General features: G+C 42.4%; 1 protein-coding gene across 1 annotated transcript; it reads left to right on the forward strand.

The window, feature by feature from the left end:
• Positions 1-11,637: 11,637 nt before the first annotated feature.
• LOC147454229 (Ribosome recycling factor) lies at positions 11,638-59,319 on the forward strand. The gene is made up of 8 exons (XM_086517299.1): positions 11,638-11,905; positions 57,504-57,641; positions 57,714-57,832; positions 57,906-57,997; positions 58,107-58,128; positions 58,221-58,289; positions 58,445-58,513; positions 58,777-59,319. The coding sequence occupies exons 1-8, from the start codon at positions 11,701-11,703 to the stop codon at positions 58,855-58,857; spliced, it is 795 nt and encodes a 264-aa protein (XP_086373425.1). The 5' UTR covers positions 11,638-11,700; the 3' UTR covers positions 58,858-59,319.
• The last annotated feature ends 12,770 nt before the right edge of the window (positions 59,320-72,089 follow it).

Below are 72,089 nucleotides of genomic sequence, written 5' to 3' on the forward strand. Positions count from 1 at the left end.
AATGAAGAAGAAGGAGATGATAAGCTTAAGCATTGAAGCATCGCTCTTGGTTGGATTTGCACTCCATATCCAAGAGTGTTGGTGTAGGTTCTCAACCTCTACTTGCTTGGAGAAGGAGAGGGAGCTCTTGCACTTTGCATAGCACACAATGAGAGTGTTTGTGAGTGTGTGTGGGTGAGTATACCCCCTAAGCAACCCCCTAGCTTGCTTGATTCGACCCCACCTTGTAGCTCATGCTTGAGGCTCATTGGACCCCTCCAGGCCTAGCCAATCATAAGTAGGAGGCATTACAAGCAGCAAGGGTAGCCTTGAGACAAGTGTCCCCCTTTCCCCTTTGAGAGAGAGGGCTAGATAAATGCTAAATAAATAAATTAAATCTCCTAACTTATCATTGGACCCCTTGGGTGTCCAACCAATAGGCTTCACGCACACCATGAGGGCAACATGAGGAGGAACTTGACAAGTGTCCCTTTTGCTTTCTTTGTACCATGGATGCCTTGTGTGAGTGTGTGGGTGTTCTCTCTCATGCCCCCTCATGTAGGGCTCGCCCCCTCCTTGTAGGGATTGAATATTTGACTTTTTGACACCTGAAGCCCCTCATGCATAGGCCAGTTCCCACCACAAGCTTGAATCTTAAGCACTTTAAGCTTTGGCTCGGTTCTCACCTCAAGTGCAACCCCAGCATCTCAAGCATCTCAAGCACCTCAAGCATCTCAATCATTAAGCACCTCAAGCATCTCAAGCACCTCAAGCACTTTAGTCATCAAGCATGACAAGCACCTCGAGCTGGGTCGGGTTCCCGCGCCTCAAGCTAAGCCTTAGCTTACCTAAGGTTAAAGGACTTTTACACACATTATTGGAGGTCTTCAATGAAGCTAACCCTAAGGTCTTATGCTCCATTTGTTAGACTTGCTCTTTGATATACCATCTCTCATTTGGGCCCCTTTACCATTGGCCCCGTGTTGAGATAGATCTATAAGCACATGTCTATATCTTAACACTTGTTCCCGTTTATTCTCCCACATTAAGTGATCAATTTAATATGAGAAAATCATTTGGGTTGGAGAGAACAAGGAATGGAGGGAAAGGGATACAGATAAAGAGGTATATAGAGAGAGATATTGAGAGATAGAAGAGGTAGAGAGAGAGAGATATTGAGAGATAGAAGCAGTAGAGAAAGAGAATTGGAGACATTAAAGATAGAGAGGTAGAGAGAGTGAAGAGAGAGAGAGAGAAGAAAGGAGGGAGAGGGAGAGAGAAAGAGAAATGGATGGCTAGAGAGAGAGGAGAGAAGAGAGAGAGAGGAATGGAGGGAGAGGGATAGAGAGAGACAACGAGGGGAAAAGAGGGAAAAGAGGGAGAGAGATAGAGAGCTATAGACGGAAGGAAGAGGGGAATAGAGGGAGAGGGATAGAGATAGAGAGGTATTGAGAGATAAAAGACGTAGAAGAGAATAGGAGAGATAGATAGATAGAGAGAGAGAGAGAGAGAGCAAAATGGAGGGAGAGGGTTAGATAGATAGGTAGAGAGATAGATAGATAGATAGTTCTATTATCATCCTCGGAGGTCAAATATGACCTATGGGACCAAATGAACATGTCACGTGGTGTGAGTAGAGGTCATAAGTGACTCTCGATGCTCAAAAATGGTTGAAATGAGTGTCGCAATAAGAGTCCACATCGTGGTTGGGAGAGGAAGGTATGTAGGGAGAGATCATGGCTGAATATATGGGGAAAAGAGGACCTAATGTGGTCAAAAGCTGAGCAGTCAAGTAGTGTGTGGTACTCCCTCTCTTGCACTTGATGAGGGCATAAGGTGCAAAGTCGATGACACTCCTCGCCAGTGCCCCAACGTCATGTCTCGCAGCGTAGAGAATGGGAGCTAAGATGAATGGAGGCAATGGTGCAGATCTCACTCAACGAGATGGGCTCAAGGATGTAGGGATGGGTTCGGTTACCTCGTTCGGAGAAGAAGAGATATTTGTAGTTTGGGGCAACCTGTGTGGTGTAATGGCTGAAGCGAGAACCTTCGGATTTCTTCCAAGCCGTGATACATTGGCGTTGTAAGAAGGCCTCATTAACTTGGGAGTCGATCGACGCATGCTTGACCAAGTGACATGCATCCCATCTTCCAAACCATTTCTTGATGTCAAGCATCCACCCCGAGCTTAGTATTTTTCTCTTGCATGTCTTTTGAACCTTTTGACTTGCTTCATATGCGATTCTAGGAAGTCGATGCAAAGGGCTACGTTGTGTCTTACGCATGTACTCCACAACCCTTTGCATGCCCAAGACCTCAATGGGAAGCGATCTGGACTCAAGAAGTAAGAGCATGTAGGGTGTTTGTGTCTTGACTTGGAGAAAGTTGGTGAGAAAATGCTTTTGGACATTCTCAAACTCTTTCCAAGTAGACTTCCCGATGCTTCCACCCCACACCTCCACTCCATAAAGAAGCACCGGTGTCACCAATGTGTCAAAGAGGTACTTTTTGAGAGCCCAACACTTGATCTTTGCATCACTGCACATGTTCTCAAATGCATAATAAGCCCTCTTTCCGGCTTCCAAGCGACGCATTGCACAATCCTTCCATTTATGATTGGATGGAACCTCAAGGCCAAGGTACTTGAAGTGATCTACCACTTCAAGTTGCTCATTGTTGTATACAATGGATGGATTTTTGTCATTGGGTGTTTACAAGCATAACCTTGGTTTTGGATCCATTCACGATCAGCCCGCTATGTAGGCAAAAGCGTTCCAAGACACTCATAAGCTTTTGTGCATCTTCTAAGGTATGTGCTAAGAGCACTACATCATCGGCATAAAGCAAAAGCATGATCACGCATTTCCGATCTTAACCTCTTCGATGCCTTCTTGCTGCATAAAATCAAGAACCATGCATTCCAATTCATGAATGAGTAGCCCAACGAGGGTTGGGGAAAGTGGGCATCCTTGTTTGACACCAATGGTGCTTGCAAAAAATTCTGAAGTTCCATCTCCCATACGTAATCGACATATCACTTTTTGGTAGATGCAAAAGACTGCATGCATAAATTCTCTCGGCACTTGAAGGCTTTGCATACGTCTCCAAAGATTTCCTCGCGGTACCATGTCAAAAGCTTTCTTGAAATCCACAAAGCAACAATACAACTTTTTTCCTTTCAATCGAGACGCTTCCATAAGAACTCAAAGAGTGAAAAGGTGATCAATAGTGCTATGATGCTTTCGAAAACCTGCTTGGCCAAGCGCACGTTTGCCATTCTTTTCAGCCCATTCACTTATCTTCATCTCCATGATACATCCAAATAACTTTACCATCAAAGAACCAACCATTATAGTGCGATAGTTGTTCACATTGTTTACATCTCCTCCTTTGTGCAAAGGTTTGATCCAATTTGCACTCCAATCATGAGGCATGCCATAGTGAAGTGCAAGGTTAAACATATCGCATATCCAATATCGTGTTTTCTTGCTTGTCCATTTAATCATTTCAGCCTTGACACCTTGAAGGTCACCTGCCTTCCTAGCAAGTAGCAAGTGTCTCAAGCGCGCAGCATACATCTTCAATGGTAAATAAGGGAGACATAAACGGAAGGGAGCTACAACACTCCATCTTATCAACATTGGGTTTCTCATAGAGGTTCTTGCAATGCATATACATATCCTCAAGAGTCAAGTCACAAAAGCTCTCAACGTGCTTGCCTTTTAGATTTTGTCAAAACTTGCCACATGCATGTGCTTTCTCTTGCGCTAAAAGAAGTTTTTTTTTTACTTCCCACCTTCTCCTCTTCTTTTGAACAAGTGCTTTGTATGTGTGTGAACATTCCAAGTAAACTTCCTTGTTTTTGATTGCATCCAATCTTAGCAAGTATTTTCAGGCTTGACTACATTCCATGTCAAACCATTTCTTCTTGGTGCTACCCTTCTTAGACCTCGCAAAGGGGAGCAATGTGGATGATGGTATGGATATCTCTTAAGGGGAAGAGCTCCTCCTAGCTCTAGGGATTCATTAGTAAGTTTCTCCAAGATGAAATGGAGGCTTCTTAAGGTGCCAATTCATTGTATTTTAGCAATTCACGAATTCATTGTATTTCAACAAGTTTGCTCTTAGTGCAACTAGATAGATATATTTTGGTGGAGTCAAAGGATATCTTATTTAATCTTCACTTTATTGCAATAAGTGTTTAAGTTTAAAAGATTTTGTAATTGATTTTCATGCAATGAAAGTATATCTTGTTTATTTTTTGCTTGTTCACTTCAAAAGGTTCTATATATAAGATTGTAATGTGCAATGTTGTTTACTCAAAGTTTACTTGTTGAGTCTCATACGATTTTCTCGTTTCTCTCTTGCACTTTCTCATTTTTACACACACACACACACACACACACACACACACACGGGGACACATCGTATGAGGGGACTTTGATGCTTGTATGACACTTTCTCCCCAGAGGATCAGGCGTAGCTAGAGGTTAGGCCATCCCAATCACCGATCATATTCTCATCCTTGCAGTGCTTTTGACTCTACTCATAACACAACTAACAAAAATAAACAAAAAGTAATGTGTTTCTTTCTTTATTAAAGCTTGTATTTTTTGTGTGTGTTTGTGCATGAGCGAGTGTGTATGTCTTAAATTATATGGGTGTGTATGTAGCAATGTATGTGTAGATTTACTTCTATGTGCGTGTCTTCATGCATGTATGCACATGTGCCCGTTTGTGTGCTTGAGAGAGGGAGATGTACGAAAGAGAGTGTGGAGAAAGGGGGGGGAGAGAGAACGGGAAGGGTTATCAACAGATTTGCAGTCATTAGCCCCCCATCTCTCTCTCTCTCTCTCTCTCTCTCTCTCTCTCTCTCTCTCTCTCTCTCTCTCTCTCTCTCTCTCTCTCTCTATGCCATGAAACTTAAGATGAGATTACGGTGGGGTTCCAAAAAAATTTCCCCTACCAAATTGATGGTTGATAGTCGGTCTAGACCAAGGGTAACATTGACATCGGGATTTTTACCAAAAAGTGTCCAGCCTTGAGTGTCAGTATACTTTGAGGTGCATATCAATGGTAATATCACATGATTCATGTGAAGGAAAAGTTTCGTTAACCTTATTCTTTTGCAAATTTTAGTAGTAAGAGGATTGGATTTTTGTGATATTTGCATACCCAAAATAAACATAAATAAATAAATATAAATATATATATAGAAAGAGAGAGAGAGAGAGGAAGATATGTTAAACGTCACTAAAATTGAGCTAGTTGTGAATCCTTTAAATCTCTTAGAATGAAACATACCTCTTTGTAAGGAAGAGTGGTTATGATTTTTTGTATAGGCATGAACACCTCCCAAATGCACATGGGAAGCCATGAAAAGCACTCCCATAGGGATAAAAAAGAGTAACCTAATATCATTCAAGCGATCATATCATGGGAATTGCTAGACCAATGGAATGGGTTGAGTAGCTTGCTGCTACCAGGCTACTCATAAGATATGATTGAGAAGGAGAAGAACAATATATATACCCATGCCACATTTGACAATGAAACTTTTGGCTATGCTAAAGACACATCTCACCCCTAATTATGTGTTTTCAACGCTCGATGCCACTCTCGCTAGTGCTTTTCTGTTGTGGGCATGGTAAAGTCGTTGCTATCTCAACCATCAGGCCTCTTTATGGTGGCACATCTAATTGGTAAACGAACATTTAGGTTTGCACTATCATCACATGATTGATTCTAAAATTGAATAAATTATAGCTCTCTCTTTCTCTCTCTCTCCCCCCCCCCCCCCCCTTTTGCCCTTTTGATGACACCAAAACAAATTTCTCATGTTTTCTTTGCCACTAAATAGAAAGAAAAATAGGCAGCCAATTCCTGTACACCTCAATCAATTCCTCCCCCTAGCTATATATGAAGGAGAGTTTTTAGTAAAGAAAATTACAAAGTGACACTGGGGGAGGCCAAAAGGATTGAAGTGGTTTGATAGATCCCAAGATGGCACTAGTGAGTTTGGCAGGCCAATAATTCAAGGATAACAAAAATGGTGTATCACACAAAAAATGAAGAGGTATTGTGGGTGCTGATAAGTTCGAGAAGGAGACTAATGAGGACGTGCTTTGAGGCACAATATGAGAAGAAAGGGTTGTTAAGCTAGCAAAGTATCAATACTAGCGGCTCTTTAGACTATCGACACAAAAAGAGTGATGCTTTTTGCACTTTCCCTCAGTGTTGATATGTACATTGCAAATATTGGTTGTGATATCGATACATACACTAACGTAAATACCAACAGTGATATCGATGCTCCATGAGAGAATTTCTTTTTGGAACTAGGCCACAAAGTCATTTTGAGCTATTCGTGGCAAGAAGCAGTTTTTCCTTCTTCGAGTTTGCTACAGGTAAGCTTCACCTCTCTCTCTCTCTCTCTCTCTCTCTCTCTCTCTAGTGTGCGGTTGTGCACAAAGAAAGACACACACATTTTATACAATGTAGATCTTCACATATATAATGTAGATATGCATACACATAATTTAATACAAGCATGTACACACTTAAAATTCAGAGAATTTCAAAGAAAAAATGTTTTTTTATAATAAATTATTAGAGTAGTGAAATTAATTAAATTATCAATTAATATTTTGCTTAATCAATTGTAGTTTTTTTTAGTATTAATGTAAGATTGAAGACTTAATTATAAATTTTTATATTCATGATTATTTTTATGTTTGAAATTTAAGATATAAACTTTTATTTGGTCATTGATTTGTGTTCATTTCAAGGATTGAATTTAAATTTAGGGTTTATATTTTTTAATTAAAATTTAAGAGTTTGATTCGCGTTTTCAAATTTCATTTATATATAAATTTAAATTTAAATTTAAAGTTTAAAGTCAAGTTTAAACTATAAGTTTAGGTTTTTATTCGGTCTTAAGTTGAAATTTAATTGTAATTTTGTTTAAGTTTAATTTAGAGTTAACATTTTGGTTAGACTTAGGTTTAGAGTTAAGAATTTAAATTTAGAATTTAGGGTTTAGGTTTAGATACGTGTTTAGCACAAATGGCAAGATGACAAGCCGTTTTTGAAGTCAATATGTTTAAACGTTTATTTAAAAAATGCAAAAGAACTTCAAAAACGACTTGCCCTCTTGTTGTTTTTGTTAAAAATAATGCATTTTGCTTGCCCAACTATTAATAGGCAAGCAAACAAGCCGTATACCAAGTGGCAAACACATATGGTAATTGTGTAAGTTGTTATTGAAGTCCGTTTGTATTTAAGATCGTTAATAATACAAACAGACTTTAGAAACATATTGTGCCCTTGGCATTTGTGCTTGCCACTTTACATACGGTTTGTGCTTGTATATATCGATGGTTTGGACAAGATGGCAAACAAAAATGGCAAGTGCACAAGCTATTCTTGAAGTCCATTTGCATTTAGGGGAGAAAAAACTCATATGGAATTTCGAAACGGCTTACACACTTGCCATTTGTGCTTTTTGCTTTGTATACGGCTTACAAAATTTCCTATTGATGGAGCAAGTCATATGCAAAGTAGTCAGCATAAACGGCAAGATGTGAAACCGTTCCTAAAGTCCTTTTGCATTTCTTCTCTTAAAAACATAAACAAACTTCAGAAATTATTAATCATCTTGTCGTTTGTATTAACAAGAATGCATTGGCTTGCTCAAACCATCAATAGGCAAGTGAGCAAGCCATATGCAAATAAATAAGAACAAATGGCAAGTGCGCAAAGCTCTTTCTAAAGATCGTTTGCAATTTTTCTCTTAAAAACCCAAATAGACTTTGCATATGGCTTTCCATGTTGCCATTTGTGTTTGCTGCTTTACATAGGGCTTACCTGTTTACTTATTGATGGTTATTACAAATGATAAGATGCAAAGCCCTCTCGTTGTTTGTGCTTTGTCACTTTGCATGTGGCTTGCTCAAACCATCAGTAGGCACAAGAGCAAGCAGTGTGCAAAGTGGCAAGAAGAAATGACAAGTGTATAATCCATTTATGAAAGTCTGTTTATCGTATACCAATTCATAAGCACAAATGACGAGTATGCAAGCAATTTTTGAAATCCGTTTGCATTTTCTCCTCTAAAAACGAAAACAGACTTCAAAAACAACATGTCCTCTTACCGTTTGTAGTTGCTACTTTGCATATGGCTTACCATAACTACCAATAGGTTTAGGAAAAGCCATGTGCAAAGTGACAAGCACACATGGCAAAAGGGCAAGCGTTTTTGAAATTCGCCTCCTTTTTTCTACATAAAGATGCAAACGAACTTTGAGAATGGCTTGCCCTCTTGTCCTTGTTCTTGCCGCTTTGCATACAATTTTTCTACTTACCTATTGATGGCTTCGAAAAGCCGTATGTGAAGCGGCAGTCACAAGGGCTAGCTATGTGCGAATCAATAAGCACAAATGGCAAGTTAACAATGTGTTTTTTTAAATCTATTTGCAATTTTTAATGTACTTCACATGGCTTGTTTACTCACCATTGGGTGCTTATGGCTTGCTTATCGATGGTTTGGGTAAGCCATATGTGTTCTTGTTAACACAAACAGTAAGAGGGCAAGCCGTTTTTGAAGTCCGTTTGTGTTTTTTCTTTTAAAAATGTAAAGAGACTTCACAAACAACCTACCCTCTTGCTGTTTATGTTTGTCGCTTCACATACGGCTTGCCCAAATTATTGGTAACACAAAGGCAAGTAGTCTGAAAAGCGGCAAGCAGAGATGACAAGTGGGCAAGCCATCTTTAAAGTCCCATTTGTATTTTAAGAGAAAAGTGCTAACGAACTTCAGAAACGGCTTGCGCACTTGCCATTTCTACTTGCCGCTTGGCATATGGCTTGTCCACTTGCCTATTGATGCTTTGGGCAAGCCGTTTGCGTTCTCATTAGCTATTTTTTTAATAGGTTTACGTTTTTTGTAAGGTTATATTTATGTTTAGGATTGTGTACCATTTTTTAAATTAAGTATATGTTTTAAATTAACTTTATATTTATGGTTGTGTTCACAAGCATTATGAAAAGCGACAATTATGTGGGACTACCCAATAGGATGGCTATCTCTCGGCCATGGTTTCATACCCCTGTAATCAATGCAAACGAGATGTGCATCAAACACGATGGTTTTCACAGTAGCATGTCTAGGAATGTGGCAAATTTGATCCATCAATTATAGATCAAATTATTGCCAATTTTAATTCATCAATATGTGTGAACAAAAGTAGTAAAACATGTCTCTCTTACTTATTAGACTTACGTTGTTTTGAAAATCATAAGTTCCCAATCCTTTAAGACTCAGATGATGGACAACATTCATCAATTTTGCATCCTACAAGGCGTGTTTGTATGCAATCCACTCAAGCGAAAAACACGGCTATGCTTGAAGTGCCGTCAAGCTCAGAGGGTGACGACGCATAGCATGACCCCGACCAAGAGATGTATGAGCCAGAAATAGACAAAATGATTGAAACAATCATGGACTTAAAAGAGCTTGTTTATGATGATATGCAGCGTGAGGCTGACATACCACTGTATGAAGGAGCTAGAGTTTCCAAATTGAAGACGCTATTAGATCTTTTCAATATGCAAGCAAAGTTTGGATGGAGTGACACGAGTGTTACACAAATTTTCACGTGCGTGTTCATGGTGTATTACCTGTAATTACGTAACGATAATAATTTTTTACAAGTTTGTTGATGCTTCTCTATATGTAGGCTACTTAAAGAATACATATTTTTAGCTACTAATGTGCTATCAACCTCAAGAGATGATGCAAGAAAGGTCCTATGAAATTTAGGGATGGATTATAATTCCATTCATGCTTGCCCTAATGACTACATTCTATTTAGAGGGGAGTATGAAGACACGGAGAAATGTCCTAAGTGTGAAGTAGACACATATAAAAAAGATCTTCAAGGTCAAAAAGTGTTGCAAAAGGTGCTCATGCATTTTTCTTTGTTACTTCTCATTGAGTATTTCTTTTAATACAAATCAATGGTCGCTCTATCATCATGGCATATGGAGAATCGATCTTCGGATGGTGCACTTAGGATTCCTGCGAATAGTGCGGCTTGGAAGCACATTGATGAAACGCGTCAGATTTTGCACGGGATTCGAGGAATTTATGCCTCGACTTTGCTATGGATGGCATAAATCCATTCGGACTGCGATGAACATCTTACAATGTATGTCTAGTTGTCATTGTCAACTTCAATATTGCTAGCAACTAAGAAAGGACATTTATCTTAAGCTTGATTGTGTCGGGTCATGCAAAGTGAAGATTTTCATCCCCTACTTGAAGAGTTACAACCACTATGGATAGGCATGGAAGTTATGGACACGAGCCGATATGCAAGTAGATGCAATGCATACATTAGAGCCATTCTAATGTAGAAAATGCTTGACTATCTTGGTTTGGGAGAATGCTCAGGTAAGCATGAAATGTATGAAAACCATGAATTATAATTTCCTAATGTTAGTTTACAATGTGTAAAGTAATTTTTGTTGTGTGCAGGACTTCAAATATAGCAGTTACAAGACATGCATCACTTGTTGTTTTAAGACTTGCAAATCGATAACATTGAAGAAAAAAATTTATGAAAGTCTTGAGAGAACCAAGAGATGCGAGAGGGTTTCTTGGGAAGGGAGCCAGTAAGGATGCAAGCTTGAGAAATGGTTAGAGCAAAAGAAGATGTATAAAGGGTGTCTTTGATCACGGATGAAGAGATTTCCAATATGATATGAGTTGCCCTATTAGACAAGATTGAAAATCAACAATCACTTGCTTGATGCGATGCACATATTTAAGAATGTGGGATGTTCATTGTGGGACCATCTCACCGAACGAAAGATATGCTTATCAGTGGGGTTGACCTAAGATATTGGCCGTATGGAGTGACATTGGCCACAAGCCGCGAATGATGCATAAGAGCTCATATGTTTTCAATGGAGACAAGATGCACCTGATTGTTCAAGGCCTCTTTGACACCCACCATCTACTAGTTGGCTTTCTCTATTAGAGACATATGTGAGATTCTTGATGATGATTTCTTGGCATCATTTACCTACTCTACTCACATAAGGCACACTTGGTACAAGTAGTTGACAAGATTTTATTCTCTAGAAGGAATTTAAATGTCACAGACTTGGAAGAAAGAAATAAATTCCTCTTGAGTTTAATCAAAATCCGGATCCAAGCCCAAATGCCTATGTCAATGGTGTTCTTTTGTCGAAAATCTTTTGGTCTTATGCGTGTTGTATTAGTACGTGTTATTGGTTTGGATGTAATTTATGGTGTGAAAGGTCCTTGGTTACTTATAGTATATCTCTAGATAGAGTGTGATACAAGTGCAAAAGACTTGCCTTCCTTGTGGTTTATATGTTGGGACAAGCTATTTGAGGTAAATGTAATCTTCCTTCTATTTAGTAGAACTCAAGACCTCATTTTTGTACCTTTTTTTTTGCAATCTGATGCATAACATGAACTAGTTTTATGCGATTGTGCACACACACTCACACTCGCATGACGCCAAGGTTGAACCATAGCAAGCGTGCTCAATGGTCCTCACCTTGCCAACTACACCTCATTCTCCATCTAAATTGTGCTGATGACACAATTTTAAAATGTTATCAAACCTTAATTCAGGCCGAGAGTACAAAGAATGCCGAACGTGGCTTAAACCCTAGCTAAATCTCACAATGCTGCTTGTGAGAAGGGTTATACAGCGATCTCGCGTCTCCGTGTGCTGCAAAGCCGCAGTTGGTTCTTCCTATTCACAAGCTCAATACACTATTCCGAACTCTTGTGCAGCAGGCAGCGAGGATGCAGGTGTCTCACTCCATCACCAGTCCCTCTTTCCCTTCTCCATTCATATGCGAAGCTTTGCGAAGGCCAAGAAGACAAGTACGTCCGCTCTTTTGTTATCACTTATGTTCACTCTCTCTCTCTTCTCTCTCTCTCTCTCTCTCTCACACACACACACACACACACACACACACACACACACACACACACATACATTTCAAGCACACATGCAAGCAAGACATTTGTCAAAATACATTTTGTTGTATCAGCTGCTCTTTTAGCCTACTTATTTAAGGCTGCACCCACGGTTTCTTCCTGTCATATCTTCTTGTTTTTGCATTCGCTTGTATTACAAATGGACAACGTAGTGGGAGTTTGACATTCAACTGGCCGTTCTCATGCACAAGCTATTCTTGGCACTATCTCACATGGGCATGCAAAGGAGGGATCAACGGTTAGGAGCATGAGAGCCTCTTTGCCTCCAGGAGTATCGGCACTCATGAAGATAGCCACACTTGTAGAAGTACCAAAGATGGTATCTTAGATGTAAGAGCCTCAGAATGATGCAGCATTTGATGGAAGTTGAGTCTCCTCAAAGGTAAGAGGTGGAGTATAGTCACCTGGTGTGGTTGTACCACCCGTCAGATTGGAGGAGGTACCACCGTACCGGCCGCCACTGATAGCTTTGCCTTTAGGTTTTTGCTCCTTTTTAGACATGTTGATGTACACAAGCAGAGATACCAAGAGGTACGAAATCTTATCAAAACACACAGTGTGTAAGGGCTGTAAGTTTGAGTATACGTCGATGAGAGAGATGTCAATGATATCTATTGCCTTTTAGAGTCCAAAAACTCCTCAAATGCTCGGCTTGCCGATTCCAAGGGCTGGTGGTGGTAGAGGTGGGAGTGCACCCGGCGAGCAATGAAGCAAGCGTGGGTAACAGAGCCTGCAAGAGGGATGAAATGCAAAAACTCAAGGAGGATATGTAGATCCGAGATGAAGAGCACTAGCCAATGATCGCTTTTGTTGAGGCAAGCCAATAGGAGAGCTTAAAATCAACAGGGTGGAGCAGATCGGAAAAACGTTTCAATTTACAAGATATCTTGATTGAATTGTACGACAAAGGGGCTGGTTGTGCTAGAGTTTTGGAGGTTATCTCCTGGCTTTCTTGTCTAGGTCTAGTGAGAGTGGGATTCTTTGTGGTTGTGCTCGGCCTTGTAAGGTTCTATTAGTTCCTAGGCATGAGTGGGATTTCCGAGCTTTTATGCGATACGGCCACTTGAGGGCTGGGCCTTATAGTTGGTGTCCTATTTGTTTGTCGGTGAGGATTAATATTCTTGGATTGATTGGGTTGTGGGGTATAGTATGGGAGTCGAACAACTAGGTTGGTTTCTACACAGGGAAGAGGGGGGGGGGGGGGGGAGGGGGCGTTCTCATTTTGGTAGAGAATGTGTAGCACTCGTATACTCTCTTGTTTAGTAGAGTTTGCCTTCTAGGGCTTGAGAACTTTCTCCCACTTTCTCCATCTTTGTCTAGCATTTTCTTCTCTCTTCTCTCCCATCTTGTGTTGCTTTGACATGGGATTAAAGCCTAGGCTTGTCGACGCCTAGTGGATTGGGAGTGCATGAAGGGTTGATTGGGTCGTATATTTTTAGTTGGTAGGAATGCAACTTGGTTTGTGTTTTCATCGTGGAAACCTTCCTTAGATATGGGTTTTTGTATTTGGACGGGGTTGACCTTGATCTACTTTGATTTTGCGTGTTTTTAGCCGTTAGATGACAAAAGAGTGCTTCTATTTTTCATTGAGGAGCTAGAAAAGATTGGGGTTGTTTTGAAGGCAAGAGGAGATGCGTGTGCGACATTTCAGGTGTGATACCTTTGCGGATTTTCAGCCAGCCTGCTGGAGTATTCTGTACGGCGGAGAGGGCTGACCAAGCTTGGATGATTTTAGCCGGTGCATGTAGCTTTGCAGTTTGGAGATCCCTTTCCACGAGAGATTGCTTGCAACCTTGGAGCCGAGTTGACACCCGTCTATGGTGGATATTCTCTCGTGACTGACTACACATAGACTTGATATATTGGAGATGGACAGTGGATAGTTACAACTTGCATTGAGTTTGCATGTCTTCTCAGGATGATGTATTGCTAGAGATGGTTAGATGTGTACCTAATCATGCCCCCTTCTTGCAAGTTTGGATTTGGGGATTTTAAAGATACATAGCGAGAAGAAATGGTCAGCAATGGCACTGGTCTATATCCTTGTACTTCTCTCTTAGGAAGGTGATGAGTTCTGTCTTATCCAACCTTATGTGGCCTTTTGGTGTTAGGTGGTGGTTCATGGTTGTCTTGGCCAGAGGTGGCAATGTGCTATGGATTTAGCAGGAGCTTGTCATCTAGTCTTGGATTTCTACATATCCCTTGGTTGGTGTTCTTGCATTCTTGTTCAAAAGGGAGGATCATCCTGCTACCTATCTTAAATTAGATAGTTGGATTGAAGATACTGGTTGGTAGGTATTGTGACGACCTCATGACCCGTGCTTTATAGGGAGAGGGGCTTGGTATCTCTCTCTCTCTCTCTCTCTCTCTCTCTCTCTCAGCTTTTATGCGATACGGCCACTTGAGGGTCGGGCCTTTTAGTGGGTGTCCTATTTGTTTGTCGATGATGTGCCCATTGTCTAGATCGAAAAGGATTGAAGATCTTGGCCATGTTCTGAGAAAAGAGTATTCGTTGCCCTAGTGGAGCCCGTTGAAGTATCCTAGTGGTTGCGAAGAGTATTCAACAACTCAGTCCAAATAGTTGTCAAAGTGGTTGATGTCGAGGAAGACTGTGAGCTCAGAATGTGAGCACGAGCCTTCCACATGGTCCATAAAGTAATGTCAGATCGTAGTAAAAATTGCATCCCTTTGAAAGGAGTCCGACTGATGTATAGTATCTGGAACCACGTGTATAGTGCCCAATCTATATTAAATGATGTAAGCATGAAAATTGGATATGTTGGAGAGCTTTGAAAGAGAGCGCGTGGCCCTCAAAATCGCAAAAGCCACGCAACCACCCCCCATGTCACAAGTCCATCATGAACATCCACTCTAATTAGCAAACAACAAACCGTCTTCCACTCTGGCTGACCACATTGGAAAAATTTCTCCTCGTATTGCCCTCATGGTGTGTCTAAAGCCTATTGGTTAGCCTCCCAAGGGATCCAATGATAATTTAGTAGATTAAATTAATCGTTTTTTTCCTTTATCAAGTCCTCTCTCTCAAAGGGAAAAGGCAGACACTTGTCCCAAGACTACCCTTATTGCATGTAATGCATCCTGCATGTGATTGGCTAGTCTTGCAGGGTCCAATGAACTTCAAGCTTGAGCTACAAGAGGGGGTCGACCAAGGAAGCTAGGGCATGCTTGGGGGGGGGGGGGGGATACTCTCCCACACACACTCACACACACCCTTACCCGCAATAGCAGGTAATTTGTTGGTGAATTACCGGATACGAGATTAGTAGTTGACCTTCCAGATGGTTGAGCAAACCAATTCATCGCATAAAGCAATGTTTCAACTCAATTCTACTCTCATAAACACTCGAGAGTGATTGTCCTGGTTAGACACATGCATATCTTGTGCATAAAAGCAATACGCAGTTTTTGAGTTCCTCAAAGACTTAAAAGTTCTAGGGTCTTCGTTTCCAAAACTCAGGAGTTAGATTGAATTCCCTACTCCAAACTTTCTTCGGATAGCCATATATTCGTCGAGGAGGGATAAACAAAAATTTGATGTTTCTCTGTTCAATGGTTCCCGTCCCACTGCGGGGATTAGATTCTATGTACACTGAGGTATACACTTTCAGCTTTTATTGCCGACTCCCCCATCTACTGCAAAGTATCTTGCAGATGCGTCTACAAAATTCGGGCAAAAGTCCTTCGTTGAATTTCATCTTTCCTTCCTCAGAGAGGATCAAGAGTGGAGCTACCGTCGGCAAGAGTGAACCACTACTTGCTTTGACTCGCTCGTGTTCCGATTGGGCAAACCGATCCCAATCTTCTTGGATGCCTTCCTCAAAACGTAGAGGAAAAAAATTTATCGGAAAATTCAGCCTTGAATTGAATCCGAGTCTTGTTGTAAGTTCCTTGCAGAGCTTTGGTAAACCACCAAGTACTTGCAATCCCCTTGAGGTGTTTGGTCACATGCCTCACCTTCTACGCTTCTCAGAAATCGCTGTTTGCAAAGGCAACTTCAAACTGTTGAATGAAAGCGGTAGCTTCGGGACATCTTTCCTTCATCAAAAGTATCAAACTTGATTGGAGTTCCTAGGTCTATAGACCTTCATATCCTTCCCGAAATGATGGGATTTCTTGGCTATGGTTCTGGATTGATGTTCTTGGAATTTTTTTGGATTCTAAAGTATCTTGAGCATTCCGCTCCTTGGATTCTCTAGGTTCTTGAGCATCACGCTCTCGTCGCCTTCTCAGAGAATCCCAAGTCTTGTGTCGACTTCTGGAAAGAGAAAAAGATTTTCCCAACTCTGCGAGCTTTTTTCTGCAGGACTTAGGGTTCCGCCTGCTTACTTCTCTCTTGGCTTGTCATGGCTTCTTCCAGTATCTTTCCAAAATCGTCCTCCTTTATAGAGAAAGAGAGGAGACCATGCTCTGATACCACTATCACAAACGGGAGCACATACAATATAAAATATTCTCGGTTAAATAGAATTTATCACTTAATTACTGAAGCGAGAGTATATAGAGAGAAATAGATAGAGATTGAGAAGATCGACACAATACTGGGGAGCAGAAGATGGGTTGGTCCCCCATCCGTAATAGTATCTTTATTACTGAGGAGAAGTCTATACAAGCACTTGGATTGAACATATTACCACGTTCGTTCTAGTATAAGACTCGATGGTTCCCGGAAGCCTCGGCTTCCTATTCCTAGGGCAAAACCCTATTCCAAGGAACTTCCGTTCCTTATTCCAAATCCTTGAGAATCAAGGTTCTCACCTCTGGATCTCACCTTCCAGACTCAGGGCATGGCATCCCTGCAACTCTTTTCCGACTCTGTTTCCAGAGTCCTCTTCTTGGAGAACAACTCTGCTTTCCCGGACGCGAAGTCCTTACTTGGGAATCTCAACTTCCGGATCACAACTCGAGAGACTACTTCTCTCCGATTCGTGGGTCTACTTCCCAAACTTGGGTACGAAACCCTGGGGCTGATCTGACTCTAGTTCCTCAGAGCGCTTTCTCTTGTAGAGGCTCATGCCTTCCTCTGCTCCTCCTCCCTCACTAAGAGGAAGTACACCTGGAAACAAATACTCAGAGTTTCTAACATGAAAATCGTTACCTTCAAAGTCTCGACGCTCGAAACGTAACTCAGTTCTTGAAAAGCAATTCCTCGGAAGAGATCTCTTCATAGAAAATCCTCTCTTCCAATCCTACACACAAGAGAGGTGTGTTCTCCGGTTCCTTCTCGTAAATTAGCCCCGTCTACGACGTCTATGAGCTGAAAACAGAGAAAAACAGCAACTTGTCGCGATGGGAACTCGCGCATTGGGTCTTGGCGACATCTGGTACACTTGGGCAACCATGGGCAGCACTGGCAACGACTTCTTTTTGGATGAAATCTGCAGCAACATCTTCTTGCAAAAAATGATCTTCTCTGCAAAAACTGATCTTCTCCCTCGAGTGAGGGCATGTGATGCATTTATTATAGCTCCTGGCCACCTACGGCACAAGTAGCTGAGTGCAGGTTGCTCGCGTAGAGATCGTGGCCGTTAAAAAAAAAAATATATATATATATATATATATTTATTGGGTTGTTCTGCCAGAAAAAGAGAGAGAAATGTTGGCTGATCTGTTGCCTTATTTATTAGACGGCTGCCCACTTATGAAGTGGGTGGCCGGCGTTTTTAAAAAAATAGTTTGAATCTGCCCAAAAACTCAATAAAACCTTATAAGTTAAAAACAATGCGTTCACAACACTTCCTAGGTGTCCCTGGATGCAATCACATGCATAGTTGCAATGCAGACATAGACGTCCTCGCAGGAAAGCATCTTCTTTCTCGAAAAGCAATCCCGCTTTCTTAGAAAGCATTTGTTTTTCCTCAAAGTTTCCTTTGAACCCATCTTCATTCAAGTGCTTGCTTTTCCTTGTACACAATTCTAACACAGTTCGGAATTTCCTCTCGACTATGGGTATTCCCTTTCCGATGCACCTGTCATGTTGCTAATTGGACTATTTTCTTATTTTTAATGATTAAATCTCTTTTTTAGGATATTTTATTATGTGCACTAAGAACTGTTAAAAAGATTGTAGCTACAGAAACTACCATCAGGAACGGACAACTCTGATGTGTCATTTGATGGGTGACGGTAAGCATCGCGAAGAAGTTTTCGTAAGTTCGGTGGAAAGGGCCGGGTTACGAGTGCCTCTGATGCGTCACATGATGGGTGACGGGTGCATCAGTAAGGGGGCATCCCGTAGGCTAAGGAGGAAATCCGAAATGAGTAAGAAAATACGCGTAAGAATGCAAGCACAAGAATAAAGATGGGTTCAATGAAGCTTTTTACAAAAAGCAGGAACAGTTGTGGGAGGACAGATGTTTTCCCGCGAGGAGTCTGTGTCTGCATTGCATCTGTGTCGTGTCGTGCACCCAGGGACGCTTGGAACGTATTCGTGTAGCATTGTTTTTAAAGTTTGAATAGGTTTACACTTTATTTTATTAAAGTGGTCGGTCACTTTTAAGTGACCAGGCTTTTATTAATAAAATAAAGCAAGCAAGGCCCTTAAAAAAAAAGCCATCGCTAAAACCTATGCAGGGGGGGCTGAATTGTGATCTCCTCTCTCTCCTCTCTCTAAAAAATACAATTTTCTCTCTCCTCTCTCTAGGAGTGTCAAGCTCTGCTTTTGGACCCCTATTCTTGCCGGGTGTCAGACCCTATAAAGGGTAGCCAGCGTTTCAGTTTGGAGGAGCCGGAAGCAGCAGGAAGTGCAAGCGCTGGGATTCTGGAGCAGAGAGTGGCGACGGAATTTGCAAGTGCTCGCGTGACGATTAGGTACGGAGGTTGATTCTCCGAGCAAGGAGCGACAGGTATAAGGTGTTGATACGCATTGAGAATTGCTGCTTTGTGTGGTTTGTTTTGTAGGAATCTCCCGTCTCACGGGAAGGCCCTTCACGGGAAGTACGGCTTCACGCCTAAGTCCCTCACGGGAAAGTACGGCTTCGCGCCTAAGTCCCTCACGGGAAGGAGCGGCCTTGTGCCCAAGCCCTTTATGGGAAAGCACGACCTTTGGGTCTAAGACTACAGAACGGAGGGGTTTCCTCGGGTTCTCGTGCTTGTATAAGAATTCTCCCTGAATAAAAGAATACTCTTAACGGGGGGGGGGACCAGCCCATCGGGGGGGGGGGGGGACCAATCCATCTTCTGGTCCCCAATACTGTGTCGATCTTCTCCCTTCTCTCATGTTTTCAAAGAATTATAATTTTCAGATTTTCTAAGTGCTCGTGTACGCTCCCGTTTTGTGACAGTGGTATCAGAGCTCGGACTCCTCTCTTTCTCTGCAAAGAAGGACGATTCCGGGAAGAACGAGAAGAACCATGTCGAGCCAAGGAAGAAGCGTTGAAGAGGAGCTTCAACAAGTGCAAGCTCAGCTTGCGGAGTTGCAACAAATCTTACTGTTGCCAGACGTCCAAAAGCTTTTGGGCGGAATGAAGAAAATGAATGGAACTGATGTAGCCAAGCATCCAGACAACGCTGTTGGCGTGAGACCACAGGAGGCAAGAGAAGAAGAACGTGCCGAGGTGCACAAAGGATCTACGGATCAGAATGAACGGCCTACTTCAAGGAAAGGCCAGGAAAAAGCGCTCTCTTTGCTAGACGAGAGCAAGGACATCTCTATCTCATCTCCTTCTTACTCTCCTGATTATACTTCTACTTCTCGATCATCTCGTCAGAAGAAGGAAGCTGTTACTACTGCCACTACCCTACATCAACCTAAAGATAAACCTCGATTCAAGAAGCATGGTCGCAAGTCTCAACATCGCATGAGAGTCTTTAAATCGGGCGACAAGGACATCAAGTTCGAAACCTACAACGGACGGAGAGACATCTCCAAAGCATTGTCCTTCATCAGACAATTTGAAGTCGCCTTTACCAATGGGCACTCCACAGAAAAATCCAAATTACGCCATGTGGGGTGCACCTCAAGCAAACGGCAAGTAATTGGTGGTTAGCCAAGATTCTGGAAGGTTCTCAGGCCAGAACTTGGGAGAGCTTCAAATCTGAATTTTATGAACAATTTCTTCCGCGTGACTTCGAGCAGGACATACGGAAGGAATGGGATTGGCTTGCCCAGAAGGAACATGAAAGAGTAATGACCTATGTGGACAAGTATTGGTCGGTTCTTTTGAAGGTCACTCCCTTCATGAAGATTGCCGACGAGGAAAAGAAACAAAAGTTCGAAGCGGGTCTCCAACCGCAGCTTCGAAAGAGTATGAAGGTGTATCCGCATACTCTTCAGAGGATGATGGAGTCAGCAATCATTGCTGAGGATTTGCACTCAACTGGGACGCCCAGAAAGATGGAGCATAGCACTTACCGTGCAATACAAAGGGGTCTACGATGACCAAGGGGGCCAAGGAAGAAAACGTCCTCCATCTAGAGACGATGATCATTCTAAGAAGCCAGAGGGCACTGGCAAGTGAACTAAGTACCTTTCTCCTACTCAACTTCAAACTTTCAGAGAGGAAGGAAGATGCTTCTACTGTGGCGAGAAAGGACATATGAAACCGGACTCCCCGCTAAAGCAGCAACGGCAAGAGCAAGCCTCTACGAGGCAAGAGAAAGCAAGGAAGGAACCCGCACCACCAAGCTCGAACTCAATTTCAGATGTTCAAGGAAACACAGAAATGGAGAAAGGGAAGCGTCAACTTCTGAAGGGCTGGGGGTCTTTGAACAACTAGCGAGTACTGATTCTTTATGATCCAGGATCCACGGATAACTTCATCTCCCTGGATACTGCGGAACGTTTGTGCCTCACACCGGCTCAACTTGGCACACCGGTTACATCCGGATCGGCATTCGAGGGGTTGACAACCAATGCAACTCCCGTGCAAGGACAACTCAATCTTCGGATTGGCGAGTACAAGGACCGCGAATCATTTTTGATGGCACCTATCGAGGGATGTGATATCATCTTGGGTATGCCATGGCACTTTCACATGACACCTATTCTCGATTATGTGGAAAAGACCCTCACTTTTGATCATGGGGGTAAGAAAATAAAGATTCAAGCTGATGCAGGAGATTGGCAGTTCCCAATTGTAAGCCATATCTCCATTAAGAAAGAAATGAAGAAGTGTGTTTCTGCTTCCTTGATTTTTGCAAAGGATAAAACTAGTAGGGACTCCTCTCTCTCTAGTCTGGAAATTAAGCGTCTTCAATTTATTGAAAAGTACAAGGATTGTTTCATGGAAACACTTCCTGATGAACTCCCTCCGGTACGCCCGGAAGATCACCGCATAGATCTCATACCGGGTAGCTCGCCTCCCAATCAACCCCCTTATCGGGTAAGTCTTGCTCAGCAAGAGGAAATTTTGAAGCAAGTGAATGAGCTTCTAGAGAAAGGGTTAGTACGGCCAAGTGCTTCACCCTAATGCTCTCCAGTTCTACTGGTGCAGAAGAAAGATGGCACGTTTCGAATGTACATAGACTATCGGTCTTTAAACAAGATCACAATCAAGAATTGCTTTCCGATCCCTTGGATTGATGATATACTTGATAAGTTGCAGGGTGCAAGTGTCTTTAGTCGCATAGACTTAAAGAGTGGGTATCATCAGATATGGATCGCCCCTGAGGATGTCCATAAGACTGCTTTTCGCACAACCTTTGGACTATATGAATTCTTGGTAATGCCTTTCGGCTTGACCAATGCTCCTGCGACGTTCAATCGCATGATGGACCACATTTTCAGCCCGTATCGAGCTTTTACGAGAGTATTCTTTGACGACATACTCATCTCCTCTAAGTCAGAAGAGGAACATCGGAAGCACTTGGACTTAGTGTTTCAAGAATTGCGAAAGCATGAGTTGCATGTGAATGCACTATCTCGGCCATATAGTCTCCCACAATAAAGTGAGTATGGATCCTGCCAAGATCCGAGTGGTAGAAGATTGGCCTATTCCCACTACGGTACATGATGTACGTAGCTTTTTGGGATTATGTTCATATTATCGAAGGTTTGTCCGAGGATTTGCTCATGTAGCAGGACCACTTCATGATTTGACAAAGAAGAAGATTTCTTTCAGATTGGGATCGAGACAACAAGGAGCTTTTGATCGGCTCAAGTACTTGCTAAGCCATGGACCTATTTTGATAGTGCCCGACTTAAGGAAACCATTTGAGGTTCACTGCGATGCTTCAGGTGATTGCATCGGAGCAGTGTTAAACCAAGAAGGCCATGCAGTGGCTTATGAAAGCAGTCGGCTTAAGGATGCAGAGTTGCATGCATCAATCTACGAAAAGGAACTCACGGTTGTGATTCATGCCTTATCCAACTGGAAGCACTATCTTCTAGGAGCGGATTTTGTGATCAAGACTGATCACCAGAGTTTGCGGTATTTTCTTACGCAAAGGAAACTATCTGAGAAGCAGATGAGGTGGGCAAACTTTTTGTCTATGTTTCACTTCCAGATCCTTCACATGGCTGGGAGTAAGAATGTAGTCGCAGACGCACTGTCTAGGCGGCCAAGGGTGAACGCTATCACTTCGGTGTATCACCAATAATTAGAAGCACTATCGGATTTATATCCGAATGATCCAGACTTCTACACCATTTGGGGAAAGCTACATCGTGGAGAGAACGAGTTTCCCTATTCCATTCGGGACGGTTATCTCTACCACCATCAGGCCATATGTGTGGCGGAACCATTAAGAAAGAAGATCATGGATGAAGCACACGCTTCGCCTTATGCGGGTCATCGGGGTATTCTCTCTACAACCTTAGCAATGGAAAGATATTTCTTTTGGCCTAGCCTTAAAGCAGACATTGATAAGTATGTCAGGGAATGTTTGGTTTGTCAAAAAGTGAAGTATGATCGGCATAAGACGCTTGGGTTGCTACAACCTTTGCATGTCCCTAATGAACCTTGGGAAAGTATTGCCATAGACTTCATCATGGACCTCCCTAGAATTCAGACTGGAAATGACGCGATCTGGACCATTGTGGACAGGTTTAGCAAGCAAGCACACTTTATACCAGTCAAGAAAACGATCAAAGCAGATCATATGGCTAGGGTCTTCCTGACATAGATCTTTAAGCATCATGGAATGCCTAAGTCAATTGTGAGTCATCGAGATACAGGAAATTTTTGGCGTGCCTTGATGGATAATCTTGGTACAAAGCTGAATTTTTCATCTGCCTACCATCCTCAAACGGATGAGCAAAGTGAGATAGCCAATTCCACAGTATTGGATATGTTAAAAGCTTATGTGTCAGACCGGCAATCTGACTGGGAGAAATATTTGCCTCTTGTCGAGTATGCGTATAACAATACCATACACTCATCGACGGGGAAAGCACCTTTTGAGATTCTCTATGGTAAGCCTTTGCTTCCACCCATCCTTTTAACTAAGGATAAGATCTTTGCAGCAGATGAATTTGTCCGGGATTTGGACACCGCCTACGGGCAAGTTAGGAGAGCTATTCTACGCTCTCAGGAAAAGCATAAGAAAGCTGCAAACACGCACAAAAGGAATCTAGACTTAACAGTCGAACAGTTAGTCTTACTCAAGTTTGAGAAGGCAAGACTTAAGAAACAAGCGTCTCATAAGGGGAAAGTGATAAAACTTTCTACCCGTTATTATGGGCCGTTTAAGATCACTGAGCGAGTGAATGATGTCGCTTTCCGATTAGAGCTACCGCCTAATTGGAAGATCCATAATGCTTTCCATGTCAGTTTACTCCGGCCGTATGTAGGATTGCCTCCGAGCCAGCCTAGCGCTGAGGAACCTCTTGAGGTTGAGGAAACAGAAGAAATACTCCAACGAGCAGATAGTAAGTCATTAGGAGCGGTCTCTCAAATCCGGAAAGATAACACGGAAGTATTTGGTTAAGTTTAAGAACTATTCGAATCTAGATGCTCAGTGGATGACGCAGGAGGAATTAGCAGCTTATCCCGAGATACTGGAGGTATATGTCCAAGCACTACAGTTGAGGTCAACTGTTTAGAAGCCAGAGGGATGTTGCTAATTGGACTATTTTCTTATTTTTAATGATTAAATCTCTTTGTTAGGATATTTTATTATGTGCACTAAGAACTGTTAAAAAGATTATAGCTACAGGAACTGCCATCAAGAACTGACAACTGTGATCTGTCATTTGATGGGTGACGGTAAGCATCGCGAAGGAGTTTCTGTAAGTTCGGTGGAAAGGGCCGGGTTACGAGTGCCTCTGATGCGTCACATGATGGGTGACGGGTGCATCGGTAAGGGGGCATCCCGTAGGCTAAGGAGGAAATCCAAACTGAGTAAGAAAATACGCGTAAGAACGCAAGCACAAGAATAAAGATGGTTCAATGAAGCTTTTTACAAAAAGCAGGAACAGTCGCGGGAGGACAGATGTTTTCCCGTGAGGAGTCTGTGTCTGCATTGCATCTGTGTCATGTCCTGCACCCGGGGACGCCTGGAATGTGTCCGTGTAGCATTGTTTTCACTAACTGAGTGAGTTTTTAAAGTTTGAATAGTTTCACACTTTATTTTATTAGAGTGGCCGGTCACTTTTAAGTGACCAGGCTTTTATTAATAAAATAAAGCAAGCAAGGCCCTTAAAAAAAAAAGCCAGCGCTAAAACCTACGCAGGGGGGGCTGAATTGCTCTCTCTCTCTCTCTCTCTCTCTCTCTCTCCTCTCTCTAGGAGCGCCAAGCTCTGCTTTTGGACCCCTATTCCTGCCGGGTGTCAGACCCTATAAAAGGGTAGCCAGCGTTTCAGTTTGGAGGAGCCGGAAGCAGCAGGAAGTGCAAGCGTTGGGATTCTGGAGCAGAGAGTGGCGACGGAATTTGCAAGTGCTCGCGTGACGATTGAGTACGGAGGTTGATTCTCCGAGCAAGGAGCGACAGGTATAAGGTGTTGATACGCATTGAGAATTGCTGCTTTGTGTGGTTTGTTTTGCAGGAATCTCTCGTCTCACGAGAAGGCCCTTCACGGGAAATACGGCTTCACGCCTATGTCCCTTATGGGAAAGTACGGCTTCGCGCCTAAATCCTTCACGGGAAGGAGCGGCCTTGTGCCCAAGCCCTTTACGGGAAAGCATGACCTTCGGGTCTAAGACTACAAAACGGAGGGGTTTCCTCGGGTTCTCGTGCTTGTATAAGAATTCTCCCTGAATAAAAGAATACTCTTAACGGGGGGGGGACCAACCCATCTTCTGGTCCCCAATATTGTGTCGATCTTCGCCCTTCTCTCATGTTTTCAAAGAATTATAATTTTCAGATTTTCTAAGTGCTTGTTACGCTCCCGTTTTGTGACAAGTCACCTTCTATTCAAGAGTTGATGGGCCATGCGAAGCGGGGCTTTGTCATTCTCTCTGGCAGTGTGACCTACCCCACAAAGGAGGCCATGACACAACAAGCTCAACAGACTTCTGGGAATGAAAGTAGAAAGAAAAAGAGCAACCCAAAGAAAAAGGATGCACGACCCAAGCTTACTCCTTAGGAGAGAGCTCGCTTCATCAGAGAGGGAAAGTGCTTTGGATGTGGGGAACATGGACATATCTCCGCGAAGTGCCCTAAAAAGGCACAGCAAGAACAGAATGATAAAGACGACGACAGGCGTGAGAGTGCGAGAGCAGCTGAGGAATGTGGCAGAAAATGCACATAGAAAAGCAGAACTGGTACCACATGGCGTGGGACCTGCACTGAATCTAATGAATGAAAGTACAAACTTTGCTGCTTTTGGGGCAAAGTGAAGGATCAGGAAGCTCTTTTGAAGGAGCCAAGGCCAACTTTTTTTCACTTGGAATTGGCGGCTTGATTTGGAATTACGCCCGACAGACTGACGCCACAGGCGGAGGTAGTTCGACTGGCACCCGGATCGGATATTGCCATTACACCGAGCATTGGCAAACTTTGTTTGCAATGAAAGGGGTGTTCAGGACACGCGAGTGACATTCTACTCAGGATCCCTTGGTACCACAAGAACTATGCCGTGGTTGACTATCAGGCCAAGAAAGCGACTTTGATAAATGAAGGGCTCAGAGATTGTACTTGATGAACTTCAGTTTCTTTACTCATTCTTTTGGGAGAGAACTGAACGATGGATAAAGGTTGAATATGTTTTGACCTGATCAAAAGAATGCCAAGATTTTTCTCCACACTCATGCCGATTGCTTTTCAGAGGGCCTGAAGATTAGACCAATGACCTGATACTTGGAAGCACGCCACCGAACTGGCCACCTTACCGTGTGAGCCGAGCACAAAATGAAAAGATTATGAACCCAGTGAAAGACCTCTTGGAAAAGGGTCTTGTCCAGCATAGTACTTCACCGTTTTGCTCTCCACTGTTGTTGGATTTGAAGAAAGACGGATCTTGGAGAATGTTCATCGATTATAGCGCTCTCAACAAAATCACCATCAAGAACAGAGTTTTGATTCCTAGGATCGATGACATACTTGACAGGTTACAGGGATCCTCGTGCTTTAGCAGGATTGATCTGAAGAGTCAATATTCTCAGATCTAAATCGCGACGGGAGACGTCCACAAGACAGCCTTCCGGAATACCTTTTGGATTATTTGAGTTTTTGCTGATGCCTTTTGGCTTAACCAATGCTCCTGCGACATTTAACCGGATTATGGACTGGATTTTTTTTTTTCGAGAGTATAGGCTATTTGTTGGCACTTTCTTTGATGATATCACTGTTTTCTCCAAGAATGAAGCAGAACTCAGAGATCATATGCTTCAGAGATATAATTTCTTTTTTTTGGGACACTTTGTCTCAGCAAAAAATGGAGTGCAAATGGATCCGGCCAAGATAGACACTATCCGTGATTGGCCCGATTTGAAGAATGTCCATGAAGTTTAAAGCTTCTTGGAACTGTGTTCGTACTATAGACGGTTCATACGAAAGTTTGCAGAGGTTGCTTCCCCTTTGCATATCTTCATACGGAAAGGAGTCCCTTTCTCGTGGGGATCCACAGCGGTGACTGCCTTTCAGACATTGAAAGAGAAATTGACTATGGGACGAGTTTTGACTTTTCCGGACTTGCAGAAGTCATTTGAAGTATATTGTGATTCTTGTGGTCATAGTCTGGGTGCAGTCTTGATGCAAGAAGGCCATGTCATTGCTTACGAGAGTCGAATGTTCTCTAGGCCGGAGATGACAGCACAAATATATGAGAAAGAGCTTTTGGCGGTTATCCATGCTCTTACTCAGTGGCGGCATTACCTACTCGGAGCGGATTTTACTGTCTTTACAGACCGTCAAAATTTGCGCTATCAACACTCTTTTATCATCGCATGTATCCGCAAGAAAGGTCGTAACATACATAGATACAAATGACTTAATGAGGCCTTCATACTTTTGCCATTTCTATCTATGGCACTGAATTCATATGTACATTTGATGTACTAGCTCTATCATTACCCCTCCTTTGCACACGTTGGGTTGGGGCATAAGTAGGCTGTAACCCAAAGGCTTCAAGGTAGAGCTGCAATACATTTGGTGACTCTGACAGTTCATGCTCCTCCATCCACTTTGCATCCATAGGCGGATAGTTCTTGAACTTCACCAAATAGCATCTTGCAACTTGTCCTTTAACTTTTCTTTCCTTATGTGCCAAAACTTGCTCAGGTACCAGGATCTCATCAAGTTCCTCAACTTCTGGCTGATCCTCAACTGGTATATCTTCTGGCACATCACCCACGAAGGGTCTTAGAAGACTCACGTGAAACGCATTATGAATCTTCCACACATCAGGCAGTTTCAGCCTGTAAGCCACATCGCTGATCTTGTCAAGCACTTGAAAAGGCCCATAGTAACGCATGCTAAGCTTAGGAAACAGCCGTTCCTTGCCCTTCATCTTCTTTAACCTTGCCTTTTCGAACCTTAACAGAACCCAATCACCAGGTGATAGTAGCAATTCACGACGGTGACGATCAACAGCCTTTTTCTGCTTTGCTTGAGTCTTCTCCAAGGCAACTTTAATCTTCTTATACATCTCATCCATGTTCTCAACATATCGATCTGCCTCAAAGATCTTGTCCTTTGTATGCAAAATGGGAGGAACCTTTTTGCCGCCTTCAACAATCTCAAAAGGTGCTTTGCCAGTAGATGAATGCACCGTATTATTGTACGCATACTCAAGCATAGGCAAATACTGTTCCCACTTGCCTTTATTATCTGACACATAACATTTCAGCAGATCTAAGACGGTAGAATTAGCCTCTTCTGACTGTCCATCAGTTTGTGAATGAAACGAAGACGAAAACTTGAGCGTAGTGCCCATGTTCTCAAACAATCCTCTCCAGAACAAACTGGTCATGCGAGGATCACGATCATTGATAATCGATTGTGGCATACCATGGTACTTAAACACATTGTAGATGAACAAGCGTGCCATCTGATCAGATTTTATCTTCTTCCTGACAGGGATAAAATGGGCCTGCTTGCTGAATCTGCAGATAATAGTCCATATACCATCATTCCCTGTAGGCGTCCTTGGAAGATCAAAGATAAAGTCCATAGCAATGCTTTCCCATGGCTTATCCGGAATCGGCAGTGGTTGTAACAACCCTGGTGCCTTTTGCCTGTCAAACTTGACCTTTTGGCAAACTATGCATCCTCGCACAAAGGCATCCACATCTCTCCTCAAGGTAGGCCAATAGAAGAACGTCTCTACCGCTTTAACTGTTGCATCAATGCCACGATGCCCTGCATACGGTGGGACATGACTCTCTTCCATGACCTTATGTCGCAATGGCCTAGTGACACAAAGTCTGCCATGCATCATCATAAAACCATCTCTAAGGAGGTAGTGCTCGTGATGTTGCCCCTCTTGTAACTGCTCAAAGATCCTTGCAAAATCTTCATCAGCAGTATACTGTTCCTTCATGTCATCTAACTCATGATGATAAGGAATTGACAGCTGAAATTTGTGGCTTTCTTGATAACGCATCAGCCACAACATTCTTCTTGCCTTCCACATGCATAATCTGGAAGTGAAACATGGAAAGAATGTTTGCCCATCGCATATGCTTTTCGGATAACTTTGACTGTGTCAAGAAGTATTGCAAGGTCTGATGATCTGTTTGGACAACAAAATCAGCACCTAAGAGGTAGTGCTTCCAGCTAGAAAGCGCATGAATCACGGCCAAGAGCTCTTTCTCATAGACTTGCATAGTCCTCTCTGGCCCTTGCAAAATTCGGCTTTCATAGGCTACTACCCGTTCATCTTGCATTAGCACTGCTCCGATGCTACTGCCACACGCGTCACACTGGACCACAAATGACTTCCTAAGTTCAGAAGCAGATAAGAAAGAATAGAGGACGGGCTATTGCCCCGTTCTTGTGCTTGTAAAGATTTTCCCTTAGTAATAAAGATAATCTCTTTATGGGGGGGGGGGGGGGGGGGGGACCAACCCATCTTTCGGTCCCCAATGAAGTGTCAAGCTTTCTCTCTCTCTCTCTCTCTCTCTCTCTAATTCTCTTGAGTATTTGAAGTACAATTAAAAGTCAGTTTACGCTTCCATATTTTTGTGACAATGGCATCAGAGCAAGGTAATCTCTCTCTTCCTTAAGGGATTGACTACTCTTGGCAGACTGCAGAAATAGGAGGACGCGAGATAGAGTTCTCTCTCCTTCAACAGAAGGTGAAAGAGTTGCAAAAAGCTCTCTCCCATCCAGAAGTCCAAAAGATTCTCCATACTATTGAGAAAGGAAAGGAGAAAATGCCGATGGGGTTGAGAGAAATCCCGCAAAACCCAAAGGCGCCAGAACTAAAGAAAGATCCTTTGATTGGAACCTCCCGCATGCACGAGAGGCAGAGGAAACCTCCAGAACGTCATGTGTGGTTTAACCCAAAGGTTCAAGAGCAGGATCCTCCTGATTCTCCTTAGTTTTCTTTTATGAAGGATCTGGATGACATTGTCGCTCCAGAGGACATGTTTCCGGACAATCTGTTGTAGCAAGAAGTGCATTCAAGGGAAAGGACTCCTGTCCACAAGGAGTCTAAGTGTCACAAAGTGATGATGTGGCTACGGATAGCAGAAACCCTAATTTCTGCCAAAAACCCTAAAATTCTTGCAAACTCTTAACTTTTGCAAAAAACCCTAATTTCCGGAAATCGCGGAGGCTAAAAAAGAAAAAAAAAAAAGAAAAAAAGATGAGCGACGCAAATCTTGTTTTCTCTCTACGTAATGAGAAAGAGAGAGAGAATGATTTTGCTTTCAAGTTTTGACTCTCTCTGAGAGAGAGAGAGCAATTCCTTTTGATTTGAAGCTTTTGGGGGTTATCTTTTGGGCATCCCTTGTAACCTTTAAATTAGTGGTGAGGGCCTCACTTCTAAGAGTATTTGTACGCAGAGTCTGAGAGTGAATCCCGACCCACTCTCTTGTACTTTGAACTGATTAATATAAAAAGAAATACCGAAAGGGGTGCCAGTCTTTGGGGCCAATATCTCCAGGCATGGAACTCCGCCGGGCCAATGCAAATCTATTGTGATCTGTGAATTGTTTTGAAGTGGTTATTTGGTGCTGTCGCGGTTGATTCTCGACTTGCAGGGTCCAAGTTTGTTACAGTGGTATCAGAGCACGGCCGATTTCTCTTCTACGGGAAAACCGATCCCCAATTTTCTTTCCGCGGCACCTATGGCTTCTCGCAAGGATCAGTCGACTCCCTCTGCATCTGGAGATGCAGGTAGGGATCACAATGAAGATTCAGACAGAGAGTATGGCCCGCCTCGGCCTACTCAGGCGAAGTGGCGAGAGATGGAGCGTCGCCAGTTGATCGACGATGCAACGAAGATGATGCTCAATTTTGCGAAGGACCCAAAATTTGCAATATATATGAGCGAGAGTTCTTTTCAAGAAGTGCATGAGCAGTGGCAGAAAACCACTACCCCCACTCTCAAGAAACCTTCTGCTCACAAGAAATATTCAGAGAAGAATTTTGAAGAGGTGGTTGATACACAGAGTGCTCAACTTTTTGACGCGCAAAAGAAAGCCAAAAAGCACGGCAAAAAGCAGAAGAAAAGCACTGACTTCCCGGGATATTTGGATCGTCAGTCGACTTTTGACAAGGCAAAGAAACGGAAGAAGCGTGTTCGATTTGAAGGAGTACCCAGTTCTTCTTCCTCTTCTTCTTCTTCTTCATTTGACAGTTCTTCTAGCTCTTAAACAGATTTGAGTGAAGAAGACAGAAAAGGTAAAAAGCGAAGCAAGAAACAAAGCTTCGAAAAGGGCAAGAAAAAGGCAAAGAAGGCTTCATCTCGCCCACAGACTGACAGCTCTACTGAGGACTCGTCTACAGACAGCTCAGATTGCGATGACGGAAACTTTTATGCGAACCAGAAGAATTTTTACCTAGCTAACCAGTATGACTTTCTCGAAGATAAAAGCAAGAAAGTCCGAGAGTTTAAAGAAGGTCGCCACTCGATCAAGTTTGATACTTTTTGAGGATACTGAGATGCTTCGAAGGCTTTGTCTTTTATACAGCAGTTTGACATTGCTTTTGCGGGAGGATGCTATTCAGAGCACTCCAAGATTCAGAGAGCTACCTCTTACCTTAAGGGGCATGCTCGTACTTGGTGGTCCACGCTTCTTTTAAACAAGAGTGCGCCAGTTAAATGACTGAAAGTTAAGAAGCTTTTTATTTTTTCTTGGTTGATGCAAGAATATGAACGAGATATACGAGCTGCTTGGAACCATCTTCGGATGACCAAGAAAGATACAATGAATGCTTACTGTGAAAGATTCTGGAGCTCTTTTCTACCCGCCTATTCATTCAAGAAGATCTCGTCCATAGAACCGATTGAGCGGTTTACCTTGGGTCTACCTACAGAGATCCGAGATCACTGCTTGGAATAGAAGTTAGCCTCTATTCAGGAGTTGATGAGTCATGCGAAGCTGGGCTTTGCCATTCACTATGGCAGTCTGACCTACCCCACAGATAAGGCCATGACAGAACGAGCCGAACAAACTTCTGGGAATGAAAGTAGTAAGAAAAAGAGCAACCCAGAGAAAAAGGATGCACGACCCAAGCTTACTCCTGAGGAGAGAGCTCGCTTCATCAGAGAGGGGAAGTGCTTTGGATGCGGGGAACATGGACATATCTCCGCGAAGTGCCCTAAAAAGGCACAGAAAGAACAAAATGATAAAGACGACGACAGGCCTGAGAGTTCGAGAGCAGCCGACGAAAGTGACAGAAAAGGCAGATAGAAAAGCAAAACTGGTACCACATGGCGTGGGACCTGCACCGAATCTAATGAATGAAAGTACAAACTTTGCCGCTTTTGGGGCAAAGTGAAGGATCAAAAAGCTCTTTTGAAGGAGCCAAGGCAAACTTCTTTTCACTTGGAATTGGCGGCTCGATTTGGAATTACGCCCGACAGACTAACGCCACAGGCGGAGGTAGTTCGATTGGCACCTGGATGGGATGTTGCCGTTACACCGAGCATTAGCAAACTTCGTTTGCAATGACAGGGGTGTTCAGGGCACGTGAGTGATGTTCTACTTAGGATCCCTTGGTACCAAATGAACTACGTCGTGGTTGACTACCGGGCCGAGAAAGCGACTTTGATAAATGAAGGGCTTAGAGAATTGTTCTTGATGAACTTCAGTTTCTTTACTCATTCTTTTGGGAGAGAACTGAACGATGGATAAAGGTTGAATATGTTTCGACTTGAACAAAAGAATGCCAAGATTTTTCTCCACACTCATGCCGATTGCTTTTTAGAGGGCCTGAAGATCAAACCATTGATCTGATATCTGGAAGCACGTCACCGAACCGGCCACCTTACCGTGTGAGCCGAGTACAGAATGAAAAGATTATGAACCTTGTGAAAGACCTCTTGGAAAAGAGTTTTGTCCAGCATAGTACTTCACCGTATTGCTCTCCACTGTTGTTGGATTTGAAGAAAGACGGATCTTGGAGAATGTGTATCAATTATAGCGCTCTCAACGAAATCACCATCAAGAACAGATTTCCGATTCCTAGGATCGATGAAATACTCGACAGGTTACAGGGATCCTCGTGCTTTAGCAGGATTTAGCAGGATTGACTTGAAGAGTGGATATCGAAATCGCGCTGGGAGACGTCTACAAGACAGCCTTTCGGACGACTTTTGGGTTATTTGAGTTTTTGGTGATGCCTTTTGGCTTAACCAATGCTCTTGCGACATTTAACCGGATGATGGACATGATTTTTCAAGAGTACAGGCTATTTGTTGGCACTTTCTTTGATGATATCATTGTTTTCTCCAAGAATGAAGCAGACCACAAAGATCATATGCAGCAGAGATACATTTTTGGGGACACTTTGTCTCAGCAACAGGAGTGCAAATGGATCCGGGCAAGATAGAGACTATCTGTGATTAGCCCGATTTGAAGAATGTCCATGAAGTTGAAAGCTTCTTGGGACTGTGTTCGTACTATTGACGGTTCATTCGAAAGTTTGCAGAGGTTGCTTCCCCTTTGCATATCTTGATGCAGAAAGGAGTCCCTTTCTCGTGGGGATCCATAGAGGTGATTGCCTTTTAGACATTGAAAGAGAAATTGACTACATGACCAGATTTGACTTTGCTGGACTTGCAGAAGTCATTTGAAGTCTTTTGTGATGCTTATGGTCGTAGTCTGGGTGCGGTCTTGATGCAAGAAGGCCATGTCATTGCTTACGAGAGCCGATTGTTCTCTAGGCGGGAGATGACAGCACAGATTTATGAGAAAGAGCTTTTGGTGGTTATCCATGCTCTTACTCAGCTTGGAGTGGATTTTACTGTCTTTACAGACCATCAGAGTTTGCGCTACTTCTTGTCACAGAAGCAGCTTTCGGAAAAGCAGATGCGGTGGGCGAACATGTTGTCACAATTTCACTTCCAGATTGTCCATGTGCAGGACAGAAGAATGTGGTGGCAGGTGCTTTGTCTCGGAAGCCATTGGTTCTGGCTATTTCCGTGATACATCATAGGAGCTTCGAGGATATGGTCGATCAGTATACCACAGATAGAGATTTTGCATATATTTTCACACGGATACAGGATGGGGAGACAATAGCTGGATACTCCCTTCGGGAAGGCTACTTGATGAGAAAGACTATGTTGTGCGTTACATAGCCGTTGCGGGAAAAGGTTATGATTGAATGCCACTGTCTGCCTTTTACGGCTTACCGTGGCATTGCTACCACCATGAAGGGGTAGAGAGATACTTCCTTTGGCCGAGACTCCAAAAAGGATGTGGAAGCGTTTGTGCGCAGTATGCCAGAAGGTCAAGTTTGACAGGCATAAGGCACAGGAATTGTTATAGCCTTTACCCATACCCACCCGCCCCTGGGAAAATATTGAAATGGATTTCATTCTTGATCTCCCGAGAACATAGAACGATCATGATGACTTTTCGATTACATGGCATGTCTGAGACGATTGTCTACGACAGGGACCCCAGATTTATGAGTTTGTTTTGGAAGGCAATTTGAGAGAACATTGGCATGCGGTTGCAGTTTTCGTCATCATTCCACTTGCAGACTGATGGGCAATCTGAGATTGCCAATTCAGTGGTTTTATATTGATTGAAGTCTTGTATCTCGGATCAGAAGACTCAATGGGAAAAGAACTTACCTTTGGTGGAATTTGCCTACAATAACAAGACACACTCTTCGACTGGGAAGATGCCATTTGAGATTGTTGAAAGTGCTGCAAAGTTCCATCCTTCTTGAGAACGAAAGATTAAATATTTGAAGCGGATGAATATTCGCGAGATTTGGATACGGCTTTTGCCAAGGTTCGCGAGACTTTGCAGAAGTCTCAAGAACGACAGAAAAAGGCAGCGGATCGCCATCGTCGCGACTGAAATTGAAGGAGGATGATTGGGTGCTCTTACGTTTTGAGAAGGCATGCCTAAGAAAGAAAAAGGGAAAGGAGAGGCTTTTTTCAAAGCTTAGTATGCGATATTACGAACCTTTCCAGATTACTGAAAAGATAAATGATGTCTCCTTCCGATTGAAACTGCCAGATACTTGGAGGATTCACAATGCATTGCATGTGAGTCTCTTGAAAGCTGTTAAGGGTGATGTGCCTGATGATGGGGAGCTTGATGAGCAATCCGCAGTGGAAGAAAACGAGGAGACCCTTGTTCCTGAACAGATTTTGGCACAGACGGATACGAAGAAAAGTAAAGTCCGAAAGCGGTTCTTGGTTAAGTTTAAGAACTTTCCGGCATTTGATGCGAAGTAGATGGAGGAGGAGGACCTTGCAGATACTCCTTGGATTGTGAAACTTTACCTCGATGTTTTGGTTTAGCATAGTCTACTCCAAACGGAACCCAGAAATTCAGCTTGGCCGAAGATCTGGTGCAGTGGGATGCACAAGAGGGGAGTTACTCCGCTCCTTTGTCAATAGATGCCTTGATTTTCATACTAAAGTCACTGATGTCTCTTTGAGCTTCAGGGATAGTGAGAGCTGACAATATTCTGCTGGATGACTTTATGAAATGGAATTCGTGATAATGATACTGATTTGTTCTTGACTTCTTTTGAGTGCAGGAATTGATAGACGAAATGACTGCAGCATTTTGGTCTGATTGATCTCGAATAGACATGGTTGCAATAGGGGTTAGTCAATCGGACATTGATGAGGTCCCGATTGGACCTAGATGTGAATGCTAGCTACATTGCCGATAAATCATGGTATAAGATCCGAATGAATGTTGAATGTCATGTCATTTTCTGTGATGTCTGGTGATGTCCTGTGATGTGAATGTCGATTTTGTACATGTGCTAGATGTGTGTTCCTAGTACGTAGGTACTAACAATCAATGTCTGCTAAGACGGTTTATGGCTTTTGTCGGTTTTGCAGGCGTAATCCCGGTCGATTACAATGCTTTCAAGAGGGGGGTATGTCACAAAGTGATGACGTGGCTACGGACAGCAAAAATCCTAATTTCTGCCAGAAACCCTAAAATTCTTGAAGCCCTAATTTTTGCCAAAAACCCTATTTTCCAAAAATCACGGAGGCTGTTTTTTTGAATTTTTAAAAAAATGATGAGCGACGCAAATCTTGCTTTTTCTCTACGCAATGAGAAAGAGAGAGAGAATGCTTTTGCTTTCAAGTTTTGACTCTCTGTGAGAGAGAGAGAGGCAGTTGTTTTTGATTTGAAGCTTTTGGGGCTCTGCTTTTGGGCATCCCTTGTGTTGAAGTCTGCTACACTAAGCATAGAAAGAAGGAGCACCATAAGAAGAAGCACCACAGGTAGAAAACATTCAAGTCGGGAGAGAAAGATGTGATATTCGACACCTACAATGGACGGCGTGATAATGACAAAGCTTTGGCTTTCATCCGCCCATTCGAGGTTGCATTTGTATAAGGGAATTTTAAAGAAAGATCCAATCTTCGCCATTTCAGTACGTACCTGAAAGCCATCGCCAACAGTTGGTGGTTAACCCTTATCCTGGAAGATCGCAAACCCCAAGATTGGACTGCTTTCAAGGAGTTTTACGCACAGTTACTTCGTGGAGACTATGAGGAAGAGGTAAAGAAAGAATGGGATCGACTTTCACAGTCAGAGAACGAAACTGTTCCACGCTATGTGGATGGGTTTTGGGACGTTCTCTTGAAGGTCGCTCCATTCAAGAAGATTGACGATTCGGAGAAGATGCGCAAGTTTGAAGCCGGATTGCATGAAGCCTTGCAAAAGGCTATGAAGCTTTACCCTCGAGGTAACTTGCAGATACTTATGGAATGAGCTCGCATAGCTGATGGAATACATGACAAGGGTACTCCTAGGAAGATGGAGCGAAGCACTTACCATGCCAAGCAGAAGGCTCTCCATGAGCAGCTTATTCTACTTCTTCTTCTCACAAGAAGAAAAGAACCGCCTCTGAAGCAGAAGCAAAGCCAAATCAGCCCAAGAAAGGGAGATATGTCACAAAGTGATGACGTGGCAGACATCAGAAACCCTAATTTCTGCCAGAAACCCTAAAATTCCTGCAAACCCTAAAAACTGCCAAAAACCCTAATTCACAGCAAACCCTAACTTTTGGAAACCCTAACTGCTGGTTGAAACGCTAATTTCTAGCGCCAGTGCCACTGGCAGTGTTGTACGGATTTTCCGGAAATTGCGCCGGAATTTGCGCTGACAGCTTTTGGGCGTTACTTTTTGCATGAAAGAGAGAGAACTTGCTTTTTTTTAAATTTAAAAAAAAAAGTGACTCTCTCTAAGAGAGAGAACTGATGCTTTTGATTTTGAAAGCTTTTGGGGCTCTGCTTTTGGGCATCCCTTGTAACCTTTAAATTAGTGGTGAGGGCCTCACTTCTCAGAGCATCTGGACGCAGAGTCTGAGAGTGAAACCCTAACCGCTCTCTTGTACTTTGATGATTGATTAATACAAAAAGAAATACCGAAAGGGGCACCAGTCTTTGGGGCCAATATCTCTAGGCACGGAACTCCGTCGGGCCATTGCAAATCTATTGTGATCTGTGAATTGTTTTGAAGTGGTTATTTGGTGTTGTCGTGGTTGATTCTTGAATTGGAGTGTCCAAGTTTGTTACAGCGGTATCAGAGCCCGGCCGATTTCTCTTCTACGGGAAATCTGATCCCCGAATTTTTTTTCCGCGGCACCTATGGCTTCAGGCAATGATCAGTCGACTCCCTCTGCATCTGGAGATGTGGGCTGGGATCACAAAGAAGATTCAGACAGAGAGTATGGCCCGCCTCGGCCTACTCAGGCGGAGCAAAGAGAGATGGAACGTCGTCAATTGATTGGCGATGCAACAAAGATGATGCTCAATTTTGCCAAGGACCTGAAGATGACAAAATATATGAACCAGACCTCTTTGGAAGAGGTACAGAGGGAGTGGCAGAGAACCACAACACGACTCCCGAAACCCGCTCTCAAGAAACCTTCTGCCTCCAAGAAATATACGGAGAAGGAACTGGAGAACGTGGTTGATGCACGGATTGCTCAGCTTTTTGACACGCAAAAGAAAGCCAAAAAGCACGACAAAAAGCAGAACAAAGGTATTGACTTCCCGGGATATTTGGGTCGTCAGTCGACATTCGACAAAGCAAAGAAACTGAAGAAGCGCGTCAAGTTTGAAGGCCTACCCAGTTCTTCTTCTTCTTCAGACAGTTCTTCTAGCTCTTCAGACTCGAGCGAAGAAGACAGGAAATGCAAAAAGCGAAGCAAGAAACAACGCTTCGGAAAGGGCAAGAAAAAGGCAAGGAAATCTAGGTCTCGCCCAGTGAGTGACACTTCTACAGAGGACTCGTCTACGGACAGTTCAGACTTTGACAACGGAAACTTTTATGCAAACAAGAGGAATTTTTACAAAGCCAACCAGTATGACTTTCTCGAAGATAAAAGCAAGAAAGTCCGAGAGTTTAAGGAAGGTGGCCAAGCACTTAAGTTTGATACTTTTTCGGGATACTCCGATGCTTCAAAGGCTTTGTCTTTTATACAGCAGTTTGACATCGCTTTCGCGGGAGGACGCTATTCAGAGCACTCCAAGATTCGGAGAGCTGCCTCTTATTTTAAGGGGAATGCTCGCACTTGGTGGTCCACGCTTCTATTAAGCAAGACTGTGCCAATTACATGGCTGAAATTCAAGAGGCTTTTTATTTCTTCTTGGTTGACTCAAGAGTTTGAGCGAGATATACGAGCTGCTTGGAACCATCTCCGGATGACCAAGAGCGATACAGTGAATTCTTACTGTGAAAGATTTTGGAACTCTTTTCTACCTGCCTCTTCATTCAAGAAGATCTCGTTCAGAGAACAGATTGAGTGGTATACATTGGGTCTACCTACAGAGATCCGAGATCACTGCTTGGAACAGAAGTTAGCTTCTATTCAGGAGTTGATGAGTCATGCGAAGCGGGGCTTTGCCATTCACTCTGGCAGTTTGACCTACCCCACAGATAAGGCCATGACACAACGAGCTGAACATACTTGTGGGAATGAAAGTAGAAAGAAAAAGAGCAAGCCAGAGAAAAAGGATGCACAACCCAAGCTTACTCATGAGGAGAGAGCTCCCTTCATCAGAGAGGGGAAGTGCTTTGGATGCGGGGAACATGGACATATCTCTGCGAAGTGCCCTAAAAAAGGCACAGAAAGAACAGAATGATAAAGACGACGACACGCCTAAGAGTTTGAGAGCAGCTGAGGAATGTGGTAAAAAAGGCAGATAGAAAAGTAGAACTGGTACCACATGGCGTGGGACTTGCACCGAATCAAATGAATGAAAGTACAAATTTTGCCGCTTTTTTTTGGGGCAAAGGGAAGGATTAGGAAGCTCTTTTGAATGAGCGAAGACCAACTTCTTTTCACTTGGAATTGGCGTCTCGATTTGGAACTAGGCTCGACAGACTGACGCCACAGGCGGAGGTAGTTCGATTGGCACCCGGATGGGATGTTGCAATTAGACCGAGCATTGGCAAACTTCGTTTGCAATGACAGCGGTGTTCAAGGCACGCGAGTGACGTTCTACTCGGGATCCCTTGGTACCACAAGAACTACGCCGTGGTTGACTACCGGGCCGAGAAAGCGACTTTGATAAATGAAGGGCTTAGAGATTGTACTTGATGAACTTCAATTTTCTTACTCATTCTTTTGGGAGAACTGAACGATGGATAAAAGTTAAATATGTTTTGACCTGAAGAAAAGAACGCCAAGATTTTTTTTCTCGACGCTCATGCCGGTTGCTTTTGAGAGGGCCTGAAGATCATACCATTGATCTGATATTTGGAAGCACGCCACCGAATCGGCCACCTTATCGTGTGAGCCGAGTACAGAATGAAAAGATTATGAACTCAGTGAAAGACCTCTTGGAAAAGGGTATTGTCCAGTCTAGTACTTCACCGTATTGCTCTCCAGTATTGTTGGTTTTGAAGAAAGACGGATCTTGGAGAATGTGCATCGATTATAGAGCTCTCAACAAAATCACCATCAAGAACAGATTTCCGATTGCTAGGATCGATGATATACTCCACAAGTTACAGGGATCCTCATGCTTTAGCAGGATTGACTTGAAGAGTGGATATCATTAGATCAGAATAGCGCCGGGAGACGTCTACAAGACAGCTTTTCGGACGACTTTTGGGTTATTTGAGTTTTTGGTGATGCCTTTTGGCTTAACCAATGCTCCTGCGACATTTAACCGGATGATGGATAGGATTTTTCGAGAGTACAGGCCATTTGTTTTTTTTTCCTACCAGAGATACACTTTTTGGGACACATTGTGTCAGCCGCAGGAGTGCAAATGGATCCGGCCAAGATAGAGACTATCCGTAATTGGCCCGACTTGAAGAATGTCCATGAAGTTAAAAGCTTCTTGGGACTGTGTTCGTACTACAGGCGGTTCATACGAAAGTTTGCAGAGGTTGCTTCCCCTTTGCATATCTTGACACAGAAAAGAGTACCTTTTTCGTGGGGACCCACAGAGGTGACTGCCTTTCAGACATTGAAAGAGAAATTCACTACAGGACCAGATTTGACTTTGCCGGACTTGCAAAAGTCATTTGAAGTATTTTGTGATGCTTGTGGTCGTAGTCTGGGTACGGTCTTGATGCAAGAAGGCCATGTCATAGCTTACGAGAGCCGTTTGTTCTCTAGGCCGGAGATGACAACACAGATCTATGGGAAAGAGCTTTTGGCGGTTATCCACGCTCTTACTCACTGGCGGCATTATCTACTCGGAGCAACATTGTCGGAAAAGCAGATGTGGTGGGTGAACATCTTGTCACAGTTCCAATTCCAGATTGTCCATGTGCAGGGACAGAAGAATGTGGTGGCAGATGCTTTGTCTCGGAAACCGTTGGTTCTGGCTATTTCCGGGATACATCATACGAGCTTCGAGGATATGGTCGATATGTATGCCGCAGATATAGATTTTGCAGATATTTTCACACGGATATGGGATGAGGAGACAGTAGCGGGATACTCCCTTCGGAAAGGCTACTTGATGAAAAAGACTGTTGTGCGTTACAAAGCCGTTGAGGGAAAAGGTTATGACTGAATGCCACTGTGCACATAAGGATACGAAGAATAAGGGTAAAGTCCGAAGGCGGTTCTTGGTTAAGTTCAAGAATTATCCTGCACTTGATGCGAAGTGGATGGAGGAGGAGGACCTAGCAGATACTCCTCAGGTTGTGAAACTTTACCTCGATGCTTTTGGTTTAGCATAGTCTACTCCAAATGGAACCCAGAATTCAGCTTGGTCGAAGATCTGGTGCAGTGGGATGCACAAGAGGGGAGTTACTCCACTCCTTTGTCAACAGATGCCTCGATTTTGATACTAAAGTCACTGATGTCTCTTTGAGCTTCAGGGATACTGAGAGCTGACAGTATTCTGTTGGATGGCTTTATGAAATTGAATTCCTGATTATGATATTGATTTGTTCTTGACTCCTTGTGAGTGCAGGAACTGATAGACGAAATGACTGCAGCATTTTGGTCTGATTGATCTCGAATAGACATGGTTGCAATAGGGGTTAGTCAATCGGACATCGATGAGGTCCCGATTGGACCTAGATGTGATTGCTAGCTACATTGCCGATAAATCATGGTCTAAGATCCGAATGAATGTTGAATGTCATGTGATGTCCTGTGATGTCTAGTGATGTCCTGTGATGTCGTGTGATGTGATTGTCGATTTTGTACATGTGCTAGATGTGTGTTCCTAGTACGTAGGTACTAACAGTCAGTGTCTGCTAAGACGGTTTATGGCTTTTGTCGGTTTTGCAGGCGTAATCGCGGTCGATTACAATGTTTTCAAGAGGGGGGTATGTCACAAAGTGATGACGTGGCGGACAGCAGAAACCCTAAAATTCTTGCAAACCCTAAAAACTGCCAAAAACCCTAATTCGCAGCAAACCCTATTTTCTGGCGCCAGTGCCACGTGGTAGGGTTGTACGGATTTTCCGGAAATTGCGCCGCAATTTGCGATGGCAGCTTTTGGGCGTTGCTTTTTGCATGAAAGAGAGAGAACTTGCTTTTTTTTAAATTAAAAAAAAAAGAGACTCTCTCTAAGAGAGAGAACTGATGCTTTTGATTTTGAAAGCTTTTGGGGCTTTGCTTTTGGGCATCCCTTGTAACTTTTAAATTAGTGGTGAGGGCCTCACTTCTCAGAGCATCTGGACGTAGAGTCTGAGAGTGAAACCCTAACCGATCTCTTGTACTTTGATGATTGATTAATACAAAAAGAAATATCGAAAGGGGCGCCAGTCTATGGGGCCAATATCTCTAGGCACGGAACTCCGCCGGGCCAGTGCAAATCTATTGTGATCTGTGAATTGTTTTGAAGTGGTTATTTGGTGCTGTCGCGGTTGATTCTTGACTTGGAGTGTCCAAGTTTGTTACATATCTCGCTCTTGCTGAATTGAGAACCTACATTAGCGAAGGAAGATGCTTCAAGTGTGGACAAGTTGGTCATATGAAGGGTGATTGTCCTACCAAACCTCCGCAACCACCCTCTTCCAATGCAGTCCCAGATGTACAGGGGAATATAACCAAGGATTGAAAAGAAAGAGCTCTTCTCAAAGCATGGGGTAGCATCATCAACCAACGTGCTCTTATTCTGTTTGACCCTGGCAGTACAGACAACTTCATCTCTACTAGGTTAGCCGATGACCTGAATTTACAGCCCAATCGTTTTGGAGTTTCCATTCAAGCACCAACTGCTTTCAAAGCGCAGAACTCTAACTCTACTCCAATCATAGGGAAGCTGAATTTAAACGTCGATAACTACAAAGATCAAGAGTCTTACTTACTAGCCTTACTTGAAGGGTGTGATGTTATCTTGGGAATGCCTTGGCACTACAAGATGCATCCCATTCCTGACTACGTGTAGAAAACTTTATCCTTTGATCATAAAGAAAAGGAATATCTTGTACTTGCAAATGCAGGTGATTGGCGTATCCCTATCTCCAATCACATTGCCATCAAGAAAGTAATGAAAAAGCGTGTTTTAGCGTACTTGATTTTTGCAAGAGATAGAGATGTGTGTTCTTCACAACTTTCTTCATCTTTAGAGCAAAAAATACTTAAGTTATTAGAAAGTTATAAAGATTGTTTTGCAGATGAACTTCCAAATAAACTCCCACCTTCTTGACCCGAGGATAATACAATTGATTTGATCCCAGGAAGTTCTCCTCCAAATTAGCCCCCTTATCGAGTCTAATGCAACAAGAGGAAATTCTCAAGTAAGTTAACGAACTTTTGGAGAAGGGCTTAATAAGGCCCAATACTTCTCCATATTGTTCGCCTGTCTTGCTAGTACAGAAATAGGATGGCACATTCCGCATGTGCATAGACTATAGATCTCTAAACAAGATCACAATCAAGAATAGATTTTCAATCCCTCGGATTGACGACATTCTTGACAAGTTACAAGGAGCAAGTGTCTTTAGTCTTATAGACTTGAAGAGCGGTTATCATCAAATCCGCATAGCTCCTCAGGATGTGCCTAAGACTTCATTTAGAACAACCTTCAGGTTGTATGAATTCTTAGTGATGCCTTTTGGACTCACTAATGCACCAGACACATTCAACAGAATGATGGATAGAATCTTCCACTCATATAGAAACTTTATAGGCGTTTTCTTTTATGACGTCTTAATCTTCTTAGAGACGGAAGATGAACACTATAAGCATCTCGCATTAGTGTTTGAAGAACTACGCAAACACATTATATTTGTGAATGCTAAGAAGAGTGAGTTCTTTTTAAAAGAAATCCACTATTTGGGCCATATAGTATCTCACAACCAGGTGAGAATGGACCCTGATAAGATTCAAGTAGTTGTAGAATGGCCTACGCCAACTACAATACATATTGTACGAAGTTTTCTTGGCCTCTGTTCATATTATCGGCGTTTCGTTCGAGCCCTTGCCGCGATAGCAGGTCCCCTCGATGACTTGACAAAGAAGCAGATTCCATTCCATTGGGGGTCTAGACAAAAGCAAGCTTTTGAAAAGCTTAAGTATCTACTCAGTCACGGACCTGTCCTCACCGTCCCTTATCTTCGCAAACCTTTCGAGGTACACTGCAATGCATCTGGAGATTGTGTAGGAGCAGTTTTGAACCAAGAGGGTCACACCATAGCCTACGAAAGTCGGCGCCTTAGAGATGCAGAGTTGCATGTTTCCATATACGAGAAAGAGCTAATGGCAGTAATTCATGCTCTTTCCATTTGGAAACACTATCTGTTAGGAGCTGATTTTATTATCAAGACAGATCATCAAAGTCTTCGCTACTTTCTCACCCAAAGAAAGTTATCAGAAAAGCAGATGAGATGGGCCAACTTTCTTTCATGTTCCATTTTCAGATTTTACACACTTCTGAAACAAAGAATGCAGTTGTTGCAGATGCTCTCTCCAGGCGTCCAAAGATCAATGCTCTGACAACAATTTATCATGAGGAACTCGACTCTCTCAGTGAGATGTATCCTCAAGATCCAGATTCGCTACAATTTGGGCAGATCTTCAACTTGGTCACTCAAGGCCACCTTATTCCATTAGGGATAATATGCTCTATCGTCAGCAAGCAATATGCATAGCTCAGCCCTTACGACATAAGGTGATGGATGAAGCACATAATTCTCCTTATGCCGGGCATTGGGGAATTGCTGCCACCACTAGTGCCCTCGAAAGGTATTTCTTTTGGCCAACACTCCGTGCGGACATTGAAAAACATGTACGTGAGTGTTTAGTTTGCCAAAAGACAGACATAAAGTCTATGGCAAGCTTCAGCCACTCCCTGTGCCTAACACGCCATGGGAAAGTATTGCCATGGATTTTATTACGGATCTTCCTAGATCCAAGAATGGAAATGATACAATCTGAACTATAGTAGACAAATTCAGTAAGCAAGCACATTTCCTTCCAATAAAGAAGACGACCAAAGTTGATCACATGGCTAGAATATTTCTAGCTCAGATTTTTAAACACCATGGATTGCCAAAGACTATTGTCAGCGATAGAGATCCTCTCATGACTAGTCTATTTTGGCAACCATTGTTCGAAAACTTGGTAACTAAGCTTGATTTTTCATTAGCTTATCATCCTCAAACAGATGGTCAAAGCGAAATCGCTAATGCCACTGTTTTAGATCTCCTCAAGTGCTATGTTTTAGAATGACAATCCGAATGGGAAAAGTACTTACCGATAGTTGAGTTTGCGTATAATAATACAATCCATTCCTCAACTGGTAAAGCTCCCTTCGAAATTATTTATGGGAAGCCACTCTTACTTCCTATTATGATTGCCAAAGAAAACATCTTTGCCGTAGATGAATTTGTGTGCAATATTGATATTGCCCATTAACAAGTGAAGGAAGCGATTCTTCGTACTCAAGAGCAACAGAAGAGAAAAGCAGGCAAGCACAGAAGGAATCTCAATCTTGAAAAAGGACAGTATGTCCTGCTTCGGTTTGAGAAAGCTAGATTGATAAAGCGGGTCGGAAAAGGGAATTTTGTAAAACTTTCCCATAGATTTTACGGCCCTTTCAAAATTACAGATAAAGTCAATGATGTGACTTTCAGATTGGATTTGCCTTCTCACTGGCGCATCCATAATGCTTTTCATGTCAGTCTCCTCCGACCATATGTTGGACCTCCTCTAGTGGTGCCAATACAAGAAGATCCTCCAGAAGTCGAAGAGATTGGGGAAATCCTTCAACCTGAACAGATAATACACCACTCCGAGAGACAACTAAAGTCGGGGAGCCTACATCAAAAGTATTTAGTCAAGTTCAAGAATTACACCCCTCTAGATGCAAAGTGGATGACTGAGTCTGATCTTAAGGACTACCCAGACATCTTGCACAGTTATGTTGACGCTCTACAGCTGGGGTCAACTGTTTAGAACCAAGAGGGATGTAACTATGTCAGACTTTGTAAATAATTAATGTATTTACTGGAAAAGAATTATTGGATTAGCTGTGTACACATCAGAATAATTCTAGCGGTTCTCGGGCCTTAGGTGCACCCAAGTTTGGGCCAAAGCACCTTAGAGAGAAGTGCCCAAGTCTGTTACACAATCTCCTTCATGATGCTCTATGTCACCCATCCTATGACGCATCAGAGATGTCCGTTCTCGGATGGCCGGATACTTCTTTCCGATGCTCCGTGGCACCCATCCGATGTGATGCATCAGAAGTACCCGTTCTTGGTGGCCTTACAGATATTCCCTTTCACAATGCTCCCGTCATTTGTCACAAAGTGATGACGTGGCTACCGACAACAGAAACCCTAATTTTTGCCAAAAATCCTAAAAAAACCTGCAAATCCTAATCTTTGCCAAAAACCCTAATTTTCAAAAACCCTAACCCTAACTGCTGGTTGAAACTCTTAAGTGGGTGGAAACCGTAAAAAGCTGGCGCCAGTGCCACGTGGTAGCAGGTACAGAATCGCGGATTTTGTCGAGGCTAAAAAAAAGCAGTAGCGACGTTTTTTTGCAGCTTTTGGCCACGCAAAGCATTTGGAGAGAGAAAGAGAGTTGAATTGCTTTATTTTGCTCTCTCTTGAGATAGAGAGAGAGACTGCTTTTGACTGAAAGCTTTTGGGGCTCTGCTTTTGGGCATCCCTTGTAATCTTTATATTCATGGTTTAGGGCTCACTTCTCGGAGCATCTGGACGCAGAGTCTGAGAGTGAAACCCTAACTTTTGTACTTTGACGTTGATTTAATACATAAATAAATACCGAAAGGGACGCCAGTCTTTGGGGCCAATATCTCTAGGCACGGAACTCCGCTGGGCCAGTGCAAATCTATTGTGATGTGTGAATTGTTTTGAAGTGGTTATTTGGTGCTGTCGCGATTGATTCTTGACTTGGAGTGTTCAAGTCTGTTACAGTGGTATCAGAGGACGGCTGATTTCTCTTCTACGGGAAATCCGATCCCCAATGTTTTTTCCAACGCAAGGATCGATCGACTCCCTCTGCATCTGGAGATGCGGGCAGGGATCACAACGAAGATTCCGGAAGAGAGAGATGAAGCGTCGTCAAATTATCGGCGATGCAACAAAAAGATGATGCTCAATTTTGCGAAGGATCCGAAATGGGCAAAATATATGAGCGAGACTTCTTTTCAGGAAGTGCATGCGCAGTGGCAGAAAACCACTACACCACCCTTGAAACCCGCTCTCAAGAAACCTTTTGATCACAAACAGTATTCAGAGAAGGAATTACAAGAGGTGGTTGATGCACGGATTGCTCAGCTCTTTGACGCGCAAAAGGAAGCCAAAAAGCACGGCAAAAAGCAGAAGAAAAGCACTGACTTCTCGTGATATTTGGGTCATCAGTCGACTTTTGACAAGGCAAAGAAACAGAAGAAGCGTGTTAAATTTGAAGGAGTACCCAGTTCTTCTTCTGCTTCTTCTTCTGACAGTTCTTCTAGCTCTTCAGATTCGAACGAAGAAGACAGAAAAGGTAAAAAGCGAGCAAGAAACAAATCTTCGGAAAGGGCAAGAAAAAGGCATAGAAGGCTAAATCTCGCCCAGAGACTGCGAGTTCTATTGAGGACTCGTCTACAGACAACTCAGATTCCGATGACAGAAACTTTTATGCGAACAAGAAGAATTTTTACAAAGCCAACTAGTATGGCTTTCTCGAAGATAAAAGCAAGAAAGTCCGAGAGTTTAAGGAAGGTGGCCACTCGATCTTGTTTGATACTTCTCAAATGCTTCGAAGGCTTTGTCTTTCATATAGTTGTTTGACATCGCTTTCGCGGGAGGATGCTATTCAGAGCACTCCAAGATTCGGAGAGCTGCCTCTTACTCTAAGGGGAATGCTCGTACTTGGTGGTCCACGCTTCTTTTAAACAAGACTGCACCATTTAAATGGCTGAAATTTAAGAAGCTTTTTATTTCTTCTTGGTTGACGCAAGAATATGAACGAGATATACGAGCTGCTTGGAATCATCTTCGGATGACCAAGAAAGATACAATCAATGCTTACTGTGAAAGATTCTGGAGCTCTTTCCTACCTGCCTCTTCATTCAAGAAGAAAAAGAGCAACCCAGAGAAAAAGAATGCACGACCGAAGCTTACTCCTCAGGAGCAAGCTCGATTCATCGAGGAGGGGAAGTGCTTTGGATGCGAGGAACATGGACACATCTCTGCAAAGTACCCTAAAAAGGCACAGAAAGAAGAGAATGATAAGGACGACGATAGGCTTGAGAGTTCGAGAGCAGTTGAGGAACGTGGACGAAAAGGTAAGATGAAAACAGGACTGATTCGAGATTCTGTGGGTACCGATCCCGACACTATGGACAAGAGTACAGAACTTTGCCGAGCTTGGGGCAAAGTGAAAGGTCAAGAGGCCCTGATCTTCTTTGATGGAGGAGCCAAGGCCAACTTCATTTCACTGGAATTGGCAGGGCGGCTCGAGATTACTCTCGATCGGATGGGACCACTTGCGGATGTAGTTTTAGGGGCACCCGGCAGAGACGTAGCCATTACACCTGTCATTGGCAAACTTCGGTTGCATTGTCAAGGGTATTTGGGGCATGAGGACTTATTCATAATGCCTTTGGAGGGTCGTAATGTTCTTTTAGGGATCCTTGGTACCACAAGAACAACGCTGTGGTCGATTATCGGGCGAGAAAAGCGACTTTGACTACAGAACAGGGTAAAAGAATTGTACTTGATATTAAACTAAAGGGCGAGTCTATCCCTATTGTATCGGCTTCGACCATTTCAAAATTAATGAAATCCAGTCTGTTTGTTTACTCGATCTTTTTGAAAGAATTGAGGGATAAGGATAGGATAAATATGTCTAAACTTGATAAAGAACGCCAAGATTTTCTCCACTCTCATGCCGATTGCTTCTCAGAGGGCCTACCAGGAGAGTTACCAACTGGTCGTCTTGAAGATCATACCATTGATTTGATACCTGGAAGCACACTACCAAAAATTTCCACCGTCTTCGACAAGGAAGGTGCCATTTGAGATTGTTGAAGGTGTTGCGAAGGTTCCACCCTTCCTAAGCACAAAAGATAAGATCTTTGAAGCGGATGAATATACGTGAGATTTGGATACGGCTTTTGCCAAGGTTCGCGAGACTTTGCAAAAGTCTCAAGAACGACAGAGAAAGGCATCGGATCGCCATCGTCGCGATTTGAAATTGAAGGAGGATGATTGGGTGCTCTTATGTTTTGAGAAGGCACGCCTAAGAAAGAAAAAGGGAAAGGAGAGGCTTTTTCAAAAGCTTAGTATGCGATACTACGGACCTTATCAGATTACTGTTAAGATAAATGATGTCTCCTTTCGATTGAAACTGCCAGATACTTGGAGGATTCACAATGCATTCCATGTGAGTCTCTTGAAACCTTTTAAGGGTGATGTGCCTGATGATGGGGAGCGTGATGAGCAACCCGAAAACGAGGAGATCCTTGTTCTTGAACAGATTTTGGCAGACAAGGATACGAAGACTAAAGGTAAAGTCCAATGGCGGTTCTTGGTTAAGTTCAAGAGCTATCCTGCAGTGGATGCGAAGTGGAAGGAGGAGGAGGACCTAACAGATACTCCTCAGATTGTGAAACTTTACCTCGATGCTTTTGGTTTAGCATAGTCTATTTCAAACGGAGCCTAGAATTCAGCTTGGCCGAAGATCTGGTGCAGTGGGATGCACAAGAGGGAAGTAGCTCCGCTCCTTTGTCAACAGATGCCTTGATTTAGATACTAGAGTCATTGATGTCTCTTTGAGCTTCAGGGATACTAAAAGCTAACAATATTCTGCTGTATGACTTTAATGAAATGGAATTTCCGAGTATGATACTGATTTGTTCTTGACTTCTCTTAAGTGTAGGAACTGATAGACGAAATGATTGCAGCATTTTGGTCTGATTGATCTTGAATAGACATGGTTGCAATAGGGGTTAGTCAATCGGACATCGATGAGGTCCCGATTGGACCTAGATACGATTGCTAGCTACATTGTTGATAAATCATGCTCTAAGATCCGAATGAATGTTGAATGTCATGTGATGTCGTGTGATGTGACTGTCGATTTGGTACATGTGCTAGATGTGTGTTCCTATTACTTAGGTACTAAGATGGTTTATGGCTTCTGTCAGTTTTGCAGGCGTAATCGCGGTCGATTACAATGCTTTCAAGAGGGGGGCATGTCACAAATTGATGACGTGGCTATCGGCAGCAAAAACCCTAAAAAAACCCGCAAACCCTTATTTTTGTTAAAAAACCTAATTTTCAAAAACCCTATAAAGCTGGTGCCAATGCCGCGTGGTAGCAGGTGAATCCCGGATTTTGCGGAGGCTAAAAAAGAAGCAATAGCGACGTTTTTTTTTACAGCTTTTGGCCACGCAAAGGATTTGGAGAGAGAGAGAGAGTCGAATAGCTTTATTTTGCCCTCTCTTGAGATAGAGAGAGAGAAACTGCTTTTGACTGAAAGCTTTTGGGCATTCCTTGTAATCTTTATATTCACGGTTTAGGGCTCACTTCTCGGAGCATCTGGACGCAGAGTCTGAGAGTGAAACCCTAACCGTTTTTGTACTTTGACATTGATTTAATACATAAAGAAATACCGAAAGGGGCGCCAGTCTTTGGGGCCAATATCTCTAGGCACGAAACTACGCCGGGCCAGTGCAAATCTATTGTGATCTGTGAATTGTTTTGAAGTGGTTATTTGGTGCTGTCGCGATTGATTCTTGACTTGGAGTGTCCCAAGTATGTTACATCATTACTTTGAATGACGCACTATAAATACTCTGTACTTGGATGTCTCCAGTGAGAAAAACCCTTACTTAAAAAATTCCAATAATTTATTTAGAATTATTTTTCCTGGTGTTCCAAGCTAGAAAATCCTGACTTATAAATCCAATAATTCATTTAGAATTATTTTCCTGTTCGAATGTGTCGTCGCAGATTCCCTGTTGTGGTCCGGTACTGCGACTCCCTCGGCATCCGGAGATGCGGGAAGGGATCATAACGAAGATTTCGGCAAGGAGTATGGCCCGCCTCCGCCTACTCAGGCGGAGCGTCGAGAGATGGAGTGTCGTCAATTGATCGACGATGCAACAAAGAGGAACCACAACACCACCCCTAAAACCCGCTCTCAAGAAACCTTCTGCTCACAAGAAATATTCAGAGAAGGAATTAGAAGAGTGGTTGATGCACGGATTGCTCAGCTTTTTGACGTGCAAAACAAAGCTAAAAAGCAAAGAAATAGAAGAAGCGTGTTCGATTTGAAGAAGTACCCAATTCTTCATCTTCTTCTTCTTTTGACAGTTCTGCTAGCTCATCTAACTTGAGCGAAGTAGATCAAAAAGGCAAAAAGCGAAGCAAGAAACAACACTTCGGAAAGGGCAAGAAAAAGGCAAAGAAGTCCTCACCCAGTGAGTGAACGTTCTACAGAGGACTCGTCTACAGACAGTTCAGACTCTGACGACGACAACTTTTATGCAAAGAGAAAGAATTTTTACAAAGCTAGCCAATATGACTTTCTGGAAGACAAAAGCTAGAAAGTTCGAGAGTTTAAGGAAGATGGACAATCAGACACGTTTTTTGGTTATAGAGATGCTTCGAAGGCTTTGTCTTTTGTACAACAGTTTGACATCGCTTTCGCGGGATTGCGTTACTCAGAGCACTAAAGATTCTGAGAGCTACCTTTTACTCTAAGGGGGATGCTTGAACTTGGTGGTCCATGCTTCTATTAAGCAAGACAGCGCCAGTTAAATGGCTGAAATTCAAGAGGCTTTTTATTTCTTATTTCGAGAGTATGAAGGTGATATACGAATTGCTTGGTTGCATACTGTGGGATACTCGTTGCAGCCTGTGACGAGGAAGAGGGCAATTGAATTATAGTGAGGTTCATGACGGGTGGATGACATTTTTGGATAGGTATACCAAGGGTGGTTTGACCATGCAAGGTACCCTCATTGATGAGTTGGACACTTTGCTCACTGAAAGAAAGTCATTTGCTCAACTTATTGCAAAGGATCCAAAGAGAATGCAAGAGGGTGTAAAATGGTGGGAGATTTTTGGGGCTTGCACGCCCACATTGCAGACTCTTGCACTTAAGGTGCTTTCTCAAGGGACATGTGCCTCTCCATGTGAGAGAAATTGGAGCACCTTCTCTCTCATTCACACTAAGAGAAGAAATAGGCTACTTCTTGCTTATACCGAGAAGCTTGTCTATATACACACCAGCTTGAGGCTCTTATGCAAGATCAAAGAGCGCGGCTATGAGAGAATGGAGGTGACATTAGAGATGCTTAACAAAGAGAAGGATGAGGAGCGCTTGCTTGAGTTGCAGGAGATTCAGGAGGCTATTGCTCAGAGCACTGATGATGTTATGGAGTCTCTTCCGATTAGCATGCCTAGTGATATTGGGAGTTCATGCTTTGTTGTTGAGGATGAGGCTTGGGATGAGGATGAGAATGAGGATGATGACGGTGATGATGAGGATAGTGATGAGGAGGTGGCGTGCGATGAGAGTTAGAGCTCATTGCATTTCGCTCTAGCCTCGGTCCTGACTCCTCTTAACTCTACTTATGTTTTGGATTCACTATTTAGCATCGAGCGGCTGGACTTCACCCTCTAGACTCTATTTATGTTTTGTCATATGGAGTACTCAATATACAGTCTTGTTGGTTTTGGAGGCTCCATATTTTACCATCTCATGCTTTGCTCTAGCCTCTAGTATGATGTATCTATTGATCATAGATCTTGATCTGTTTCTCGACTCCCGACTCCTTGATTTAGCTAGATTCTACATTTTCTATGATGTTTTAATGCATTATGTGGCTTTGGGTTGCTCTTTAGAGTCTAGTGTTTTAAATTTAATTGCTATTTGTTATGATTTATATATATACATACTAATTTTTTAGTGCCGTATGGTATTCCACGTATGGAATCTTCGGGGGGTTTGTATCGGGCTTCCATACCCGACCGAGTGAGACGCATGGTTGACGTATGAAAAACCTATGTTCCCTCCTAGTATGTTAATGTGTCACATGCGCACTTCACTTGCGCCACATGGACATGCTTCTGCTATAGTCTAGCGTCAGTTTTAGCGTAGGACCTAGTGTGGCACCATTGTGAGCCTCTAGCAGGACCCGCATGTCCAGGCCGGTCATAGTTGCATACCCTCTCTTGCACTGTACAATCATTCTAGCATGAGCATTTTCCAGAGCATAGAACCCTTTTTTCCAAAGTACACAATTTTCACTTATTTATTAATAAGTGGCTTTTGTTGGAAAAGTAGGTAGGGCAAATTGTGAAAGAAACTATAAAAAAAACCCATTGGGCACTCAGTAGAGGCGGAGGGAGGCAGCAGAAGGTTATGCACTAAGTGTTGCACCCGGCAGGTGGTCTCTCTCTCAGCAGTACCCCAACAACACTAGGGTTTTTGGAGCAGATTTCAACCATCAGCGTTTTTGCAACAGTACCATCCCTTTAGCCTCGTCGCATCCCCGATTCCATTCCCAACAGCAGATCCTCGCCGGAAAGCCATCCATCACGACAGATTTCAGTTTTCAGCCTTAGCATTTTTCAGCCTTGACGTCGTCGACATCGACACCATTGTCGTCGTCGTCGACATCGTCTTCGTAGGCCTCGGACTTGACGATGAACCATCGTCATCATTGTCATCGCCACGACACAATACTACATTTTCTGCCCATACATTAGCGCCAATTCTCAGCCTTACAGATCAGCTAGCGTTTTCAGTTTTCAGCCCTTAGAACAGCAATCATCGTCGTCGGCACAATACCCGATTGCAGTAGATTCCTAGTGATCTCAGTTTTCAGCCCTAGCGTTTTCAGATTTCACCCATAGCCTCGCGTTGTCGTCGTCGTCATGACGACATCGTCGTGTCTGTGACGGTCGTCGTCGTTGACATCATCGTCTTCGACAGAGACTAGCAGTACCCATCGTCGACATCATCGACTTTGACAGAGACTAGCAGTACCCGTCGCAAACCTCCCCGTCTTCGACATAGACCAACAATACCTGTCATCGGCATCATTGTCGTTGACATAGACCATCAGCACCTCGTCGTCGACATCATCGTCTTCGACATAGAACCTCAATACCTCAGCACCTTAGTACCCAATACCCAGCATCATTAGCATTAGTATCCAATAGCATCGACATCTGAGCACTTAGTCATTGTAGTAGCATTTGTGCAAGAATAAAGAAAGTATTTGTTATTTGTTATTTCCCGCCTAGTAAGTCAATATATGCACCACCCTAGAGGACAATCCGCCTTTTCTATCTTGGATGATGACATATGGGAGTTTTCCAGGGATGGTGACATTATCATATTGGGGGATTTCAATACTAGGGTTGCCCAACATCAGACAGTATTCTATGATACTTTAGAGGAGATGCTTAGGGAGCCTTGATGTTACAGAGACGGGCTTATCCAGACTATTACAGGATAAAGAGCACAATGAGTATGACAGATACTTGATAGATATGGGGACAACACATGGATTGGCCACCTTGAATGGTCCACAGAGATTTCCTACATCGGGAGGTTTCACATGTTTTCCACACCGACATGGGGCTAGCACAGTGGATCATGTTATGGCCCAACCATGTCTCATTCCATCCTTTCAAGATTTCATGGTGGGCACTAGGCCAGTTGGAGTAGCAGTTGATCATGCTATCTTGTCTTTCACTCACGTTTCAGTTCAGCAGAGTTCCACTAGAAGAGGTCTCCACACACACTTGGTATACCTTCACGAGGGAGACGGATTCCATGTACATGGATGAGATATACAGGCAGCTATGCCCTCAAGAGCTAGGACGACCACTAGATGAGCTCAGTCGGATACTGATAGAGATGCTCCATGATGTAGCATCAAAGGCATACCCCCACAGTCAGCCTACACAGAGACGATTAAAAATGACATAAAGGCATTAAAAATAAAGCAGAACACATTCAGAAGACTTTGCACAACAAAATATGATGACGTGGCACCTGTACGAACGCTCCGCAATTCGCAGCGGATTTCTAGGAAAATCTCAAAATTTTAGAAAAGCGTTTTTTTTGGGGTCAGCTTTTCGTATTTGATGCTTTTAGGCTTTGGGCCTTAAAATATGAACCTTCGGGGCTCTCTCTAGCACTCTTCAGTGCGCAAATTGCAGAGGAGGTGCTCCTTGGTTGTCGTACTTTTGCGAATAAGTAAATATCGAAAGGGGCGCCAGTGTTTGGGGCCAGTGCTCTCTTGGGGTGGAACTTCGCCACTCCGCGTCTCGTGTCGTGCATCTCTTTTAGTTCAGTTGTTATTTGAAGTGCTTAAAGTTGTTCAGCCTGTTCTTTTCTACTGGCACGTGGTGTCCGTCTTGTGACAGATACTCCTCAAATTTTGGAACTTTACCTTGAAGCATTCGATTTAGCATCGTCATCTTCGATAGATCCCACAGATCAGCAAGGTTGAATCTGGTGTAGAGGGTTTGCATAAGAGGGGAGTCACTTTGCTCCTTTGTCACAGATTAGGTCGATTGAATAGAGTCGTTGATGTCCCGTTTGGGTTTCAAGGATATTGTTGGGCTAACAATATTCTGTTGTACGACTTTATGAAACGGAATTCCCGAAATTGAATATGATTGATTTGTACTCTCTCATTTGACTTGTTTGAATGCAGGAACTGAAAGACGAAATGACTGCAGCATTTCGGTCTCATAAATCTCTATAGACATGATTGCAATAAGGATGAGTAAATCCAGTATCAGTGAGGTCCGGGATGGATCTAGATGCGGTTACTAAATACGTTGCTGGCAGTCATGGTCTGAGATTTGGAATGAATTTTTCTGTGATTGATTTGTCATGTGATGTCTCGTGCACTGATGTGAGTTTCGTCTTTGTAGAAGTGCTAGATGTCTCGTGTCTAGTGCGTCGGTACTTAAGAGTCAGTGCCTACTGAAATAGTTCATGGCCTCTATCTGTTTTGCAGGCCTAATCGAGGGCTATTACAATTCTTTCAAGAGGGGGGTATGTCACAAACTGCTTACGTGGCATGACCCTACAATAAAGTTGTCCCAACTTATGACCAAGGGACGAGGGGCCCCATTAAACAAAACTTGCGTAGAAGCCTGTTGACGTGGCAGTTGTACGGACACCGCGATTTGCGTTGTTGTCAGGATCATACGGAATTTCCGCAATCTACGGTGCAAAAAGCGCTGACAGGACTGTATGGATTTCCGCAAGAGGCGCGAGCTGCTTGTTGGGGCTTTTGCTTTTGAGTTTTCATGCTTTTGGGGCTCTGCTTTTAGCACCTGCACCCCTTGTAATGTTTATAAGGACTCAAAGGGGCTCACTTTTAGAGCATCTGGATGCAGAGTTTGAGAGCGAGCACCCGCAGGAGCTGTACTTTGCTCAAAGATTAATATAAAAGAAATATCGAAAGGGGCGCCAATCTTTGGGGCCAATCTCTCTTGGCACGGAACTACGCCGGGCAATGTCGACTCTTGAATTGTGAATTGTTTTAAAGTAAATCTCTGTTGTGTCGCGATAGAATCTAGACTTGGGGTGTCCAAGTTTGTTACACCGCCGCCCAATTAGACTACTGACCATGGAGGAGATTGATGAGATCCGCCAGCGACTGATGATGGATCTCTTGTCATTAAGCTCTATGGAGGATTGTACACCCTGCTCATCTTGTACCACACACAAACCCACAGTGTGTGATATTAGCCCTCATCCATTACTTTCACACCCCCCCCCCCCCCCCCCCCCCCCCCCCCCCCCCCCCCCCCCCCCCCCCCAAAACTCAGATCCCACATAGTTCCATTTCAGTACCTTTTCTTTTTATTTTCGGTACTCAGACATTGTAACAGATTCACTGCGTTGCAACTTTTTTGGTCTCATAGGTCATTTTGGCCTTTTGCAGACGTTAATATAACATTTCATCTCTCTCTCTCTCTCTCTCTCTCTCTCTCTCTCTCTCTCTCTCTACACACTTCACTCCTTTTCTCTGTCTACTGCATATGGGAAAATCACATTTAATAAGTAGAATCACCAAGTAGCTGTGGTTGTGGTTTTTGTGATAACTAATCCTGTGCCATGGCCCACCATCCCTTGAACCCGAAAAATGGAGTAGTTCGGACATCGAGTCCTTTGGCATAGGCTCACAAGAGGCTATCCTAGACATACCTGGAGTTGTACATATGACAACGTGTAAAGGATTGCTGCAGAACATATGCAAAGAAGGGAGCTGAGCCTCTCGATTTACAGTGTTATCCGCTTTGAATTCTTTTCCATTTGCGACAGGCAGACGTGTTAGCTGTGATCTTGTACATAAGTTGTTCTAAATATCAGCTGTCTATTGCATGCTCACGAGGCTGTAACATGAAAAATTAATCGGGATGCCAGCAAATGAGATTTCTGTTAAGAACCCCTCCAATGCGTAGTTAGGAGTTAGTTGTAGGAATGTTGGTTTTCTTTTTCTTTACAAAAGAAAAAAGAGGTATTTAGTTAAACAAAACAATGGAGTAACCTTTTACTGAATAAAGAAACATTCAATTTTCTTGTGGGGTTTGCGTTTTTCCAGAGGGTGATGAGGATTCTTCTGCTACTTATGAGGACGTGTACCCGAGCGTCAAGGAGAATGCCGTGAGTCAGATGGAAGGGAGTTTAGAATCCCTGTCTAAAGAGCTTAGCAAGCTTCGTACAGGGAGGGTATCACCAGGTGCTTCTTTTTTTCCTCCTACAATGGGCAGTTTTGGTAGCAATTCTTTTCTAAGACTGGATTGTTTCACAGGCATGTTAGATCATGTCACTGTAGTAGACAACAATGGGATACGGTCTCCTTTGCCGCATGTTGCAGCTGTGACAGTAATTGATAATGAAAAATTGCGTGTTACTCCATTTGATGCAGAGGTAAGGTATTTCGTTTGTGTGTCAAAAGCTCTTTTTCTGCAGGAACTGAAGAATATCTTTTGTGGATTATCAGATTGTGAAGTGTGTTGAACGCGGTGTTCGCTCATCTCCTTTGAAATTAAATCCTGTGGTTGTTGGAGAAATTATCACTGTACCGGTGCCCAAGTATGTATCCGTTCTTGTCATTCTTTGTTTGACGTTTTGAGGAATAGAATTTAGTATAATGCTGCTGTATCCAATGTGTAACCTACAAAGACGTGTTCTTTACATGCAGGCCTACTAAAGAATATATTGAGGTTAGCTTTCTGTCTCTAGAACTTATGGAGGGCTTGAGGTTGCTTTCCAGTACTTACCTTACCTCTTACCATCAACAGCATATGGCCTGCAGACAATGCTAAAAGTGGTTGGAAAGGCGGCAGAGACAGCTAAAATGAGCATACGCCGAGCTCGGCAGACTGTAAGATTGTGTCTTTTGTCAGAAGTTGAATTATTTTTTGTATTTAGTTGCCACCTCTTGCTAATTGGGATTCAATGATCAGGATGGATTGTTAGGTGTCAAAAATGTTTAGAGGCCGAGGGAAATGTATTTAACGTCATGTGTGTATGAACCAGGCAATGGATGCAGTAAAGAAGTCTACTGGACATATATCCAAGGATGACATCAAGCGTCGCGAGAAAGAGGTATTTCTTTGTTTTTAGACGAGTATTGTGTCATGTATACAGAGTTAGAGCTTGGAGGATTTGTTGGCTTTTTAAAACAAGCCTTACTAAAGGCATACATTTGACTTTTTCATGTGAAGCATTGAATGATTGAAATCTTTTTTGGTACTTAACTTTGTAGATGGGTCCTTTCATCTAGGAGCCATGTATGGGTCCTTTTTATTTTTCGTCTTATAACGCCAACTTGACCCTTTCACCTTGATCTTTTGGTGGCATGCCGGCAGATTGAAGAGTTGACTAAGAAGTATGTGAAGACAGTGGATGATAATTGCAAATCCAAGGAGAAGGAAATGCTACCTGGGTGATAGGAATCACTTGATCTTTTTTATGATTGGCATGGAAGAGAGGCTATTTAAGATGGGTGTTGGCCAGTGTCTGCAATCGTCAACTTGAACATAATTTGGGTTTGAGATGGTTCAGTATCACATGTATCGCAATGCAGGCAAGACATTTTTCAGCCCTCACCACCCCCTTTAGGGGCAGTTTATTTATTCTAGGGCGTTAGTTCGGCACAATGTTACTTTTTTCTGGCCAACAGATGAGAGCTCTTGAGCATTACCATTTTCAGATTGCCACCTTGAGACTACCAAGGTGGTATTTTCAATAATTTTTAATGATTCTATAGGAATGGCACGCATAAGATTGCCACCTAATTTTCCATTCTTTTGAAGGGGCAGGACTTCTTAAAAGTAGAGGTTTGAAATCCAAGGAGCCCTCTTTTACAAGCGTTATGTATGCAGGGCCCTTATTATATTGTTTCATCCAAACACTCTTGCGTACTCCCAAGTCTAACAAAGTGGTGCATGTATAGTATGACTGCATGTCTTATATTTTGCGGATAGAATCAGCTCAACAAAGTTCTGGACTGCATGCTGTTAGAATGCCTTGTAAAGTCTTATAAGCTTTTGTATGTAAGGTCCTTATATCATTTCTGCCAACTTCTCTTCCATGCTCCTCTTCTCAGTGCTGAATTGCCGCTAATATAGTATGGCTGTAAGTATCAATGTGGCTTTGTTGAGGATATAATCTGCTCAACATTGTTCTAGACTGAGTGCTGTGAGAATGTCTTGCAAATTTTCCAAACCTCATGGATATATGGATTTGCAAGATTGCGATAGTTCCCAACGATGGAATGCTAGTAGTGTGTTGAGAATGCTAATGATAATTCTCGTACAAGCCGAGAGAGTTTGCAAAACAAGGATCACGAGTTTCATAGATGCGGTTTGAGTAATGAATAGTGTTTCATGTCAATGCCAAACCTTGATTTTAATGTGTCAACAAGCCATGCCAACTTCAAATAATCTCGTCATTAAGACAGTAAGACATGTATTTTGCTCTTGGAATGTGTGTTGTTTATTGAAATGAGATGCCTACAAATGAAATTGTGGTAGGCTAGGTGTTTGTGGCGTGGTAATTAGCAATATTAAGAACCTTAAGGAGAGCTCCATGAGTGCCGTAGTGACTAGTGCAATGTTATTGGTGATGGTGTCATTTACAATGGTCACTCTAGCTGGACACACAACATTCCCAAAAGATTGAACTTATTCAAGAAACAAGTACTTTGACAGAGTGTCCTTTACAGGAGAGATGACAAAAGTCAGAAAGCAACTATTCAGGGATACGATCAACAATGCCTATAATATAGGAAGTTATTTGTTTTGCAATATATGAAATTGAGAATATAATGTCGCGGTAAAAAAAAAGCGAGTGATAGTGTAGATTTGGATTTGGATGGGTCACAAAAATCGTGGTATTTTTTGTGGGAAATTTGAGCACTTTAGTGTTTTGGATAACACTTAAACTGACAAGTTTGTACAAACAAGGCTAGGATATTGGCAGCAGGGGAATGCTCTCCAATGAGTTTATCTAAGGAAGCACCAATTTGAAAGTATTTTTTTTAGTAGACATACATTACTGTTGCCCCATTATATTGTTGGTGAGTGAAAGAACATGTACATTGCAAAAGTTGCCCAAGCATTGAGGACTAAAACCATGGTGTTTCTCCATATTCACAAGATTTTTATTGCTACGCTGCATAATGTGGTGTATGAGAAGATAATGGTAGGAAACTTGATGTCACACACATAACAATTCGGAAGTAATAACTGAAGCCAAGTATACTACGAATTAGCTCAATGCAAAAGCCAAAAAGTGTGTTGTTTGGCTAATAGAATATAAATATTATGATTCGGAGACATCAATTGAGGGTGAGTGTGGATATTGCTTATGGCGATTTGACGTCTTCAATGGAGAAGTAAATGATAAAATTGTAACCAATGTGAAAGATAGCTTCCTTGTGGAACATGCATTAAATTAAGTGATGAGGATATAAGGAAGGTTTGTGTGGTTTAAAGATCAAAGTACTAAGATGGAGTTTGAGATACTCCTTGTGAAGAATCCAAAGGTTTGGATTGCCCTCGATGGTGGAGGTTCAAGTCTTAACAAGGAGTTTGGGATCCCCTATTTGAATGTTATCATATTATGGTAGTGGTGTGTGAACAGTTTCAGATTTGCAAAGCACTTCTTCCCCTTGCATGGAGGTTTGTTCCTTGGGTTTTTTCTATGCTCGTCACTCCAAGCCAAGCCTTGGCATTGTATTAGCACGCTTAGTAATACTTTTGTATGTGTTGTGTGCTCTTGTGCTTCTAGTGTATCTTTTCCTTTTTTGTGTGCATTCATGTAGCAATATTACCAACAATTGGTGTTAGGGAAGGCTTTGACATCTCGAACAGCATCACCAGCACCCTCTAGGGTCACTTTCTCAAATTGATGTGATTTTTGGTGAGGGTTTGCAGGACGCCATAACCTTTGGAGACGCTCATAGAGCTCGATATAGCAAAAATTTGGTTTGATAGCATTTTAGGCTTCATTTTCATTACTAGCAATATTCCACAATAAATTTCGTCCTCTTGTGCAATTTTTTTTTACATTATAAATCTTGCAAAACATGCACTTTTGTACTCTTATGTGGTTTGTGCTATATAGCAATTGATATTTTTGTGCAATTTTCCTCTACGTAGACAATTCTTGCATTAGGTGTAGTCATCAAGCCTGGCTAACAACAATGATGTTTTGCATGTTGTCTTCTGAGGACAAAGTGGATGGGAAAACTACCCACTTTAGGCTTACATGATGAAACATTTGTGGATGATGGTGTAGGTTCTAGTAATTCTATTGCTAGCATTGTTTGCCTATTGTTGAACAAGCACATTGGGATCGTACAGATTCGTAAGAAAGAGGCAAATATAGTCATTGCGGAAGCTCCTTCAAATGGAGATTCAACAAATATTGTGTAGGATGGAGAGTGGGGTTGAACCATCTATTTTTATGATGCATGTATTACATAATCTATGGATCGTGTGTGGTTTCTTGACAATGATGCAACTAAGCACATTATGTCTCATGGTGGAGGTTTGTTCACTTCTCTTGAGGTTGTCCCTAATGGAGAGGTTGTTACGTGTGCCAACAAATCCTCTTATCCAGTTAAGGGAATTGGGAAGATTGTTCTTATTGTTGCAAATGACAATTCTTCCACACTTGCGGATGTTTTGTATGTGATCAAGAAGACTTTTTGCTTGTATCTGCACTTGCAAACTTGGTCTTGCAGACAAGTTTGTGGACGATAGATGTGGATGATTTCAATTTTGGTGATACCATTATGACATAAGGCACTTTTTTGTGGGTTGTATAAGATCAAAGCTTACAAGAAATGAGTGGAGATTCAAAATGCGTAATTTTTTAATCAAAGGCTATTTCAAATGCAAAACTTTGGCATGCACATTTTGGTCACCTGAATGATGGCGATTTTCTATATTATGAAGAAATCTGTTATGGTTGCTTCATTGCCCCCTCTTGAAATGTTTGTGATTCAAGCAATTTTTTCTTATTGTTAAAAATGTATGTGGTATTGTGGGTACCCGTTCGTATTGCTTCACAGGTCACGCGGGGAGGTTGGGTAAATGTCTAAAGAATTCAACGCATTTTTGTCGAGTCACAAATTCAAACACCAATGTAGAGTGTACATAGCCCTCATCAAAATAGCGTTGATGAGATTACTCATCAGGGTGGCCCTGGTATGGTCAAAAGTCAAGCTTTGTCACTTGCCTTTTGGCTTTAGGCTATCATGTGTGCTACATATATGTTTTGAATAGTTATCCCATCGCACTTAAGCATTATAGCTGATCATATTAGGCGTGAATTGACATGGCAAGCCATCTATTGGTTATTTGTCTATGTTTTGGTTGCTTGCCGTATGCTTGGTGCCCAAGAAACTTTATAGAAAGTTGGATGATAAGACTAAGAAATGTATTTATGTTTGTTACAATTTAGAAAGAAAAAGTTATAGGTTGTATCATCTCAAAGCGAAGCATGTCTTATTAGTCTAGATGTTGTTTTTGTGGAAGATATAGTACATCGCTATTTAACATGTACAAAGGAGACATCTATGAACTCACAGAAGCTATGTGATACATTGTTGGCTCTATTTCATGGTGGGAGTGCGAATGCAATCCCTAATGAAGGACATGTGCAACCTATTCATGTTTCAAATGACGTCATAGATCGACCATTTCTTGATGTAGATTTACAAGTGTAATTGATGAGGATACCTGAAAATGAGTAGGCTAGAGGTATGCCCAAATGGCTAGTGTGCTGACCTTGCGTTATAGTAAATTGGGTTCGTCTTTGTCTAGTCGTACTTGTTCAGATTTGAATTTCTTAGCATGCCCCTTACGCATGAGATTGTTAATTTTTTGGTCTAGTATGTTTGATGAGGAATAAAATTTGCCATTTAATGAAGCACAAATTCAAAGAACTGGTTGACTACAATTCACTTTGAGTATGATGCTAATGTGAAGAATGGCACACAATCTTTGTGTAGCGGACCTCCTAGAAAAAAGGCTATTGATATTAAGCAACTTTCAAGTTAAAATGCAAGCATGATGGTAGTATTGATCACTATAAAGCTAGACTTGTAGGAAAAGAGGATGCCCTTGAGAAGGGAATTGCTTTGTATGAGACTTTTGCTTGTCATATGACTACCAATGGCAGACACTCTGTGTAGCTTGCATCCTAGCAAAAAGACCATTTGTACTACGCGGGATTTCAAGTTAAAATGCAAGTTTGATGATAGTGTTGATCGCTATCAAGCTAGAATTGCCAGAAGGGCATGCTTAAGAGGCCATTCATACTAAGTGGGTTTTCGAGTTAAAATACAAGTTTGATGATAGTATCAATTGCTATAAGGCTAGACATGGTAGGAGAGCATGCTTAAAAGAAGGGAAGTGATTTTTGAGACTTTTTCTTCAACTTGTTATAACCCTACCATTTGTAGCATTGTCAACTCATAATGGTTGGAATGTACATCCGTTGAATATAAAGACATATTTTTTAAATGGTGATTTTCTTGAGGAAGTGTATGTAGTGCTATTGCATGGTTTTGTTAAAAAAGGGCAGCAAAACAAGGTATGCCGGATCAAGAAGGCTTTGCATGGTTTGAAGCAAGCTCCATGTCCTTGGCATGAAAAGAGCTATGATTACTTGGTTGTACATAGTTTTCACGATAGTCCAACTGAGAGCACTTTGAATGTCAAGTGTGCAAAGGATGTACTTTTTGTCATCGTGGTTTATGTTCCCAACACGTTTCTCACCAGAACAAATGAGCACATATTGTGAATTTTAAGGCCCATATGAATGCCTCTTTTGAAATGTCGAATTTTGGGTTTTTGCATCATTATTTGGACATACGATTGATGAACATATTGCTTTGTGTTAGACAAGGTACACTGAAAATTTATTACATAGATACGGCCTTAAAGGTTGAAAGTCCATTGCTACTCCTATAGAAATAAGTTTGAGTCTTATTCTTCATGATTTTGGAGACTTGGATATCACTCTCTTCAGTAGGCTGGTGGTTGCTTGATTTATGTATGCATTACGAGTCCACGAGGACGAGGCCAAATGCTTAGTATGCAGTCTCGTAGGTGAAAAAATTTATGCATAGCCAAGGGTCTACGCGTTCAAAGGAATTTAAGAAAATCTCTTGTTACTTAAGTGACACTATACATCTTGGATCATTTTATCCCAAGGGGGATCATCATTGCCAGATTTACATGCTTTTTTAGACTTAGATTGTGTTGGTTGTTGTTGTGACACACGAGTGTCCATTAGTGGTATTTGTTACATGCTAGGCAGCTCAAGCATATCTTGGTTGAACAAGAAACATTCTATAGTGGCCATTTCTAATTGTGAGGCTAAGGATAGGGCAACTTTCACATTTACTATTGAGCATTAGACACCCTTTGAATGATGGGTGCCAGATAGCACTTTACCACCACGATCTGCACTAATGACAAGAGTGCTTTGGCTATGAGGAACCTAGTGTTCCATGCTCACACAAAGCACCTTGGGTTGCATTACCAATAGGTTAGCGAGAGACTCTCTGTAAGAGAGGTCAAATTGTCTTATGTCCCGGACATTCTTGAAGTAAAATGAAAGACTTGCAAAAGATATATCACCTTCTATGTGGGAAAAAGGGAGGCTCCTCTTGTTTAAAGACATATTTGATCTTGTTCTCCTGGAGGGTGTTGGGAACTAAGAACGTGCTACTCTTCTCCCAACCACCTCCTTCTATAGTGCATTCTAGTCGCTATCTTTATGAGACCCGTGAGCCTTATCCCTTGGCCTAGGACCATATCCCAATAATTACCTTACTCTTGACACTACTCTCCCTTGAAAGAAAGTTTTCATCCTCAAAAACAAGAGTGGAAACCTTTAACGAAGAGCACCAGTGGAAACTTTTTTCAGGTATATCTTTCCACTTAACTAAACTTGTTTGCAAACACGATTTCTTAAACTCTGATAATCCAAAATCTTCTTTGGCTTATAAGGTCAAGTGAGTGGGTCAATTATGTCGACCAAAGTATCTGGATCAACAACATTATCTTTTGTCCTAACTGCTTGCGTAAATGGCTAACATTAAAAACATGATGAACTCGTGAATGTGTTGGTAAATGCAATTTATAAGCACACCAATCTTCTTGAGATCTTGAAGGGACCACAATACCTTGGTGAAAGGCTTAGGTGCAGTCTAGTTTTAAGACTTTTTGAATGCCCTTTAGTGAAGAATACTTGTCGTTTTTCATCTGTAAAATTGTTGTAGCGGTCTTGAGCTTACTTAACGTTAATCTTATCGTTGTGTGACATATCAAAACATTCTTGTAAGAAATATTTAGTTAAATGTATGCATTCATTGGACAAACTAATAGGCTTACTATTTGGTTGCACATCTATACTATGTTGAATTTCTCACTTTGAAGGTAACCACAAAGATAAATCATTAAGGAAACACCTTTTTTATAGTCGTGCAAAATTTGATTTTTATCACTTTGAAAAAAAAAAAGACAAAGCTTTTACTGTGATCTACAAACGAGTGAGACAAGCAATAACACAAATAAACTTTCTCTGTTTCATTTGATTTTTGAACCAAGTACAACTCGATTGTACATATGAGAGGAGAAGAAAGAGCATCATGTTCTCCAAAAAGCAAAGCATTGGGGCCATCAGCCTCAAAATCGAAGGAGGTTATTGTAGGTAGCTACGCTTGAGAGTAGGGCAAGACTATAAAGCCACTCATGTCCAAGAACGACATCGGCTCTTGACATGTTTATAACTTGAAAATTATGGCCTTGAACTTGCATCGATGCATTATTAAGCATAGTATCCCAAATATATCGAAACCTTGCCCTTGCATAAGAGATATTGTATGATTGTGTGTACTCTTAGTTTGTGGAAGCTTTAATTAACCAAAGCATAATTCAAAAAATTACTGAGTTGCTCCATCATCAATCAAACTTTACACCTTGTGGCCATTAATGTATCCATGAAAAAGAACTAATTCATGAGGACCCACTAGGGTACAATGACAGACTTCCACTTGACAGAAATTAGCGAAATCATTCAATTGCAATGACTAGATTGTATGTAAAGCTTTATCCTTGCCCTTTGTCACCGGTTTGCTGGTGCCCTTGGCCTTTTATTGATTTGCATTGGGATTCATAGGACTCTCTTCATATGTTTGGAAAAGAGACAAGCAAAAAGATAATTTTTCCTTCTTGGCTCTTCCAAAATCTGTAGTATATAAAGGACTCATAAAGGACCACAAAGACCTTCAACCATTTTTGTAGACTCTTGATCAATTGTAGAAGCCCGATGTTTGTTGTTGGAATAATTTGAAGAATGATTGTCGATTGTGGAGCATTTAGAATGGAGCCCTTTCTCATCTGCATCATAAATCGATGCCTCTGAAATGGAAAATCCCAAAACATTAGGATGTAGATGAGTAATTTTGGCATTGACATCAAGTTGTCTTCCTAGTAGGAAACTACGCACCTTGTGAAACTCATTGAGGTCATCTAATGACTTCTATATAACGAGAGATATAAGTGGTGAAAGATGATGTATTAACATAAAACATTGATCCCATGCTTAACAATTATTGTAATCTTCATTTTGTGCAACGAGGTTGCCTCATTGTAATTTTTGGATCTGCGAGGCTAACCCACTCAAGTTGAAAGGCCATTAATGTAGATCTAGGTGCCCCTCTATCCTCTAAAATCTTAGAAAATCGAGATGAACTCAATGTCTTTTAATAAAAAAATAAACCTAAATGCCTTCAATGCAAGATTTTAAAGCTTTTCCTTGGCGTGAGAACTCCTTTAGATAGGGCTTGGCTCAAAATAACCTCACTCTCAATTTGGGTGCCGCTTTATGTGAAAAGTCATGTTTTTTGGCTATGACATTGCAACCGAATAGTGTGAGGGAGAGACATTGCAGTGAGGCTTGCTTGTAGGATCAATAATAGGCCATTGTCTTGAAATTATGCTTGACAAGCAAGCCCCTGCGATGGGTTTCGGTGCGACTCTCGCTTGATTTAGTAGAGGTCGGTGATAGGCTCCTCCCCCTCAAGCGATAGTGCTTGCACCAGGCTTCCTTGTATAGATGACAAGCATTTGTGCTAGAAATAGCACCGAGGGGTTTTCTTGCACGTAGTGAACTCCACGAGATCTTTAAAATCTTTGATACCAATGTGAAGTCAGTGAATTAAGAATATGCTACTCTCCTCCCAACCACCTCCTCCTATAAGGCATTCTAGCTACTATCTTTAGGAGACCCCTAAGTTAGCACTTAATTTAGCCTCATCCCATGGCCTAGGACCCTATCTCACTAGTGATAAAAGAGTGCATTTGATCGGCAAAAGAACATATGACATACATTGTGTTACATAAAAACTACATTGGGTTATGCCCTCTTGGGCCTCTTCTATGAGCCTACAGACCGAGAGAGGCAAAAGTTCAATGAGCATAAGACCTCTAGAGGCACTGTGAAAATGAAAAGATGATACCTATTACCATTGAGCAAGGTCTTCAGATATTTCTCAAAGTTCTAGGTTATTCTACAAATTAGAAAAGTGGAGAAGTACCGTAATTGTCTCACAAGTATTGTGGACCTTTCACCATATCTCAGAGGGGGTCATCCATAGGTATGTTAATATAGCATATGAGTTCAGCATAAGAGGTTTTTTATTAGGCAAAATTATTAGAATTACATTTACAAAAAGGGGTTTTTATTTTATTTTGGGGAAAAATCCTCACCCTAGAGCATGTAAGTATAGGGGTTTTTAAAATACTTTTTTAACGTACATTGTTACCATATACACGTAGTAGTGATGTGTGTGAACACACTTAGGACCGCCGGGGCATTTTTTCCCTCTTTAGGAGGTTTTTTTCCCCATGCATTGTATATATGCCCATCACTCTAGGGCTATCTATCTTTCCATTGCACACTAAGTCCTGCAAATGTTGGTTCCACTATAAATGCTGCCATTGTTGAGTCTTCTGTAAAAGGAGACTGTGATGCTGATGTTGATGCAGAATAGGCTTTTAGTGCAGAGTGCACTTACAATCCTGTTGTCCATGATGCATGCATGTCAGTTGCTGCAGATTCATATGTGTGGTATTTTGACAGTGGTGCTACAAAGCACATTACCTCACATCGTGAATTGTTAACCTCTCTTGAGTCTGTCCCTCATGGGAATTCAGTCACTTATGCCAACAATGCCTCTTATCCGGTTTAGGGAGTTGGAAAGATTGTGCTTACTATTGCAAATGGCAATTCCTTCACACTTGTTGATGCACTTCATTTTAGTGTAGAGTGCACTTACAATCCTACTGTCCATGACGCATGCATGTCAGTTCTTGCTGCAGATTCACATGTGTGGTATTTTGACAGTGGTGCTACAAAGCACATTACCTCACATCGTGAATTGTTCACCTCTCTCGAGTCTGTCCCTCATTGGAATTCAGTCACTTGTGCCAACAATGCCTCTTATCCGGTTTAGGGAGTTGGAAAGATTGTTCTTACTATTGGAAAATGAAACTTCTTTCACACTTGTTGATGCACTTTATGTACCTGGGATCAAGAAGAATCTTTTGTCTGTATCTGCACTTGCTAGACTTGGACTTGTAGTCAAATTTGTGGATGACAGATGTATAGTTCATGATCTCAGTTTTGGTGATGAAATTGTTGTATCTGGCCTTTTTTGTTGTGGGCTATATAAGCTCACTTTGTATGACAAGCGTGGACAAAATTTTGCAAATGCCGTTGCAGATTCAAGGGTTGTTTCAGATGCAAAACTGTGGCATGCACGTTTTGGGCATCTGAATTTTGCCAGTTTGCTGCGTTTGCAGAAATCTTGTATGGTTGCTTCTTTGCCACCTCTTGAAGCACCTATCAAACATGTTTGTGAAGGCTGTATTCTAGGTAAAATGCAGCGTTTTAAGTTTCCAAAGGATGGTTCATTTAGGGCCACATGCAGGTTGCAGCTTGTGCATAGTGATGTTTGTGGGCCCATGCAAACTCCGTCCTTGGGCAATTACCTGTACTTCATGACTTTCATTGATGATTACTCCAAGTATGCATGGGTATTTCCGCTTAAAACGAAGTCCGAAGTTTTATGTGCTTCAAACAATTTATGGCTATGGCTGAAAATGTCTCAAAATGTACTATGGGCACCCTCCGTTCCGATCGAGGGGGGGAGTATATGTCTCATGAATTTAATGCATTTCCGGCATCAATATACAATGCCTTATATACCTCAGCAAAATGGTGTTGTTGAGAGGAAAAACAGGTCACTTACGGAAATGGCACGATGTATGGTCAAAAGTCAAGCTTTGCCGCATTCTTTTTGCCTTGAGGCCATCATGTGTGCCACTTATGTACTAGACAGGTGTCTTACGAAATCTTTGCAATCTATTACTCCATATCAAGCATGGCATGATAGAAAGCCTTCTATTGAGCACATGCGTGTTTTTGGCTGTTTGGTGGCTCTTTTCAGTGGTGGAAGTACGAATGTAAATTCCAATGAGGCAAATGCATAGCCTATGGGGGTTTCTGAAAATGTTACGGATCAGCCTATTACTGATGCAAATGTACATGATGTACTTGATGAGGAAAGGGTTGAAAATGAGCAGGCTAGAGGTATGCCAAAATGGTTGGTGCATACATTGCATGACAGTAAATTGGATGCACCTTTGTCTAGTCGTACTCGTTCAGGTTCTCGCCATGCATCTTATGCATCAGATTGTTATGCTTTGGCTGTGTCTAGCCTACATGATGTCGAGGAACCTTCGTCTTTTGATGAAGCACAGAATTCAAAAAATTGGATGGCTGCCATGCAATTAGAATATGATGCACTTATAGAAAATGACACATAGACTTTATGTGATTTTCCTCCCGGCAAAAAGGCCATTGGTACAAAGTGGGTTTACAAGTTGAAACGCAAGCTGGATGGTGAGGTTGATTGCCATAAGGCTCGACTTGTTGCAAAAGGCTATGCGCAGAAAAAAGGCATAGATATGATGCTCCCACTTGTCGTATGACTACTATTCATTTTCTATGTGCATTGGTAGCTCATTTTGGTTGGGATGTACATCAATTAGACATTGTTACTGCTTTCTTGAATGGTGACATATTTGAGGAAGTTTATGTAACGCAACCTCGCGGTTTTGTCAAGAAAGGACAAGAGGACAAAGTGTGCAGATGTAAGAAGGCTTTGTATGGGTTGAAGCAATCTCCTCATACTTGGTATGAGAAAGCTGACACTCATTTGGTCAAATGAGGCTTTCGCAACATTCCAACAGAAAGCACATTGTATGTCAAGCGTGAGGGCGATATACTTCTCATTGTTGTTCTTTATGTGGATTATTTGTTGATCAATGGTCCCAGTGAGGCACATATTGCTGAATTTAAGGCTGATTTGAATACTACTTTCAAGATGAAAGATTTGGGGTTGTTGCATCATTACTTGGGTATACAGTTTAAGTAATGTGATGGTGGTATTGCCTTGTGTCAGAAAAGTTACATAGAGACATTGCTATGTAAGTTTGGACTTGAGGATTGCAAACCTATTGCCACTCCCACGGGATAGGTTTGAAGTTAAGTCTACGTGATGCTTGTGATCCTGCTGATGTCACTCTTTATCAAAATGTTGTTGGCTGCCTCATTTATGTATGCATCACGAGGCCAGATATTTAGTTTGCAGTCTCACAAATCAAATCTTTTTTGCATAGCCCAGGGTCTAAGCATTGGCAGGCTGTCAAGAGGATTTTTCGCTACCTTAGTGGCACTTTACATCTTGGCTTGTTTTATCCCAAGGGGGGATCATTGCCGCCGGACTTACATGCTTTTTTGGACTCAAATTGTGCTCGTTGTTTTGACGCGTGAGTGTCCACGAGTGGTTTTTGTTTCATGCTTGACAGTTCATGTATATCATGGGTGAGCAAGAAGCAACCTACTGTGGCCACTTCTAGTTGTAAGACTGAGTGTACAGGACAGTCTTCACAGCTATGGTTGAGTGTGTATGGCTCAGACGCCTTATGGTTGATTTGGGTGTTGGATAGGACAATGCCAACACTATCTACACTAATAGTCAGAGCGCACTGGTAGTTGCGAGGAACCCAGTGTTTTATGCTCGCACGAAGCACATTGAGGTGCATTACCACTATGTCAGGGAGAGGCTCTCAACAGGAGAGATCAGCTTGGCTTATGTGCCAACACAAGACAACCTTGCATATCTTTTCACAAAGGCATTGTCTCGTCAGAAGCTCGAAGCTTTCCGCAAAGCTTTGGGCTTACTCCCCTTTGTGGACTGATCATGTCCTCAGGGCATGGTACTTCCCTTTACTCATGTGCCAGCTCTCGTTCACCGTATCACTCTAGGGGGGATTTGTTACCATATACATGTAGTAGTGATGTGTGTGAACACACTTAGGACCGTTGGGGCATTTTTTTCCCTCTTTAGGAGGTTTTTCCCCCCGTTCATTGTATATATGCCCATCACTCTAGGGCTATCTATCTTTTCATTGCACACTAAGTAATACACTCTCTATTGTGTGCCTTGAGCTTCCTTCGTCTTCTCCAAGCTCTGTGTGTTTTCTTGCAACCCTAATTCGAACATACATGACATAGGTGACTTCTTGTA

This window comes from Adiantum capillus-veneris, chromosome 7 (assembly GCF_014529385.1).
Source record: "Adiantum capillus-veneris isolate H3 chromosome 7, ASM1452938v2, whole genome shotgun sequence".
Lineage (NCBI taxonomy): Eukaryota > Viridiplantae > Streptophyta > Polypodiopsida > Polypodiales > Pteridaceae > Adiantum > Adiantum capillus-veneris.

Bases quoted from the DNA above. Each gene is read 5' to 3' on its own strand.
- LOC147454229 (XM_086517299.1), top strand. From the start codon at position 11,701: ATGCTGCTTGTGAGAAGGGTTATACAGCGATCTCGCGTCTCCGTGTGC. The intron at 57,998-58,106 runs GTATGTATCCGT...CTTTACATGCAG, and splicing joins ATCACTGTACCGGTGCCCAA to GCCTACTAAAGAATATATTG. The intron at 58,290-58,444 runs GTAAGATTGTGT...TGTATGAACCAG, and splicing joins TACGCCGAGCTCGGCAGACT to GCAATGGATGCAGTAAAGAA.